The sequence below is a fragment of the Ixodes scapularis genome, unplaced genomic scaffold (assembly GCF_016920785.2).
Source record: "Ixodes scapularis isolate PalLabHiFi unplaced genomic scaffold, ASM1692078v2 PGA_scaffold8__174_contigs__length_109621045, whole genome shotgun sequence".
In the NCBI taxonomy this organism is placed as follows: domain Eukaryota; kingdom Metazoa; phylum Arthropoda; class Arachnida; order Ixodida; family Ixodidae; genus Ixodes; species Ixodes scapularis.
The window spans coordinates 92958228-93029973 of NW_024609883.1; the positions used below are offsets into that span (position 1 = coordinate 92958228).

Consider the following 71746-nt stretch of genomic DNA (forward strand, 5'->3'; position numbering starts at 1 on the left):
TACCGTAGGCTTGGAAATTTGTTTTGAAGGTAGTGATTTCGGACGACGAGGAGTTTTCAATGGGCTCAAAAAAACGTTCCATCAAGGACTGACCGCGGTCCCTTCCCTGACATCCTGTCTGTCTGATGAGGGATGCCAAAAGACTTCGACCTCTAAATAAAGTATATGTCATCCTAAATCACCACGTCCCAGTCCAATAAGGACGCCCCTGTCAACATTTATCCCATGACGTCACGGTGGAATTGACTGGCATTCTTTATCTGTAGGTGTGGCCTTGAACATGAAACTTTAGCACGCTGCTGTATGGAAGGACAATACGTACTTTCGTTGCAGGTTACCTCGATGAAGATCGAGCAGGCAGTGTCATTTGGATTTTTCAAGAATAGTGGACTACCTGAAGCATCCTGGAACACCTGTCTTATCGTCTCTTACGGTTGAAAAAACGATACGGTGGCATCTCTATTGTAAAGGTCTTTCCTGTCGACCCCCTGCCACCGACGCATGGATTGCAGTCCTCAGGTTTTGTCTTGCAAACTCCAAATAGAGACCTCGTGGATTGCGACCTGATATTGCCGGCACAAGTGCGAGCTCCTTGAGAAACAGCGAACTCGAGACGAGTCGCAGGTGTACGAAGTCTGGGTCGGCACAGCGAGGCCACGTCTGACTTCCTTGCTCGGTTTCCGATCACCAGAGCAGCGGGTCACGTTCACGTCGGCTGATGACGTACCCTTAAGTCGTGCAATATTACGGGCGAAGCAGCAGACGCATCTGAATATCTGTTGAACTTCACTGCGTGGGTCATCCTACTATTTTAAGTCAACCACCATCAGGCTCGAACTGCAACGGACTGTGACTCAGCTTTGCCGGCCGGGTGTACTGCGTACGCTAAGGCAAAAGAGATGGTTAGCAGTGGGCATTGGATGCCAGCAAAGAATGACTCAAGGCATCCCTACCTAAGGACCTGCGGCAGAAGATGCTCTGACTTTACTCCTGGCATGCCACCTAGTTCGAGTCCCCGACCACGCAACACTTCTCAGAAGGGCGAAGAGGACGCATAGGAAAATAGTTTGGAGAATCGGAAGGAACCTTGGTCAGTATGGTAACAATTCCCCAGCACCTCCTTGGCCCTAAAGCCCTCAGAAGTAAAAAAAAAAAAGCGTTAAATTTTGTTTTTCCGGGGGGGGGGGGGGGGGGGGGGGGAGTATTTCTCAAGAAATGTAACGAAATACATTTCACCCTGATTGTATTGCAATACAAAGGAGCATTCAAAATGTATTCCGATACAGTAATACAGATACTGGTGAAAAAAATGTATCGCGATACAGAAATACAGATACGAAATGTATTTCTAAAATACTATCGCGATACATTTGTATCGCGATACTGCCCAACCCTGCCTACTGCGCACGCGCAGTAGTTGCTTCGTTTACCACACGATAGATGGCGCTTGGCTCTCAGCATTATCAAATTTGGCAATTTTCGCCACACATCTCTAATTATGCTACAAAATGTGGATCTGAATATTATTTAACAAAACTTTTAGGAAACATTCGCCGGCTATTTATTGTTTACGATCGCGGTGCTGGTGAGGTAGGCTCTTACCCAATATGCGATGTGGATTCGGCTGACGTGCACCGATTCTGCGTATGCATCGTAGTGAAAAGGCAGAGCTTTCGAAGGAAAGAAGTCGCAAAAGAGTCCAGTTTTCTTTTAAAAGTTCTATAGCAAATAATTTTTTTTGGCTCCCTAGTCTTGTGTTTTTGTGTTCCTTTTCACACCTTTTACGACGTGCGGTGGATGAAATTCGATTTTAAAATCATTTCATGGTCCCTTTAAAGCGAGCGAAACGAATTTAAGCCTTGCGGAGACAGTTAACCTTGATGAAACTTCTTGGCAACCAACCGTGAACCCATCTGTTTGCTGGGCACTCTTTGTCGAAGGTTCATAAACGTGCCGAATTAAAAGATGGACGGTTTCTAACATACTGTTCCTTACTTTTTGACGGTGCACGCTATCCTTCGCGATATTAAGACGGCTCGGATTTCGCACCACCCGAGTTTGTTTACACATTCTTGAATACGGAAATGTCCCGTGCCCTTGCGCGGTACACAGGACGGAGAAGTGACGGATGCGATAAGCTTGATTAACTTAGGCGATCAAGGAGAGTAAAATCAGCTTTTTGTAGTGGCTGGGAACCATAAACGGAGCTCACAAGCTCCGCACAAGGTAGATGGTTGGGTCGGTATCCAAGCTGGTCACCATTACTTTCCTTACATAACACTCTGCGACTTTGCTTTGAAAGCAGAGTTTTTTTAGTTGCTTGCAAGACGCGACACCGAAGTGACTATGAAGCGACTCCGAGTCGATGGTAAGAACCGATGCGGCGTCGGCGGTCTATCTATCCCTGAAGGTATAAAAACGAACAAGGTCCTCTGTATCCTTGACATTGACTTTTGTTAATCCTCCAGGTCCTTCTCAGCCATTTCGAAGAAAATATGCATACGAAGCGACGACAGAAAGACACATTCAAATCGGTAAAGGAGGGAACAACGCCACCAGAGAACAGACGCAAACACATGGACCGGGAGAGAAGCCAGGCCTGGCGCGGACGACGGAGAGACGTTCCCGGAGCCACCAAAAGTGTTTCGAGCGAATCCCGCGAGGGCGCGCCACGATCGTGGCCAAACTCTGAGAAAGGTCAATTCCTTATTGTACCTTAGAATTTGCCGTACCTTAGTGCTACGGCTTGGGATCGAGGAAAAGTTCTGTCTCACGGCCTTTGTCACTCGCCGGTGATACTTGTCCCCTTTAGATAACGGATGCACCCTCCATATCGTTTCTTGTTGAGGGTCGCGGGAGCCCGGGTTGACCTCATTATAGCTTCCCCTAGACACAGATGTTATGTTCGAGTTCACAAAGGACCGGGAACATTCTGATTGTTATTTTTGCCGGCTTACAGTTGTGACCCCAAAGCTGTTTTTTTTTTTTATGCTTTCGGTGGAGAGGGGGGGGGGGGGAGGCAGCGGTTAATGAAGGCGCGTCTGCAACGCTTGCATGGAAGGGCAAAAGGCGTGTTTGCCAAGGTCAGGCTTGAATGGGAAAAGGGGACATGTGCATACGGAACAGAAAAAGTGTTAAACGACTGTCAGCATTCACTGCGAGGAGGGAATAAAGTATCGTCATCATTTTTTCAGCTGCCTCTACGGTATTCGACCTGCTCTGTCGAGACAAGAAGTTAATTGATGCCTACGTAGAACCACCCTTGGCGAAGTTGTGACGAGGTTCTGCGGCCGTCGTCGAAATTGCGTCCAACAAGAAACGCAGGTGCGAAGATGAACATCGGACATCCCTCCCTGTGTGGGGGAAAATTTCGCTTTCACAAAAAAAAAAAAAAAAAAAAAAAAAAAAGCGGTAAGCCTTTTTGCCTCATCTATAATGCCGCAATTTCGCAACACAAAGCAGGCAGTGTTCGATGGCATTATGAGACCAACCACAAAACCTTTTCTCGGGACTATCCAGCTTCATCTGAGTTGAGAAAATCCAAACTGGCCCAGCTCAGATCGCAACTTCAGACCCAGCATTCCTTGATTAAGGCCTTCAGCAAGGAATATGATGTAGCAGCCGAAGCGAGCTTTGCAATCGCCTGGAACATTGCTCTTAGCAAGCGAGCTTACTCGAAAGGAGAATTTCTAAAGACCAACATCTCCGACGTCGTGGCAATCTTGGATTCAAACAACAAGAGTCTCCAAAGATTGGTCAACCAAGTCCCAGTTCCACGACATTCGGTCGAAAGGCGCATTTCACAGCTAAGCGTCGACGTCGTCGACAAGCTTCTGGAGGGCCTAAACAGCTGTAAAGAATTCAGCTTAGCCCCTGATGAATCTCGCGACTCCAGCGACCTAAAGGGGGCGCCACCACCAAACAAACATGGCGGCTGAGTCCAGGTCGCGGCGGCTCGGCCGGGCCGCCTGAACAGGTGGCGCGTTCAATTTAACAGATTTTCTTTTGTTTAATGCCCAATTTTATAGGTATTTGAGCTGAGACGGTTAAGTGTAGCCGGTGCAGATAAACTTGCAAACCATAGTTTTGTTTTACCGGTGTTTTTTTGTTCTTTTCGTGTCAAACTTTCGTTTCGGAGATTTCGTTCAAAACCGAAACTATGGGCTTCGGAGAGACGGTAATACACTAATCAGTTTTGATCATCTAAGGAAAGCGGCGATGACTACAGAATTGTTCCACCGCCGGCAATTTTCAGCTAACTCGCATGCCTTGACCTCGCGACTTATCTGTCCACGAAATCGAGCTTTTGTGCGTATCCGTGTTTAAGAAACAGCTCCAGTCGTCTGCTCGGTCAACAACCCAGGCTGCAGGAAAATTACGAAAATTAAGCAAGCGCTTCTTGAGCCAAGAAGCATTTTAACCCGCTGGCGCCACACTAAGCAGCTAATACTCGTATTTCATTTCTGGTTTTAGTAGCAATCGAAAAGTCATTTTGACGAGCGGGTTATGTATTATATTACGTACTACGTCCCACTAAAGCGATATTAGTATATCCTTCGGGTTGAAATATGAGCTTAGTTGACTAGCTATTAGGTGAGCTGCTGAATAAAAGTATATTTGACAGACGGAGACATACTACTTAAACTTAGCCAAATGGTTCTATAGCCGGCAGCACGGAGACTAACTGAATAGAGTCTTCATTGAAGATCCACGCAGAACCTCTCTGCATTGAACTTTGCTTCGAATCCTGAACGGAGAAAATTTGTACTTTTTTGTGGCCGGTCAACCCGATTAATGTAGACGTATATTGCTACTGGCTTCGACGTCCTCGTAATATAAATATTGGAGGCGCGATAGGTCAAAATGCCGTGACAGCATCTAACGTTGCGAGACTTGTCTCTCACCTTTTGAAAACAGATAATTTCCCTCATTAATCGTATGCGGCGAGCAAGTTTTCCTGAATCAAGTATTTGCGAAATCAGCCCAACTCCTTCAGTGTGGTCCAGAGGCTTTTTCGGCGAAAAGCAGCCAAGATGAATAGCCAACGCACCGACCGGCGTGGGTGGCTCAAACTTGAAGCTAACCGAATTCCACAACCAAACTCAAGAAAATCAGCTATCGAACCTTCCCATTCACTTGACTGCAACATTGATGTTCCCTCCAGTATCAGTTACCAAGCAGTCGCCACTTTGAATGTGATTCGAGACAGACAAGAAATCAAAAAGTTTTTCCGTGATTCCTCCCCATCCAAGAAATCGAAAGCACGCGACCGTGTGCTGTGGAGTAAACGGGCTTTCAAACACGTAATAGAAGAAAACAATCTTCTAAGGCTTCTCCACACTAATGATCACTCAGGCAAACTTATTTTGGGACCTTCGTCAAATTACATTGTTCGCCACCGCGCCGACAACACGTTTCCGCGAAAGCCACCAGAGACGCGGAGGGGCGCGGAGCGACCTGGACCGGCTGGTTCCCGGTTTTCCCGCTTGGCGGCGACCGTTTTGCTGGAGTCGCGAATACAAGCCAAGCAAGCCATGGCTTGCAATCTTCGTTCTTTATGTTTCATCCGACGAAAGCGTGAGAGAAGAGCTTCTGGACATGGTTGGCCTCATAGAAACCACTCGTGGTGTTGACATTTAGAATGAATTATTAACAACATTAGAGAGGTTTGTCGCTCCTGTGGAGAAACTTGTCGCTATTGCCACTGATGGTGCGACTGCTATGGTTGGCAGAAATGCGGGTCTGGTAGGTCTTCTGCGGAGCGACCTCAGCATTTCAGATTTTCTTCCAATTCATTGCATTATCCATCGTGAGCAGCTGGCGGCGAAGCCCTTCAGCTACAAGGACGTTATAACCTCCGTCCTTCGGGTCGTCAACTATACATACGATCGAATGCAAAAACCCACCGGCAATTCCGCAACTTCCTCGAAGAACTATAACTTCATGAAGCGCCCAACAAAGTATCGTTTTTTTTTTTGTTTTTGTGCGGTAGGTTGGTTGTCAATGAGCTACGTACTATCAAGGTTCGTGGTTCTCCTGAAGCCAATTCAAGCTTTTCCAAGCCATGTCCAGAACTTCATGACGCGGGTTGGTGTGTCAATCTCGGTTACCTCACTGACGTAGTTCAGCACCTAAAAACTCTAAACATGTCGCTCTAAGTGAGAGAAAAAATGGTATCGTAATTTGGCCAAACCGTCTTCAGCTTCCAAAACAAGCTGACTTTTTTTCAAAACGATCTGAAAACAAAGCGCCTGATGCACTTCCCGTGACTGAAGAGCCTTCTGGATGCTGAACCTGAGTTTGAACTGACCGATGCCAAGCTCAGTGAATATTTCGTAAAGCTTGAAGAGCTTGAGAGAGACTTTCAGTCCCGCGGTTCAAAGATATATATGCACCAACTCAAGCCCTGTTTCGCGCTTCTGATGAATCCTCTTGTGGTTGATCTGTTAAGTGTCGGCTCTCAAACCATAGAAAGCTTGGCAGGAGATGTAGGAGCCTTCGAACTGGAACTGCTTGAACTACAAAAAGACGAAGGGCTGAAGGCGTTCCTGCGGTCTCAGGAAATTGCAGTATTTTGGCTGCAGGTGCCGGAAGCAAGGTCAAGTTCGCGGGCCAGAAACTCCTCTTTATATTTGAATCAACATATTGCTGCGAGGCTCTATTCTCAACAACGAAGTCGGTGAAGTCAATGCAGCGCGCGACCCTTGCGGACGACCACCTGACTGAGCTGCTCCGGAGCGCAATGACGTCGTTCGAGCCTTACTTCAAGGGGCTTGTTTCACGAATGGGGAAGCCCAACACAGACACACAATGGGCAACCACTGCATGAGTGTAATTCACTGTTCCCTCAGCCGAGATGAATGAAATAAAGAAGTCTGCCGTGCCCCCTTTTTTACTACGGCTCTCTACTAAACTGGTTCTTTATTATGGCTCTTTGACTGTGTTTCTTGGGGGGGGGGGGGGGGGGGGGGGGGGGGGGAAACTTTTGTCCAGAGTCTGGACATTATCCCTTTTCCGTCGCTGACAGCTTCAGAAATGCGATGTGTGGCCCGGCATCTTATTGTCGCTTAGTTGCCTATCAGATCGCAGCCTTAGGTCATAAGAACGCAGAAAAACGAACCACAGAACAAGAAGCCTTATCGTGCTAGGTTATCTTCGTTTTAAGCTGCCAGGGACTGCATCTATACATGGCTTGCACCTGACGTCATCGCGCCATGCTTGTGGTTATTCTTACAATGTTCTTGTCGAGAACAGCGAATTCGGTGGTGCTAAACCTACACAGCAGAAGGTAAGCACTCCGCAGCAAGGCGACCACAATGACAGCTCATACGACGTCAGTGCAAGTCCTATATATAGAAGTAACGCAACCTCGTATCTTTTATCGAAGAATAAAATAAGTGTGCCTCCGACGTCACGGTACAGAACTCGTTCATTCGCACGCGATACATGCACTGACACAAATCAGCGCCTCATTCCTGCGTATATAGAACATCATTTTACAAAACTGCGGAATTATAATTATAAATTGTCCGCGCAAAAAAAAAAAAAAAAAAAAAAAAAAAAAAAGAGCAACGTTATTGCAGATGTTTCACGCCAACTGTTTTTGCTCGTACCTTCAAAGCTCGTTTGACGTTTTCAGTGCGCTGCTGCAGTCGAAGAGGACAGGATGTATGGCGCATACCCGGTAAGTGCCTCTCCGTTGCCACTCTTAAAGGGGCGGTGCAAGGATTTTCGGACTTTGGCCAATTAACTGCGGGAATTAATCTGTCTCGCCTATAAAACGAGGCACAAAAAAGCACGTTTTCCTGCGCGCGCTAGCTTTTATTTTTAAGAATGAGACAAATCGAAGGTCCCAAAGTGCCCCTCAACTCTCACATCGTGTTTTAAGTGACGTCTCTGAGGAACCACCTGGTTTCCGGCTGGAGTTTCTTTTCGGAGACCCCAACCGTTCCATCCGCGATGGTCGACTTTTCAAGGATCAGCGTCGCCAAAGAACGCTGACTTGTTGACTCCCACGTGTGCCCCAGTTATGTGCCACCGAGGTTCCTGTTACTGCCACAGGGGCCTACAAATCGGAAAATAATTCCTTCTTTCCTTAGCGATTACGCAGCGGAATAGTAGCTTTTCTGGAGAAGGTGGCTCGTTTTTTCTCACTTGTGCCTAGATAAATATAAAAAATACAAACTGCAAATTCTTTCAATGTTAAAATCGTTGCACTACCCCTTTGAGGTAGATTAACACACTTGCGATTTATTACAACCGTGTGCCTTAAAACCTCTTAAGATATCTTACGACCCGAGTAGGGTGCCTAGATGTCTGTCTGTCTCAGGGTGAAGACATCCATTGTTGTCCGGAATGTGCCAGCGCGTGACGCTCTCGCGCACTCGGTGCGTGACTTGGGCGGTAAGATGGCGTCTATGCATCAGCCAAAGCTACGCGCTCGAGCTGAGTGACACCGGATTGCGCGCACTTCGAAATGCATAAAAAAACGATTGGGCGGAAAAATGGCTGAGATGTCACCACTCAAGCAAAAGCGCGCGTGTGTATGAAGGCACTCTAGACCCGAGCAGAGCCGTATATTGGGAGAGTTGGGCCATTGGGAGGCGCAAGGGCCGCCGCCAGTGCCAATTATTCCCCAAGCGGTTATAGCTTGAACTTTATGTAAGCCATTTGCACCAATCAGCAAACCGTTACGTCACAACATTGAAAACGACATTGAAGGCGTGTAAGTGAAGCGTTCAGTCTGGGTTCAGTCGGTGTAGCCGGTAGCGGTCGGTGACACAACCGGCGACAGAGCAACGGTGGTCGCCGGTTGCGTGCGGCGTGACTGAGGCTACGAACAAACTGATAGAAACGTTCCCATAATCGAGACGGTAGTCTCTCTTCCGTGGAAGTTAGACTTCCTTTTTTGTCAATAACAGGTGAGTGAGCGCCAACCTAATCGAAGAGAGAAGGCATCGGGATTTCCGCTGTCACCTAACGGCTCTGTGCAGCGCCTTGCTTACAAGCTGCATGTACCAGAATTTATATTCTGCACCAGAGTGGACTGTAGTACATCCCGCCCGGTGTCGGAGTGCGTAGTGAAAAGCAACTCGCAACCGGCGGAAGCTAGCGGTATCATGCTATCCTGCGAGGGCGAGCACCTCGCTTTTGTACCCACCTGCGCTGCTAGAGTGTTCGTCGTGGACCGAAGTGGTTGATGCATCGATCAGAGCCCCGATGAGCGGCGCCGGAAAAGAAGCTACACCTCTGAGCCACACAAGCGGCTTGTTTGATTGAAATTTCTCTACCACTTTAATAATTTCTGCCCCGGAAGTATGCTTAGCAGACTCCGCTACCACACCGGCAGTAAAGAAGCTAGATTGAGATGAAGCTCCCCGGGTGTTGCGGTTTTGTCCAGTGGAGGTTGCCTTTTACACCAAATTCGCGTCATATAAAGTCACTCGATCGTTTAGGACAAAGACAACTCTCATTTGGACCAGTGCATAGAGGAAGCTGAGTGTCAGTAAATATTTTCGAACCACTACTTCATCTGGGTGACATCAGTTAATTTGAAATGTCATTTCTTTTGCTCACGAGAGACGGGGGTAGAGCATGTAGGCCGAAGGCCCGAACCAGGTGGCTGTCATAGTGTGTTTGCACTGGATTGGTTACAAGTTTAATTACAGCAAGAGATACTTATAGGTGAAGCGAGCACTGGAATATGTATCTCACTTTGTTGCTGTAATAAAAACAGTCCCATCACATTTAGTTGGGTGTATTTCTTGTCTGCAGTTGCCTATGCGGTCAAATGAGTACCATCCCAGGCTCTACGAGCTACACCACTCAATCTGGCTTTTTGGTACTGTTGCGATTTTCACAAGCGATCTCCAGAGTAGAGAGTTTGGGACTGAAACTTCGTATTCCAGTCCTACTCTTAACCATAACTTCAAAAACAGGAAGATATGTGGCAAAGAAGCAAAAAAAGGCTATGTTTAATTAACCTGAGACGGGTAGAGAAGAAACATCAAGACGTAGAAGGGACAGAAAATAGACAGGACGACGTCTCAAACTCACGTAACTTATTTATTTAGTCCACCTCCTTATATAGTCTCAATCTCAAGGTTATCTCCACCAACACAAAAGGACAAAATCTATACAGATCAAGCGCCACAGCCTTCATCGCACAATGCAAGAACGTTGACAACGTTTACAGGTCAACGCGATAAGGCAACATCCATCCACCCTCAAACTTGAACAAAAGGATCTCTTCCACTACTACTATTCTATACACAGTTCATACTTCTGTTCAAGTTTGAGGGTGGATGGATGTTGCCTTATCGCGTCGAACTGTAAACGTTGTCAACATTCTTGCATTGTGTGATGAAGGCTGTGGCGCTTGATCTGTATAGACTTCGTCCTTTCGTGTTGGTGGAGATGACTTTGAGATTGAGACTATATTAGGAGGTGGACTAAATAAACGAGTTAGCTGAGTTTGAGACGTCGTCCTGTCTATTTTCTGTCCCTTCTACGTTTTGATGTTTCTTCTCTACCCCAGTCTCGGGTTAATTCAACATGGTTAATATTCACCAGCTCGCCTGCACCCTTCAGATTTTTTCTAAACAAAGGCTGTTGTAGCTCATTGTTTGCAATCAAGTAAAAAGACAATTGGCGAAGTACCTTTTTACATGAGCGGAGCATAAATCCTTCCATATCAGAGCTAAAATGTAAAGTTATGTTTGGGCACACAGGCATGTGCACAAAGTTTTGTGTCCACGTACCTTTTTTGTGCCTGTGCCTTACTCACCTGCTGCAAAACTTTTGCTTCGATGTGCTGGCAGTGCGTCAGTGTGATTATTTTTTATTTACCTTCTGTCCAAACGAGGTGAATGGGCCAAAAATTTTTCAGCAACACATGCATCGTGCCAAATGTTTTATTAGCACCTCCATAAAACTTGCACTCCTGGCTTTAAAAAAAAAAAATCTGCATTACAGAGGTATGCCCACTATACCGAGAATCACATCTTAGTATGCCTAAACTTCTCTTTCATTAGTCACGGAGTCTATTATAAACTACTCCCAACGAATTATAATGTGGTGGTACATAAAAAGAAACACACACAGCTACCAGTATGCAAATTTATTTCGAGAGTCACTCACAAAAGGTATAAAATATGCTTTCAGAGAGAGCAGAGCAACTTTGTTGGTTAACGGTCAAATGGCGCACTGGAAAGAGTGCAGGAAATTGCACCAATGATGATACATAGAAGAATAACATTGTTGTTTTGGATGCTCAATTATATCGACAGCGTGTCCTTGGTGGATGCACCTCCTAATTATTGTGCTTACGGAATTACTACGCCACTCTTCTACCATTATAGGCGCAACTTCTTGTGCACTTTTTTTTTTTTTTAAATCTGGTGACAAACGGCAAACCTTTAACAATAAATCCTGAGAGCCTATTGCCCCTTCATAAATTTTGGAGTACATTACCTTTCTCCACTTGGTGATTCAGACATCCCATTAGAGTTACAGAAAGCATTAAGGCATGTACCACACATTAGAGGGGAAACAGTGTACCACAAATGTTAAAGCAAAAGCATGACATTTTATTATAAAGAGTGTGAGGCAGTGTCGGTTATCCGAGTACCAATCTTCAGTAAAGCCTTTAAGCTTCTTACAGAAGAATGATTTGTGCACTCCTTAATTTAAAATTGGCAAGTTTTGATATTTGCTTGCAGACTTGCAGCCTACAGTAAAAAGAAGTGTTAGTATAAACAAGTCCTGTGTCTTTCATTAGTAATAAAAAGTTTATTTAAAATGTATTAAAAATTACTGAAAAATAATTAACAGTGAAATTTTAAGCCTTATATTGTTCCCATTCAAGCAAGGGGATTCCACTCAAAACTCATCCCAAAAAGAACAGAAGAATGATAAATACTCAAGATAACTTACCATGCTCAGGTGTCCTGTTAATTTTGCAGTAAATGGCATGTTATGCATGTATGATATCAAAATGTGGTTAAAAACAGTTTCCCAAGATCAGTGTTATTATGCTCTTGGCATAACAAACAAATCTTACCACAATCGCTTTATGAACAATGGGTTAGAATCATAATCCCCAAGTTTGTCAATGGGTTTTCAAGAGTTTCGCAGGTACTCCACCAGCTGGTGTTTAAGACAAAGAAACTGGCATTCCTACCAGAAGCTATGTGCCGTAAAATATTGAGAAAGCGCTCATCAAATGGTTGGAGATAATTGTAAAAAATATGGGATGGGCACTTTGCAGGTTCCAGCGCTGAAAGTCAGAACAGTGCAGGAGCAGTGTTGTAGTCTGGTGGGACCCCTATTTTCTTAAAGCAGTTGCACCGCTTGCATCCAGCCAGCTTTGTGCTGGTACTCTCATGTGAAGCTTCATTGCTTCTTACCGGAGTGAGCATGGAAAGCTTCACCGCTCTGCACCAGCGCACTGGGAAATGTGGTTGATGCGGAGGAGCACCTTGTTTCATTCAATACATTCAGAAGTTTACTGGCCTGGGTGCTTGATATGTTCTTAATCGCTTTTTAAATTTTCAAAAGTGGGGTGGACACCTATTGCGATATGAGCACATGCTCATCATTTTATGGCACATGGAATGGCAGAGATAAAAAAGTAAGGCAAATATTTTGCCTATCACAATGGCGGGTAGTAGAAATGCATCGAAATGATGTGTTATGCGTCACGGAAAGTTAAAAACATGAATGGTTAGTAGTGACTACTGCTGCATTAGAAGGAAGAAGGAAGTGCAGAAAGGAAGGCAAAGAAGTTAACTTGGGGCATTTTATGCTGCATCAGGTAAGTTATAGTAAAGTTTATAAAACACAACATTTTAGAGACAACATGCCTCCTATAATTTATACAATTTTCGTCATGGCAACATACCCCCCCCCATACACATCCCACACATTTAAAACGCTATTGCATGCCATTATAAATAGGGTGCTATGGCAACTATTTAGGCATCTCTCTTGACTTGTAACATAGCAGACATTGTAACATATCACGGCACAGACAAGACCGTGAATTTCAAACATTACTAAATCTTAGGCGCAGGAAGACCGAAAGGAGAAGACACAAAAAAAAGAGTGACAACACTGAACGGGATGGTGTGTGTGTTGTCCCTCTTTTTTTTTTATCTCCTCTCTGTCCCCTTGCATCTTAGGTTTACTGATGCTATGACATGTTCCAATCAATATATCAAGACTTAATCATTTCTAAATTGAGAAATATAACATGCAAAGCATACTGCAAGATCATAGGCGTGCACAGGGTCCTCCTATAGGGGGGGCCAAATTCACTGCAGCGCCCCCCCCCCCTCACCCCCGTCTCACCGAGACCCTTACGCCGTAGGGGTAAGGCTCTGGGGGTAAGGTGTTCTAGTGTACCCTAGTAGGAGTGCACTAGAACACCATATTTTAACCGCGAAATATGACTTCCAAGTTTACTTCAGTGTCACTATAAAACTACCTTTCAGTTTACTTTCCCGCAGATTACTTGGAAGTCTAATTATTGCGGTTTACGAATGGGGCCCGGAGAATGATAAGGCTTGAAATATGTTTGAACCTAAAAATTAAATCTGAGCTGTGACACCGAACATGACGTAATGCCACAAAACGTCATACTTGCCACTGTTACGTGTCATCATATCCATATCCTCGTAGACCGCAGTAATTGGATTTGCGAGTGCTCTGCGTGAAAGTGGACTTACATGCGCTTTGAAGTGTGGGAGAAATAAGAAGATGAGATAACTTTTCTAACAACAAAAACGATTTATTGCCAAACAAAAGTGGAGACCCCCACGATAAAGAAACCACAGCTTGCACTCGTAGGGCACAAGCGCCATCACAAAACACAGAAAGAAAATGAATCACACGAGGGCTCAGACGATACACAATTTCAGTTCACAAACGGTACTCTAAAAAAAAATTTAAAACAACACAACAACAGGGCTGGTGCAAATGAAAACAGTAACACACAGTAAAATTACTACACTATACAAAAGTACTATTCAAGCTGAGCTGTGCAAAAATACTATCGGTGTGAGAGGCGAACCTTAGTTCGGACGGAATCGGCTGTAAAGCACCCTCTTCCGCCGGCTGTCAACCAATTAAGGATAAAGTAGAATTATGCGACATTGTAGGTTAATGCGAGAGCATATCCTGCGAAATTAAAACACATTCATAACAAAAGTTTGCGCGTTTTAGTCGTAAAATGCTTTAAGATATTATCAAAACTGATGGATGTTGCTAGGTCCTGCTCCACAAAGGGCAGCATCAGCCAACGAAGCCGTTCCTGCGACATCATGGATCTTAACTTGGTCTTTACATGTGCGAGCTTCGAAAATGTCCTTTCGCACGAGCAACTGGTTACAGGAATCGTGGAAAAAAGTTGAAGAGCGCGAGAAAAGTCCTTGAATACTGACTTGTCCAACCCATTTTCTTTAAGTGAATCCAGCCAGTCATAGGCGGTCATGCTGTTTGTTTTTTCGTCGCTGGTTCGGGACTTCAGGAGTTGCATATCAGCACCCAAGCTGTCGGGATCTACCTCAAAAAGCTACAAATAAGAGATATTTGTTCGTTCGCTCACAGAGAGGCCCAAAAGGTTCTGGAGAGCACACACAAGCTCAAAAGTTTCTTGTGTGAACCTTTCCTCAATCCCTCGAACACAGGAGTCAAGCATCGGAAAGAAAACACAGACACGAAATTCCTCCTCTTTTGTCGCATAGAAACATTCATTCGCCCAGTTTTGGTCAAATCGCTTCGATACCTTTCTTCTTCGAACTTCGGGAATCTCGATTTCATTCATCTCGCAGATCGAAGAAGCTTCCGCAAACATCTTTTTAAAGACTGTCCCATCTTGCCTCATCTCTCGCAGCGCTTTTTGCAGATGCCTGACTTCATTGAGTGCAGTGGTAAGGTTAATTTTAGGGTCCTGAAGAGCTCGGCTAACCTTCAAAATAAGCTGTAGAATAGGGTGAGCTATTTCCATGCTGCAGACAAAGTCAAAGCTCATCACCTGGGAAAGGAGTCCATTGCCTTTTGCTTTCGTCTCCGGGTGCTTTGTGGAGTCCACAATCGTTCTTACTGCACTCGACAGTTCGCTGTAGCTCTCACAGCGAACTGGCCTTTACTGCTTCAGCACGACATGCCCATCTGGTTGTAGACAAAGACTTCAAAGTTTTCAGCTGTGTGCCGACAGTTTGGAAAATTCGCTCAAAAACAGCATGGCGCACAACACTGTTTTTAATAAAGTTGTACGCAAGTTGCACAACGCCAAAGAAATCAAACATCATTCTGTTTTCTGCTCAAGACAAGCATGCATCGACAAGCACCAGGTTTAAGCTGTGGGCATAGCAGTGAACGTAGACGAGCTTGTTGTTCTGCTCTTTGCACTTTGCTTGAACGCCAGCAACGTGCCCTGACATAGTACAAGCCCCGTCAAAGCAGACGGAACTCACAGAATTCCAGGAAACATTGATGGTGTTGAGAACTGCTTGCAATGTGGAAAACACAGAGTCGCTGTCTAAATTTTTAAGCCTGTCGAGAGTAAGGAAGACCTCCACAGGCCTGTTCTTAATTTCGCAGAAGTACCTAATAACAACAGAGAGTTGTTCATGATGACTGCAGTCACTTGTTTCGTCGCACATGAGCGAGACTGTTTTACCTTCTATGTGGAGGACAATCGAAGAAAAAATAACTGCATGCAGTGACTCTAGGATGTCATTTTGTATTCTGTTGCTGATGTAGGAGGCGTTCTTTGGGCCTGACTCTAAGTGGCCCCGCAAAACGGGGTCATACTTCTTTAAGATATTAACTATCTCTAAATATAGACCTTGCTCTGCGCTTTCCTTATTTTCACTGTGCCCTCTGAATGGCCTTCCTCCCTTTGAGAGAAGAACAACGATGTCAGTAAGGCGCTTTAGCACCTCACGATTTTGTTTTCGTTTTTCTTCAACTTGAGACGCTCGTCGTTCAAAGCTTTCATCCAGCATTGAAGCAATCAATCTGTTTGCTTTGGAGCAATTCCATGACACAACACTGTTAAGATGGCCCTCAGACCTTTCGCTTTCTTCCAAGTTCGAAACCCAGTTGAAACAAAGGATGGGTCTAAATGTGCTTTGGTACCACTGCCCGGCGGAAACGCCCGACAACAAAAGCAAAAGGCTGCATCTTTTGCTGGACTGTATTCAAGCCAGCTGAACTTTGCAAACCAGTGTTCACAAAAGCTGCGCTTTCGATTATTCGTTTCTGTTTGGGCATAGCTGCCCAGATGACGCTGAAAAGGACCCCGTGCTTGCCTGGCTTGCTTGTCCAGGTCGTTAGTCGGCATTGGCAACGACGGGTCGTCGTCAGACATTTGGTTCTGGTTGGTGGAAAGCGTTGAGCAAAATCTCGGAGGCTCATCTGGTGCATCAGCGATGTGGCTTGGCGTCGTGGCACAGCTTGGCGTTGGCACACAATTTGGCGTTGTGGCACAGCATGGTGAAGTGGCGCAGTCGTCAGCTTGCTGGTGGCTGGACATCTTTTCCGGTTCATTTTGTTCATGCTGCTCTTTGCAGCTTGTTGACTGTGCTGCAAACAAATAAGAGAAGTATAACTTTTTAGTTTTCTTTTTACCTGTTAACATGGCTCTTAGAACACGCTCGAAAAGAAGTCTGAGTAAACAATTACAGAACCAACTGCGCCAATAATAAATATATCTTTTTGGAAATTTTACGACAGCTTTCTCATGGACAGCTCAGCATGGTCTCTCCAAGCTAACATCAGCAACCGCTGCTCGGAGGCGAGCCAAACACGGCCTGCTGATTGTGTTTTCTACGTTTTAACGTAAACAACCTTTTTGAAAAACCTAGGTTGCTAAAAAGCTAGTTTTTTTTTTTTTTTATGTCGGTGATGTTAGTCGCGCTAGAGTTACTAGTCTGGCCGAGGAGCACTACCTTCTTTGTTCATCGCGACAGAAGTTCGCGCCCTTCTCGTATAGTTAATAATTTCTAGAGAGATAATCCTGCACAGAGCGTATACACGACTCAAACATTTTAAGACAGCGTTTTATTAATGGTGAGCACTGGCGCTGGGCACGGAAATGCCCAGAGTTGCTGAGTACGTCAGTGAAGACAGACGGGGCTCTAATAGAAACGTTGCTAAGTTCGTTAGACACATTTTCCTTTGTGAGGACTTAAACATTCGTGAGTGGGTGCGTCTCTCACTCTCACTGTTGCCTTCGTTCATGAGGCACTTCATTCGCCTCAACAAGATCAGTCATTTTGCTCAACGGGGTCCTGTTGAGGTGCCACGCTATCGTCTACGAACAGACTTCATAGAATGATACCGACACGTGCTGCTATATAGAGACTTTTAATGAAAAGGATATGAATAATTTAACCAACTAAACTGAGATCTGGAATGAATGAATTCAACAACGAAGAAAAATACTACAAGGTCAGTTTACTCGTTTTTTTCTTGGAAGGATCACATTATGTGAATGAAACGGCCTCTAGGAAGCCTTCATACAAGCACTGAACGTCCCTGAATTGACTCATCCAATCACCAAACCAGTACCGATGTGCACGGTGGACCCCTTCTTTCGTTTCTAATAAATTGCACTGTTCTCTCTTTCTATACCGCTCCGGCAATTTATGGGGTTCTAAAATAGCGGTGTCGTTTGCAGTGGCGGATCCAAGGGGGGGGCGGTGGGGGTGATCGCTCTCCCAAACGCCTCGCCAGGCACCCCCCCCCCCCCCCCTCCCCCTGGGGTTCTTCGTCAGCTCGAAGAAAAAACGTAAGCAATCGACGCAGGATACAGCTTGTACAACCAGGTGACCAATTGCTTTTCTTCTCAACTGAGAGAGGAAGCAAATGCTCTGGGTAGTGTAGTCTGGGTCTGAGCTTCTCCTGAAGACGCTCCGGACTTCCCCACGACCTTGGCTTAAACATAAGCCCGCTTTCGTCCTCGCCTCCATCCCTCACTGAGGATCAGATCAGCGCCGCAGCGCGGAATACAGAAAGAAGCCGACGAGTGCCAGAAGGGGGAGATGTTTCCTCTAATGGGCTTCATACTGCCTGCGGTACGACTTCTCGTGGCGGGAAGCTAATAAAAGAAAGATAAACGGTACGAGCACTCTAAAGGCTGGAGGCTGCTTACGCTAGGGAGCCTTCATGTGCGCTCATGAAGGCACCCTAGCTTACACGGGGTCCTCAAGCCGACGCCGTAGGCATTTATTTGTATACAATGCCGTTTCAACTTAGGGTGGCGGGACATATTTTAGGAAAGGCGCCCGCTACCCCTTGTCTCCCCTTGGCGCCGTCTTTACTTTTCAAGTTAAACGCGGCTCCTGTGGATTGACGGCAGAGCTTTCGCCCGGCTTTGCAGGAGCGAATATGTGTGTGTCTAATGGAACAGAGGCGGGGCTTGCTGGTTTCCGACTGCGGCTTCGAATTCCCTACCTAAGGGACTTGGGGAAAACGAGCCTTTTCAAAGATCCGACTATACATAAATTAAATAGAGAGTGCCTGTGCCCCTTCGAGTGAACACCGACTCCCAAACATCCATGCTGCAGTCGTGATCGGCCTTTAGCCCAGTTGAGATTCGCCGACCGGACAACCGCTCTGCCCCATCATATCTCTGCACCTGTCCTCTCGATCCTGACGAATGAGCTAACTAACCAGAAACAAGTGTTCTTTTCACACAGAAAATATCCAGACGAATTGCAATTGAATATAATTTGGAAGGATCCATTGCTGGTTTAAGGTCTTATCTAAGTTTAAAAGTTATAGTTGCAGAACTGCAACATGCTTTCATAAATATTCAACAATTATTCTCTTTCGTTCTCTCGAGTTGCATCCAGAACACGTGAAAACACGAGTTTGGGTTGGCAATGCCGCATGTGCTGCGCTCTAGACATTCCAAATACACGGCGAACAACCGACGAACTTGCCTGACAGCTTTCGTTTCGCTCGCTGCGTCAACAGTGTTTTGACGCCGCGAGCAGCGTCGAAGCCGCCGGGCCATTTTTGTCGCTTGTTTGCAACGTACTCGCTCCATTGATTTAAGCCGCTCTTCCCGTTGCCGCAGCAGTTAAGCACTAGCTCCAACCAGAATGTCTGCCAAGGCAATGTCTTTAAGCTTCCCTAAATCGACTGCTCACGTAGTGTCGGTCTGAAACCCAAGTTCCAGAAAGGATAGTGCCACCACAATTTTCGAGATACTTGCCTCTAGCGTGGTCACCCGAAAGGTTTTAATTCAAAAAGTTCATCCCCGACAGGTAAACCGATACAAAAGCTCTCAAGATCTATATTATGTTAACAGAGTTTAGTAAAAACGATAACTCTACAAAAAATATAAACACTCCCTCCCCGCCGTTTTACATCGAGGAACCGCCCCCCCTGAAATGGAGGTCTGGATCCGCCCCTGGTCGTTTGCATTTGCACCGACAGGACCTTCTTTCTAACATTTGTCACACATTCAGTTTTAATATCCAGCCACTAAACTACCAGTATATACCATGGAAAAGTTCAAAATATTTTCACAATTTGGACACTCAAAAAAACTTCAAATTAATTAATTAGATAGCATGAATGATGTGAAATGACAGAAATCTGATATTCGTCCACCCGAGTAAGTTACCAAGCTTTCACCTAATTACGAAAGATAAAGGCAATGTCACTGATGGGTCCGGCTACCAGAGGGCCAGTACTTCTGAGGACTTTCCTGCGAGCTTGGATGCAAGCAAGTCAGTCGTTCAGCTCGATCACTAGGTAGATAGACTTACCTACCTATCTCAACAAGCTGAAAGCCAACCTGAAGGTTCCTGCTCCATGGAATTGCAAGCTGCCTGCCTCAAATGTTTCAGCCATTGGCTCCATTCAACCACCTGCTCCGGAAAAATGTGAAATAGAGGTGTGTATTAAAGGAAGACGACGGCTTTAACAAGGCAAAGCAGACACTGGTGCGTCAGGCTCCTGGTGTATCGCAACCACACTGAGGAACTGATCCTGAATGTGCCACACCTCCAGAGGCAGTTGGACCAGTGTCGTCACACAACATCCACGGAGTCAAAAGGCCCATAGGAGGTTAACCTTCTTCCAAGAATTCCATGACACATGCATGGGTATCAACGCAATTAGGTAAGGCAATGGTTGATGCCGTACAACCTTGAACAATGTGCCAACAGGCTGCATTAATGCCACCAGAAGCAGAGCCACAAGCTTGGCCAGAACCCACGGCTCCATGGACAAGAATTTACATGGACTGCACTGCACCTATCGAAGGTAAAACGGTGTTAATTGTGGTAAACAGTTACCAAGATTGAAAGAAACCACTGGCATCAGCAGCCAGCCAACTCCACTGCAACAGTCGAATATCTGAGGAACACGGTCGCCTGGTTAGGACTTCCTGTTTGCTTGGTGTCCAATAATGGAACACCACTCCCCGGCACGCTGTTTACCGACTTCATTACTCAGAATGGAATTGGCCACCTAAGGACTGCACCTAACTATCCACAGTCAAACAGACTTCCCGAGAGAGCTGTCAGAACGATCAAGGACAGTCTAAAGAAACTCTCGGGTGGTTCTTTGGCCGCATACTTGCCAAGATGGCTCCTTGTGTACCCTCGCACACCGCATACCACAGGAGGACAATCTCCAACAGAGCTCGTGTTCAACTTTTGTCCTAGAGTTTGCTGCATGGACCTCATCACTGAGACCCAGGAGCCAAAGGTAGACCTGGAAAGACCTAGCAAGCTTAAAGAAAGCAGCCCTGTTTTTGAAAGAAACATGGGAGCTGTAGAACAATGGGGACCAAGATCATCTTCCAGGCTGTCGAAAACTGCATGACTTTGGTAAAATCCACCATGGCACAATGAAGCACCACCTGGGCCAGTTGTGCCCCAGACGCTTTAACTCAACTCATTTTTAGTCAGATGATGAAATTACCACTGGGCACTAACTTGATTGGCAGTTAACAAGTGAAAAAACCAGGCTATGGACCAGGAACTGAGCAGGCATTTTAAGCAGTGCAAGGATGCCCCACTCAGGCACGGGGGACACCAACCAAGATGAACATTTAGCTTGTGCGGCAAAGTGTTGGATCATGCCACCACCAGGGGTCAGTGTTTCTGGGGGCTTCCCTGTGCAACGGCCATGGGCTTTCTCTCTTTTCCCACACTTTCCAGTGACCATGTAACAAACATGTATAACACGGCCATGTCAATTATTCCCTAATAAACAAATAGGTATGATCCTTGCACTCCATGGATGAAGCAGCCACCAACAATTTCAACATTGGTCTGTATGGAGTCAAAAAACAAGGAAATAAAGGAACTTCTGACACACAACTATTCTTGATGCATGCACACAACAGACTACTTCCATAAAGCCCTGCATGCAACACGGCGCGCGTTGCACTCTGGGAACTAGTTGGCCAGGGAGGAGAGTGGCATGGTTTCGGTTTCGATCGACACGTCGACCAGAGATTACACACAGAGCGTGGACTATAAACGGCCATTATCTCATGTTTTCTGGTCCCGAGAGCGTCATTTGTGGTCTATAAACTAACCTAAATGGCCAGACCTCGAAGCTTTAGCACAAGCCCGAGACGTATATAGCTTCTCTTAACACATGCTTGTTCTATTTTTGTACTTGAGCCTTTTTGTTAGCGTTTCGAGGTATCTGGACGAGCCAGTGCTGGGAATCTCGACGCTGCGAAGCTCGGGGATCTTGCTTATGTACGAATCAACAGGCTGTAGCAACCAATAAGTATGCATACATCAAGCTCGCACCTTTACATTATATGTTGTTGATCAGGAAGTTTGTTCGTTTCGTGCGTCCATAGAAGAAATACTACTTTTTGCAATTACTGTTTTCTTAATACGCCTGTGTATGCGAACTCGGAGGTGCCACTGAAAAGCTTCTATCTCTTATCTGTACTGACCCGCAGCACTGCACGAAGCGAAGTCCCCACCCACTTGCATTTTACTAATATTCAACATCGCGTATGCACGTAAAGTTATCCTGCAATTGTATAGGCACATTCGCGCATACAGACCGTTTTAAGAAAGCAAAAGTCGAGCACTTGTGTGAAAAATGTTGCACCATTCGCCAGAAGTACGCCGGACGGGTATGAACCCCTATGCGGTGCGCCAAACGAACGAAATTTTTCAAAGTGCATTTGACGGTTGCTAATGGCCATAATATTTGTCATGTGTTAGCTTTCTTCCTGCCTGAGTATGCTGCGATAATTTCGGACACACCGTTCAGGCACAGATCTTGGGCGTCAGTAAAAGCTCGTCCAAAAAGGCTTAGCGAGGAGTAGGGGACGCTTGTTAGGGCCTCCGTTGTAGCTAGCCCATCTCTGCGTTTGCGAAAACTTAATCGTCTATCAGCATAAAATTTGAGTGGGAGATATATGATGACACGAGGAAGACATCATAGTAACTTTGGTGCAGTAGTGAGGTCGAATTTATTGCATTTCCTTAAAAGTTTACGCGTCAACGCTGGGCTCAACTTTGATACTCCTGTGAAGATGCGGCTTGCTTTTCGCCCAATGAAGTAACAAGAAGCGGACATTTGGCAAACAAAATATGTCTAATGCTCCAGGTGACCGAATTTCACTTGTAGTTCAATGGTACTAGACGGGATTATTGAAATTGAACTCAAAGATGATGTGACTAAGCCACGTCCTACTACGTTTGCATACGCACTCAAATATCCGGTGTTTCGGGAACCAAAAAAAGTGCCCCGGCCTTCGTTTTCTATCGCTCGAGAATGAGTATATTGTACATTCGTAAAAAAGTCAGATAATCGAAATTGCAAGCAGTGCGTTCGGTCGCGGCGTGATAGCATGAGATGAATCTGCTCAGTCGAAACCGAAACTGAGTGGCCAACTAGTTCCCAGAATGCACTGCATGGTATTTCGCCGCAATGGGGCGCGTCGGTTTTGGAAGAAGTCCATTGGCCAGCAGTCTCCTTGCAACATCCTGGACACAGCAACAAAACCCAGCCCTTGCACCTGTTACACTGAGTACGAGCGTCTGACAAAAACTAACTCACGGAAAGGAAATGGCGGCAGTTAGGTCTACTGCAAACAAACTAACACACAGATACCTGACAATAATTAAGTCTGCAACTACAATGAAATAAAATGAGACAGACCCAAAAGCTGCAACCGATGACCATGGAGGGGACATGGGTCTCGTGCCTCTGCAAGAAAAAACACAGAAACTGCAAAATTAAAATAGGCAAGTGGATAAACGAAAAGGGTCGGAGGCAAAGCATAGGCTCCCAGAAGCGTAAAGGTGCTGCACGGTGAAGGCTCACATGGAAAGCTCATGAAGTAAAGGGATGGCTTGCAAATGTCTTAAGCAAGTGCAGAAGTGATAAACTTGAGGATACAGAGAGAGTGCATATTTCGAGGTATGCGAATGACACGAGGAAAGTGAACAGAAGAATGACAGGGGAAAAGACAAGCTAACATGGGCAGGAAGTCTCTGCATAGGCTTTCATGCAAGACACCAGGAAGGAAAGTGTAGGCTACAAACATCCACATGAAGCAAAAAGGGATGAGTGAAACATAAGCAGTGCACAGCAAGGACAAGAAAAAAAAAACATGATACAGAAGAGCAAGTTTGCATGACAGCAAAAGCTTCACATAGGCCTACACGCAGAGCAGAAGAAAAAGTGCTCCCCACAAAGAACCGTAGCAAGCGTAAAAAAATTCAGAGGCTTCATGCAGCCATACGCACAGAGCACAATAAAAAGAAAAGCTTCCCACAAACATCTGAAGCAAGCGTAAAAGAAAAAGAATATTCTGGGACTTCACTCAGGCTTACATGCAGAGCATAAGAAAAAGCAAGCTTCCCACAAAGAGCTGAAGAAAGTGTGAAAAAAATTTAGATGCTTCACGCAAACTTACACGCAGAGCACAAGAAAAAGAAAGGATTCCCACAAACATCTGAAGCAAGCATGAAAAAAATCCAGAGGCCTCATGCAGGCTTGCACGTAGAGCATAAGAAAAAGAGCTTCCCACAAACATCTCTTGTAAGCGTAAAAAAATTCAGAGGCCTCAGGCACAGCACAAGAAAATGGGCTTCTCACAGACCCGTAGCAAGCATAAAAAAATTACAGATGCTTACAAGCACAGCACAAGAAACTTACCACAAACATGTGTTGCAAGCATAAAAAAAAATGCAGAGGCTTCACGTAGGCTTACATGGAGATCACAAGAAAAAGGGCCTCGCACAAACAACCGTTGCAAGAGTAAAAAAAATTCAGAAGTGCCTCGGTAAACAAGGAACGCAAAAATTGAAAGCTGCCCTTAACACAAAGAAGAAAGCAAAGTAAAAAAAAATGAGAACGGGACACCAGTTTCATCAACTAAGGCAATCTAAAACACTAATTAGTTCTCCGAGGTCCTGCCATCGACTGCCGAAGTCCCTGCGTTCAGCTGCCCCAGCCGCCAACTCGCGACTTTTTTCCCACAGGAACAGTTGCAGCCGTGCATGGCAGAATCCCCTGATGAGCTTCATTTTGATTTCATGGCAGTTGGGCAGCTGAACACATTGGCTCTCTGCAGCCATCCTCGCCGATAGGCCGTCCAGGATGCCCCGTGCATGCATCAAATCCGCAATGAGGCTGCGAAAGACACTTTCACAAATTGTGAAGAGGGCGCGTGCAGCTTCAGAGGGGCAGGTCAGAGCGTCAGGGACATAACTCTTTAGCCTGAGGAGGCTATTTGCAGGTGCCATGGGGACTCGAATAGCTGCAGCACACGTGTCACATGTAGCATTATTTTTTACAACTCTTCGTACCACATACCCGCGTAATAGTCAAAGCTATCCTCCTCAGGTTGTGACATGGTGAGTTCTACCTCCTCAAGAAAAATGTCGGTGGGCACAGCAGGTTGTACATCCAAGTCTGCGAGGTCAGCCAGGTAAAAGGAGGCATCGTCCAGTTCGTAGGACCCTGCCTTGGACGCCTTCAGGTACTGCGAGTGTGTGATGATTTTCAAGGTCATCTTAAACTCCAAGAAGTTGTGATAGGGTTGCCCTGTCGCACTACCGAAAACAAGTTTTCATGGCAGTCCTGCGTGAATCTGGATGTGAGCACAAATGAAAAAGAATGTCTCTCAATGAGACTTTGCTGCAGGTCCAGAATGGACTTAGTAGAGAGAATTACCCCCGCCTGCACTGGCTTCAACGCCCCATCCCCAATAGTGAGGTGGAGAAAAAGATCCTTAAATTTGACCAGAAAGTCAAGGGTGTTCTTGTAGCAGGCCTCATTTTGCCTGCTGATCGCAAGGACTGGGTGCCTGCTGCTCATAAGATCAAACCATTTGTTGACCTGTTCCAAGAACCAAGCCGTGGTGAGGAAGTTGGTGCTCCAGCCATGATTCTCCACCGGGAAGCGCAGGGCAGTGGCCGTGGAGTGACTGAGGACCTGTAGGGCAGTGCTCACCTACAAACACAGAACTGCTTTAGATCATCAAGTGTATGCAATGTTTGGTAAACTGGACTGAAGGAATCAATGATTTGAAACTTCCCCCTCAGTCAATAAAAGAACAGCATGGGCACTAAACAAAGAAACGGCTGCTAACTTCCATTCCTGTTGTCCATACGAATGGTTTTTGCTGGTTTTTTATGAGTTTTTGCCACTCTCTTAAAGTTGGCAGTTCCACTTCATGAGCAAAGGTGATGAATGCCAGCACTGAAGTAAAGTACACTCCATGGTTACTTTGGTAGCTGGGCGTTGCTAAAAGTGTCACCGACTCCGATTTGTGAACCACTGACTGATTTTGTTGAAAACACTTTAAGGGAAGCTAAAGAGGTTCTCCAAAAAAAATGAGTTAGAGGTAAATTCTTCCGTATTTGTATCCTGCAAATTTGAATATGCACTATTTGCTCAAGAAGTATCACCCAACGCAAAGAAATATTAAAAAAATTCACTCGGCATGATGTCACGTCAAGAACTTTCACCTGGCCACCGAAGCTCAAGCACCATCTCTCGTGCAGTGTTCCGGCACATGTGACCAGCCTTGCCCAATGCAGTGCTTTTTTTATTCTCGTGAAATGGTGCGTCATCTGCTACAGACGCCTAGTTCCCGCTACAATCTTTCACGCCTGACCAACATCCGCTAAATCTTTTATGAAACTTTATAGGTGTACTAAACATACGTCAAAACAAACAGGCGAGCGAAAATCGTGAGCATGAGGTGAATCGCACACAATTTGTCGACCACTCAAATAAGCTTGCAATAGCTGCAGAGATTCCGAGGATCCTTGTTGCGACGCTGCTGTCTCTCAGAAATTTCCTCCTAGCTTCTTACACCTCGGGAGGGCGGGGCTTCAGCGCTATGGTCAAAATGCTTTGATGGCTACTCCGGGCCTCAAATTGACAAATAATTTTAATATTCGTGATAATGGAGGCAATATGAAGATGATGCAAGTGTTTTTTAAAGGTACAAAACCGCTTTAGTTTCCCCTTAACCAGGCATGTGCGAATAACAAATTTTATGTTTCAAGCGAATAAGAAGCTAATAGTGACTTGGGTCGAATAATTTCGAATCGCATATTGAATACTTGCGGTGCCTTTCTGATACTGCCATTCCGTTCAGCTTCCGCCATCTTGACAGTGTTGATGTCAAGATGGCGGAAGGTAGCTTAGCTTAATGGAAGCTAACCTAAGTTAGCTTCCAGTCGTGTGTAACTAGCTTAGCTAGCTACAAACAAGCTAAGCTACATGCTAACTTAGCTTAGCACTCTTACCTTAGTACACATTTTTCAAAACATTATAGTATTTGAGTGATGGATGAGTGTGAACGAGTATGAATAAAAAGTCATTTTAGATATGATATAAAGACTATCATACCTAAAACACCTAATATCAAGGGGCACACAGTAATCCACTGAAATGAGGTTAGACAAGAGTAATTTTGAGTATGTTTTGTTCACGTTCTCAAGGATGTGCGTAAATTCTGCAGTTGTTAATCGAAGCAACAAATGAAGCTTGTCATTTAGTTCTCCTTGTCAACAGCATTTTTCCTGTAGAGATAGCTTTCTAGTGCACAAACTCAGCATGTGAGCAATGATTATACTTTGTAAAGGAAAATCTAGCTGGTTTCATTTAGGTTATTCTCAAGTATCTGCCTACCCACTGCCAAGGCTCAGTTAATTCTGAGCCCTACATAGAGATTGTAAGTAGATGAGAGATTTGTCAGTCCTCTTGCTATACCCAAATATTCGTTTTAAATCTTAGACTAAAGAAATGATGAGCAATGATGCACACTGCTTGACGGAACCTCAATTGTAGAGTGACACAGATTCATGGTAAAAGCCAGTTTTTTTGCTTTTTTTTGGCCTTGAGGTAAGCATTTATATTGACCAGGAACATGAACAATCATTACGCTACATTACAATGTTTTCCTGCATTCGTCGCACACGCGCGTGACCTCTTCTTCTCTGGAGGTGTGCCTTCCACTCAATGCACAATCGCAGTGCCTGCGAAATACGCACGATCACGGTGTTTTCTGTCGCTTCTGCACAGCACACCGGTGCTCGTTAAGAAGCGCACTGAACTGCGCTAACTCGCGACTTTGCCAGCACTTAGAAACTGTGCACATCACCGAACGAACGGCACGCGGCCAACTCATCGCGACTCCCAAAGCAACTGATAAGAGCGCTAGAGCGATCTCGACATCACAGGACACAGGACACACACGATTGGTAGGTGAGATGATGACGTTTTATTCTAGTAGGGCCGCGCCAATCACGGGGTGCAGATTAGACCTACCTTCCACTACATTAATGGGACGCTTAGTACCTGGGAATGGTGACTAGAATGACGTCACGTGAGGACTCTGTATAGCCATAGGCTGGGGATGGCAACATGTGCAGCATGTGCTGAGCTGTAAACAGTGTTTAATTTTGGCCATTCGTGTGCAGAGATTAGTCATGAGCTGCCCAAATGTTTGCCGAGGCACTTATTGTCACGAACCCAAGTCAAGTGTTCATGCAGTGCTCGTATGGAATCCATAAGCCTCATTCGACCATCATCACCACAGGGTGCTCTCCTAGACACCGTCAGCATAATTACCTTCATGGTCGCATCAGCAAGGTTACAAAAATTGGGAGTGAAGGAAACACTCCCCCTCTAAACTTGAATTCACATCTCGACGCGTGCAAGATACTGAGGTCAAACTAGTGCTGTATGCCTGCGATGAGAGAATCATTCCAACACAATATCAATAATCTACCCCTTCATACCACACTGCAACTAAGTGAAAAAGGAACCATGACACCAACTTATTTAAAAATAAATTGTGTAAAATACAAAAACACTACAGTTACTAACAAGGATATTATATCTGCAAATAATCAACAGGGAGCTTTGAAGCATTTGAGTGGCCTGACAACAAACTTGCCTTCAAGCCGCCGCCCCAGAGTTCTAGACGACGGCAATGGGAAGCTCCCCTCCAGTAGCAAGTCGTAGCCCAAGCTGCCACATGCAAATCGCATCTGCAGCGACTTCTTCACCGTCTCATTAGACCACTTGGACCCCCTGTTGCCGGATCTCCATAGAGCTGCCAGTTGGTCCGCAGTGAAGAACTTGTGCAAGTGAGACCGGAATGTCGCTTCCCTTGTCTTTTGTAAGGCAGCCTGCCTCACCAAGCGATGATTCTCGTTCTCCAGCTGCTGGATCTTCCGGCTCATCTGAAGAAAGACATCTTCAGTGAGTTTAGGTAAAACGGATGATGGAGAAAGAGGCTGTAGGGTTCACTCAGAGGTCTTGGCCGCTGGTTGCCACAAACACGGTACAAGAATTGGGTGTTGCCCACCTCATGAGATCAATCCAAGCAGTGCAAGAACCATGACACATACCCAGCTGGTGGAGGCCGCCGACACCAAGGTGCCGAGGGCAGCTGCGCTGGCCTGGCCGCGCTGGTTGTCACTGGTCACCTGCAGCGAAGGGTGCGGTGGTATTGCTACACGGGGGTACGCAGGACCCTGGAAGATGCTTACGAAGCACGCCCCGCTGGTGGTGGGGAGCGGCTGCGTTAGCAGGCCGCCCTGCAGGGCCGCTCCAGAGGTCCTGGCTGCTGGTTGCTGCAAACACGGTATGAGAATCGGGTGATTCCCACCTCACAAGATCACTCCAAGCCGTGCAAGAACCACATACCCAGCTGGTGGAGTGTGCCGACACCAAGGTGCCGCGGGCAGCTGAGCTGGCCTGGCCGCGCTGGTTGTCACTGGTCACCTGCGGCGAAGAGTGTGGTGGTATTGCTACACGGGGGTACGCAGGACCCTGGAAGATGCTCACGAAGCACGCCCCGCTGGTGGTGGGGAGCGGCTGCGTCAGCAGGCCGACCTGCAGGGTCGCTCCGGAGGTCCTGGCCGCTGGTTGCTGCAAACACGGTAGGAGAATCCTCGTTTTGCAGAAATATGGGTTCGAGAATAAATGGATTTGTCGCCCTTTCTCTCTTCATGCTGGCCGAGCGGAGAGGGACGAAGGCTTCTTTGTATTTACCTCGGGGTGAAAGATAATCCTCAAGGGGGACAAAAGTGGTTTTGGGGGAGCTCTATCTAAGTCACTGCGACACAATACGCCAACGGGACGCAGTGGACGTGCCTGCGGCCAGGGAACTCTCGTCTTTTAGCCATGCACTCTCGAACCACTAATTCTGCAAATGGTCCATTGGGTGTTGCCCACCTCACGAGATCACTCCAAGCCATGCAAGAACCATGACAGATACTTAGCTGGTGAGGCTGTCATAACATTACAAGGCAGCTGAGAGTGATGAATGCCTCATGCATTAACTTAATAGAAGCAACAGAATATGAGTTATTGGGTTTTGACTTACATTTCCATGAGGCGGGGTTTTGTGCTGTGTCAGGCTGCAACACTGAATGATGGTGTCTCATGCACTCTTGCATAAGGACCACTCCGATTTAAAAAAAAAAAAAAAAAAGGTCTCTGACATGGAACAGAGATGTCAACAGCCTACCAAGTCCACATTATTATAGGTCACCTGTGCCTCTTTCAAATCATATCAGTAAAAACATCTTAACACAAGATAAATTATTGCTTTTAATTCACTCTCATAATCTAGGTAAATACCAAAAGAACAAAAATCTCACTTATCCTCGTTACACGGACTCACTTGACTTTCAGAATGCAGAAACAAGCTCGGAACAGCTGTGGCTTTTAGCCTCCTCCAGCCGTCAGAGCACCTCGTCTGGAACTGGGAGGGCTCGAAGTGGTCCTGAAGCGAATAACGTTTTGGTAGACGTCAAAACTGTGTATTCAGCCGCTCGCGTCACAGTACAGTTATTCCGCTGACGAGAGGCTCACGCTTTCAAAATACGCGATCTTACAAATCCATCATCGCACGACTGCCACAGGCCTGAACCACTCGTCTTTCTACGGTAAAGCGAAAGCGCACAGGACGCTTCCACGGCAGTAGAGAATAGATCACAAAATACACGGTTTTGTCACAGTGCACTCGCGTCCACCGTGCTCGCGTCACAATATTAACAATGAACAATACCTCACCTCGCAAAGGTACGTTCTGTCGGGAGGTTTCCACCCCGCGCCACGCTTGATTCCTGAAAGCCACAGTTTCCGTCTCCTCGGGGATTTCGGCAGCTTGGACAAGCGAATTCCCCTGGAAGCTCTGTTCCGGCACTTCAGAGCACAACAACGACCCATTTTTCAAACAAGACCGGAACGGCGGAACTCCCGCGGCTACACAAACTTTTGTTTACGTTATTTCAACGCACGTGTCCGCGTGCGCATTCGTTTATTCTACCATTAAAGAAGGCTATGACGAAAAGCTCACATGCACCAAGTTTTCAGTCACCGAGCGTTAACTTTTTTAACTCTAGCGACGCTAAAATGAAATTACCGAACCCTGCTTTACTTTTGAGGCTCACGACCACCGCTAGGGAAGGTTTTGCGGCTTGTGATTGGCCACGAGCGGCCTGTCAATCAACTATTCGACCAATAGATTTTCGCCCCATTGATACCAATGAATGGCCAAACTCTCCCAATATACGGCTCTGGACCCGAGAACATACTGGCGCCATCTATCGGGTAGGTGTGAAGCACTTGACGTTCCCGTCTGTTTACTTTTTTTTTGCCCCGATCATTTTCTTTTTCTCGGTAGATAGCACGCACGTTTGATCTCGCGAATACTGCAAAACCTTCGCTTTAGTGAAATGCAGTTCCAAGGTCACGTCCGCGATGGCGCTTGTGTTCTCTCTAGACCTAAGAGACCCCAAGAGCTCGGCCGTAAGGAACCGCAAGTATGTGGACGTTCCCTTACATCAGGTAATCCATCGGGCCTTGCTAAGGCCACTAAATAAACTGCGCCTCGGAGGCTGTGTTCCAGAATTTACTCAGTCTGACTCTAGGGTAAGAGTTCTATACCTTGGCGTTGGACAACCTACCCGCGTCCAGCGTTCCTCTATCCACGTTGTCACGTGACATGATGCGCCGTGCCCGGCAGTAGCGCTGCTCGTACACAATGTAAAAGATACAGAGTTCGCCGCACACATATATGACGTCAGAATTATCTGTGGGAACGATTTAGGCATGTAAGAATCGTGTTTGCTTTACTCACACACGTATAAGCTTTGTACCCGTCTGTGGATATCCTTTTATATGACCTAGAGCCACTAAATCAACTGCTCCTAGAGTATCGGCACTCTGTTCCCCGACATTGTTGTGGGCGCCTCCATTTCGGTTCTTCTGCAGAGCAGACGCAACTGCCGATCGTCATGATTCAAGAATGCGACTTCTTCAGCATTAGATCTGCTGTTAAGAAGCTCATGTAGTACTGCTTTTCTCTGTCGCGAACTGTTTAAGCATTTGTGGAGGGCGGAAAAACGTTTCCTGTGATTTCGGATAAACCTTCAGATAACTGGCAACCTTGATTTTAGGCCAAAATATGGCCAAGTGTTGTTACTCTGATGCGTAGCTTATTTAGTGGCACTAATATGACCAATGGGGGGACCATCTTATGCCCGTGTCCCACTAGACCGACAGACCGAAACAGAAAACAGCGACAAGCCTCAAACCCATCCAGCTTGCTCGCGATGGTACCTTTGGCAGGCGTTTAGTCATTCGGTGCTCGTGAAGTAAGCACAAGTCATTGCAAGCCTGTCAAAGATACCCTCGCGTGCACGATGCTCGTGTTGGAGCATAGCCTCCTTTATTCTACAATACGTCGAGGCTTGTCGCTGTCTTTTGTTTCTGTCTGTCGCCCTAGTGGGACACGGACATTACAAAGGAAGCAACACGCATCAGACAGCGTCCGCAGACTCTTTTATTTTTTTCGCGGTGTGAGTAAATCCGGAGCGCTCTACTTTCCCGCAAAACACTCGGTAAAGCACAAATTGCTGCAATTTACGGAGGGAACTCGGCGAACAACGAGGCTAATACTAGGGTTAAAAATAGACAAGTAAAAAAAGCGAACTGCTCTGTGGCACCGAGCATGATGAAACGCCCCACCTATGCCACAACGCAGAGTGCAATGCTTTTAATTTTGCTTTTTTTCCTTTCCCTAGTTGTAAACAGATAATTAGCCTCGTTGTTTGCTTAGTTCCCTCCGTATAGATTGCAGCAATTGGATTTCCCAAACGTTTTGCGAGAAAGTAGATGTTCTGAATGTTTTCATATAGCGTATAGATATACTATAATTATCGACAGCATAAGAAACATACCGCTTCTTCCTTGTTGACTTGTTCCTTCCAGTTCTTATCGAATAATGTCGTTATTTTTTGGGCTGCGGTGTAATGTTAAGATGCTGGGAACTGGCCACGCCTCATGTTTCTTAAGCTTTCCGTGACGCCGAAAACGCCATGTCTTCGGTCGAACTTCGGCCACGACTTAAAGTTGTGCTGCTTGAAACAATATATAAGGCGTCTCACATTCAGAGGCCTTGATCTAAAATGGGCCGTAGAAATCGGCGCCTGCATGTAGCAACCGAAACTTTTCGTCAAAGGTGTATTTCACAGGAGGGTTTTATCTTGTAAAAGTTCAAGGCGTAGTACTAAATAGGGTCAACAAACTTGCCAGGGCCAACGGCGGACAACGACGCAAAACGACCAAGTCGAGTAAGGTGAGAGGCGTTTTCGGCGCACGTATTGATAGATGTCGCTAGGTCGGTAGCAGCGTCGGAAGGTGTAGCCGACCAGCGAAAGAAGGCAGACAAAACGCAGAGGAAATCTGTCGGCACCAAAAGCGCCATCATTGTCCGCATTTACTTTTAAACCAAAGGTACATTACAAAAAGATGATGTATTTTAATAGATTACGGTCGTCGCGGGCAGTCTCGATATTTTTAAAAGCAAGTTGGAACAAGGAGGTAGCGCCATCTGTCAATACTTGCACCAAACGCGCCCCGCCACTCGACTCGGTCGTCTGCGTCGCCGTTCGCCGTTGACCCTGGCAGATATTTCGGTCCTATATTGATGAAAAAGGGAGTTACGCCTTGTAACTTTACGAGGTAAAACCCACCTATGAAATACACCTTTCACCAAAACTTTTGATTGGTACATGCAAGCGCCGATTTTTACTACTCATTTTAAATCGAGCCTCGGCATTTCAGACACCCTATGTATGACCATGTTAAAGGGACCATAAGATGAATTTTGTGCTGGGATAAATTGGGATATTACTAATCGCATACAGTACACCAAGGTAAAAGCCAAAAGTCTGCTTTTTAGGTACGAAAATGTGAGAATACATCGGACTATTTCCCTACCTTACTTTGAGAGCTCTCCGCCTTTTCACTGCGATGCATCCGCATTGCCCAAGAACGTGTCAACCGAACCCAGCTCACGCATTGGAGTGCGTCACTTGCATGTATGCGGTCGTTAACAATCATTCTGTCAACGAATATTTGGATTCGAGTTCGTGGCCGATGAGTGCACTGACGTTACTTATCATCACTTGGGCCCCAGACAACACTTGGACATCCCCAGGATGTCCTCAGGACAACTGTTTGAGGACATTATGATGTCCTGAGGATCGTAATCGTAATCTTTATTGGCTCAGGAGAGCCGTGGCACCGCGGAAAGGCGACAGCCCGTACCAGGGAGGCCCGCGGTGCCACGTCTATAGTGATGATGATGATGAGATGATATATACAAGGCGGGACGACGCGGTCTTCTCAACATCGCAAGCACCGTTGCTTGAAGGTTCGGGGTTCGCCAAGACACTTCTACCAGCTGTAAGAAGCGCCTGGGCAAAGGATGTTGTCCGTGCGGCTGGGAAAGCCTTGGCGGTTTGATGGTGTTCAGGACGACGTGCTCTTCTGATCCGCCGCACGAGTCTTGGAGGTTTGGCGGCGGTTCAGGCCAGTAAACAAGCGAGCCAAAGTGACCTTCGGTAGGCTGTTCAATGGACGTTCTAGATGGTAAAGCCCTGGCGGTTGATGGTGCGCTCGCTCGCTTCGTTGAAGGCAGCGGCTCCAGGCGGTGGCCCAGCCAAAGTAGACGGCTGCCACCCCCGATGCATTGACGTCCAGGGCTAGAACGTAGCGCCCCGGTCACCGGATGTAGCTTCCTGGCATCGTCGTCCTCAAATGATCCTGTAAACATCCCAAAACCGTCCTATTGTCCGGCCTCAGGACATCCTCAGAACGTCCTCAGGAGGGAAACCAAGGATTTTTCTAGTACATGTTTAGGACAATGCACAGCAGGTGCAGCTGTTCACTGAGCTGTTAGGATGCTTTCATTTTTATTGTTTCTAGGTTTTCTCCAACTGGATTTTGAACCTGAAGATGCCTGCAAGAGCTGCCTGCAGAAAAAATAAAAAAAAACGCATTGTTGTGCACTATTTTAAAGTGAAATTTACACACTAATTCTAGATTATTAGTCAGTGAGAGGCTAAGAACATAGGGCAAGGGAAAGGAGGAAGAAAGCTGGCGGAATGCTGAAGAGGAGAGAAGAAAACCTCTCCCCTCCAGCATCCTGCCGGCTTTCTCTTCTGCGCATTTCCTTGCCCTATGTTCTTAGCCTGTAACTATGAGCATGATCGTGCCATTCATTATTGAAAACAAAGGATAACTGTTCAAGAAATATCGCACAGTTGGAAAGCTCGAAGCATTCGTTTACGCGCCGGCATCTTTCCCGCCGAAATTGCCGTTCATTGCTTTTCGCCATTTCGAAGAAGTACTACATTTAAAAACACACTAACCTTTGTCATTGCCTTGCATTGCTGCCATCATCAATTTGGATGGAACAGCGCGGATATACAGACTCGCAAATTAAACAACTCAGTGATATATTTCTTCTTCCTCAAATCGTCATCATCTTCTCCTTCGCCGTTAATGAGAACATTTTAAATTTTTAAACACAAGAAACCAAATAGTCAATAAATATTAATAAGTAAATAATAAATAAATAAGTGACAGCTAAAAATAAATAAAACTAAGAAAATAATAAAAAAATAAGTTAAAAATATTTTATAGAAACTAAAATTTAATTGAACTTAAACTTAAAAAAATAGTCCTTTTAATTTTTTAAAGTTTTATTCCTTTTTAGTTGTCATTTATTTATTATTTATTTATTACTGTTTATTGGCTGCAAGAAATTGCAAATTGCAAATGGAACTGAATTTCGAAATACTGCGCAAATACAAAACTAATAATAATTGTAGTGCGTCCTGGTTTTATTAAAGAATTGTTTGATCAAAACTATAGCTAAAAGATGTCCTAAACTTTCGCAACTATATGTAATATTTTGTATGTGAAATTTAGTTGAGCAGTGAACGTGAACTGTGTATACTACCGCCATTTCATTCATTTATTTTTTAAAAAACGCATTCAAATTGAGGACGTATATATTACCTTTAACTTTGTATCCTTCGTCGTCAATAAGTCCCCGGAAGGACGTTTCTAGGATAATCCAGCGACTGACGTTCTCAGGATGTCTTTAGGAAGTCTTAAAAACCGTTAGGGCGTTTGTACCTTTCGAGGACGTCCTGAGGATGTTGGGTGTTGTCTGGGGCATGACAAGTTCTTTGGTGCGCTTATAGGAACCATGAAATGAAATTTGGGGGAAAATTGGGGGAAATGATTTTAGACTGGGATTTAACTAATCGCATATCGTTTAAAATACGAAAATAAATTAAGTGTAGAAAGTAAAAATCCTGTTTTTGGTACGAACATTTTTAAATATAGCGAACTATTTCGTATTTCTTTTTCTTCGAAAGCTCCCTGCTCTTACACTCTGATACATCCGCGGTACTGATCAAAGCACGTCAAACCGACCCCAGTTCATGCACCGGAGGCGTGCACTGCGTCACTCGGACGTGTACGCTCGTCATAATCCGCCGACGAATATTTGGATTCGCGTTCATGTCCGATGAGTGCCGTGAAGGCACGTGTCAACAATTGGGAATGACAAGTTTCGTGGTCTGCTTGAAACGCGCGGTGAATGCTCGGAGTATTCGCATCCGGCGTCCAAGCACGTCACAACCGCGTGTGATTTCTCATTTCGCTTCTGAGTTGAGAAGGAAAGCTAAGGAGGAAGAAGTTTATTAATCATTTCATGATTCCTTTAAAAAGCACGGTGCCAGCTCGGAGTCATCGCACCCGGTGTTTAAGCATGTCCCCACCACCTTTAATCTCTCATTTCGCTTTTGAGCTGAGGATTAGAGCTAAAGAGGAAGGAGGTGAGAAATCATTTCATGGTCCCTTTCAACTGAGTTAAAAAACAGTTGCGTAAACATTGCATGTTTAACCTGTTCCTGCGTCCATTGACGACACAATTGTTTGAACGTGTTTTCGAGAACGTTCTGAAACATGTTACTCCGCGAAAGTGCATGAAATGACAACGAGAAGGATGAGAACATCTCAAATTTAAACTGCGAAAAATGTGGGCAATCGGTAACCTGTTACATGCTTGATTGGTAGAAGATGTGTTGCCAAAAGTTTGGCTGCAGTAATTTCGTGCAAATAATAATTCCGAGCGATTAATTTATAGTGCTACAAAGGTTTTGGGGTGTTTGCATTTCTGGCGAACACGTCAAGCACTGACAGAGTTCGAAACTCTCGATAATACATAGATACGGAAAAATGTTCTTTTATTTTTAATGCTTGTAGCGCCAGCGCGCTCAGTCAATTACCTTTTCTAGCACTGCTCCTACCATCCTGTTCTGTAACCTCGTCGACCAAGTTGACAGCGTTTCGCTCTGCTTCACATCGTTCAAAACAACACCTGTTCTGGCGCTCCACGATGTGCTTCGTTGGTGTACGTGCCGCGCAGATTGCGATACAAAATGTTCAAGCTGCCACCCAAGGGGTGCCCTGTTATTGTTGCCCATGCTCCAGCAGAGTATCATTTTCTAGGTTTGGGCATCGATTGAGAGTTTTAACCCGATTGATCGGCACCCTTTAATCGAATCATTAATTGATTAATCGGTCGCGTTAAAGCCAAGTATAATAGCGCCAAAGAGGCGAGATGAAATTTTAGAGCCCAGCTCTTAGGTACCCGTTTCCGGGGTGAGCGGCGTCGGCGTCGGCGTAGCCGTGCGCGTTGCATTATGGGACGTCACAGTTTCCCCGCTAATTTTAGCGGGGAAACTGAATTGGTGCTGACGTCACGCGACATTAATTTCCCCGATAAATTTAGAGGTGCCAATTTTCGCTAAATTTGCCGCTAAATATAGCGAAAATTATTCGCTAAATGAGAATCGAGGAGGAGAGAAGAAGAGTAGGGGGAGGAGAGGCATTCCTATACCCACCGTAGCCTTCCCTTCTCCTCCTCATGAGCTGCGCTTTAATTTCGCATTGTTTTCCTCTTTTTTTTCGTGACAAATATTGTCACGAATTAAGGCGACGAGAGGGCGAACAGGGAACTGAAAATCAAGGTTTAATGGGCGAACCTGTGCCAACCGAAGATAAATAACGAAAGAGCGTCGAGGCAGCAGAAAAGCAAGCGGCGATTCGGCTGCGAAACAGAGAGCGCGAGCGAGACTGACTCGACAAGGTCGCGGGCAGCTGCTTATCTACCGTGCTGATCTACCGCGCACATGAAGGCACTAGGGTGCCTTCACGTGCGCCTTGCTTAGGGTAAAGACATCTGGCCATTTTGTTTCCACTTTTACATTTATTTTTTGTTCGGAAGCGCGTGAAAGAGCGTGTCCCTGCACGCGTCTTTGGTGCTGACTGCGCTATGGCGACATTTTGTTTTCGTCGATTTCTTTGTATTTTCCCCGTGAGCGCGTGCTGTCGGCATCGGGAACTACAAAGGGTGGCATCACTCTACACCCTATCCCACACAGCTGTGGCTGCCAGTGAATGCGACGTTGCGACGTGGCCCTATACTCTCGTCAAGCTTCGGGCTGTTTGCCGCCTGGGGCAGGTTGGAGATCTACTAACGAAACGTCATGCGCAGGCCTTGTCTTCTAGGCGGTATTGGATAAACACGTAAGGGGATCGGTTGCGAACCCCTACAAAAATATGTGTGCACATTCCTAGGACGTTCTATAGAGCAGCGTCCTTAGGAAGAACATAAGTCATCTATAGGCAGTCCACGACTACTGCTGCCTTCCAAAGTTATCCTATGGCCGCCCTAAGGAATATTGGCCAACAGACGTTCTATGGACGTCCTATTCTAACGACCGATGTAAGGTCATCCTACACCCTATCTATACTAAGACACCCCATGGACTCTATAGGGTGTCTATACAGGATCCACATAGTGTTTATGGGGTGCCTGCAGAGAACCCACGCAAGGTCTACAGGGAGTACCTACGGGTTCCGCACGGAAGCCATACAGGGTGTACACAGGGTCCTTACGGGGTCTCCAGAAATGCCACCCTATTCTGCACGGATTCCCTACGGAGTCCACAGAGACGCCACTCAGTCTGCAGGGGGTATAGCTACGAGGTCCGCAGAGACCAAGGTCTCTGCGAACCCTGTTTCTAGAGACCAGGGCCTCTAGAAAAAGTGGCACCGATCCGTCCTCGAGAACCGAACTAATCGCAACGCCGCCGTCTCTCCCGCAGCGACCTCTCGGGGAACTACACAATTGCTTGTATTGGTTCGGGAGTATTGCATTCGATAGTGTCCGCTGCGACTCTTCTATTTTGGTTTTAATCGGCCATCTTTGCGCCTAAACATATACGGTAGAAAGGGTTTCAGAATGACAATCCCCGACTCCCAAGCGGACGCGCCGCCAATTACTACCGAAGTAAGGATGTGCCCAAGGCGAGACATGCTACCTGAAACCACCGGTGAGACATGGTTGTATAAAAAACAATATTAAATGTGCCGCAAAACCTTGTAAGCTAATTTTTTTTTAGAAAACATTACGTGCCGGTCGTTTGTACTAATCTCCAAAAAAAGTTCATACAAAAATATCTTTCCCGTTTGTTTTTAAGCGGAAACGTGCTTTGTGAAAGCTCATGGTGACCACAGTAAAAAAAAAAAAAAAGATTGAGCCGCCATCTTGGCACATCGAGCCTGAGAGTTTCGGCATTCTGGGAACATTCAGTGACTCTAGTGACAAAGCAAATTCCATGTTTCAACTCGTCGCTAAAGGGTGGCATAGTCATCGTATTTAGAAAACGATAACATATAAGAAGAATAAGATAACAGGTGTAAGAAATACTTCGGTACATACTGAACACTTTCACCTCCATATTGAATATGTCCTGAAGTTGGGTATGCCTCTAGACATCAATGTAACAAACTGATGCCCTGCGCTTAATTAACAACTCTTTAACTCGGACACCTATACAGATAACGAAAACCTCTATCTGGCATCGCTCCATTAATCTACCAATCTATAGCTCACACCATAGAAAGGGGATAGGGGTGGGGGTGGCTGAGGTGGCTGGGATGGCTGAGATGTCCATGACTTGGGGTGCGGAGAAGGGGAGGGGGGTCAAATGCATGTGTATTTTGCAGTGTTGGGCAAAATACTCGATAAAAGTATTTAAGTTAAGTTACTAAATACCTGCTTCGTAAAGTATTTAAAATACTACTCAAGTTACTTTCACTGCAAAGTATCTTGAGTAGAGTACAAATATTTAGAAATATAATTCAATTACTTTTGAAGATACTTCCGCATTGCGTAGTTTGTATCGACGTCAGTGACAGCGGCAGTTATACAGCTGCGCAAGTCTTGGTTACCAGAATGGTTTATTATCACGCAACAACACAAAACGGAAAAAGAAAAAAAAGTATTGTGGGGTTATTTTATATGGTCCAACTATAAGGAGCAGGATATCGTCACGACTGACAAATGATAAGGCAGCGATTAACTGAAGAAACTAATCGTTTAATAGGGCGAACTTGTGCCCAAAACAAAATAGAAAAAGGCTAGCGTCACAGGCGTTGATGTCAGCGAAACAGCAGGATCGAGCGCTGTGGCGAGACTGACTCTGGTCCACCACACGGAGCACCTTTGTACACGCGTGGGTTTCTGGAACATTCGGCGTAGAAAGTTCGCCGTGTAGAATATTCGTAACTCGATCAGACGACAAGGTTCTCGAAGGTACGAGAATGTCAAGTTCAAAAAATAAATAAAGGAGGCGTTCGCTCCCTGGCATCGAACCCGGAGCCTCCGCGCAAGAGCCAAACGCGGTAACCATTCGGCCACGCGCTCGCTGGGAAACGCGCGTGGCTATTGAGTTTCAGCGAATATAGGAGGCACTCCGATCGATCCAACATGGCGGACAAGAGGGGGATAGATTTGCGACGCCCGTAGACCGGTAGCGTATAAATTAAACAAAGCGTGTCGTTCTCTGTTTGTAGCCGTGTGCGAGACGATCATCACTTCAACCAAGACCTACCGTGATGCTACAAATGAAGTGTTCAAGCCAGTCGAAGGCAAGAAATCTTGCCATAGTCAAGATATGTGTGCAAGTGTGTGACGTGAGCTCTCACGTTATTTGGTGCAGCTGTCGTCAAGTTGAAACGAATGTACGCGGGCCCAAAAAAAGGTACTTATCAACAATGTTCGCGCGTTGAAACTATGACGCGTAATTTATCTGAAACTAAACTTATCGGTCTGCTGCTACAAACATTTTTGTTGACGTTGCTTAGGTGATGTAACCATTCAGGCCTCGCATTAAACGGTGTTGCGAACACTTAGGTTGTTCTAGTTAATTGGGCTAAAAAGCGGTTAAACGTAAAGTATGACAGCTATAGCATACAACGGGCGATTGAGGTCTTTATCCTGCGTTCTATATATCGAAACATCGGTATCCTTGATGTTATATTGCGATCAGCTGGTCGCCGATCGTCCTGTTTTTACGCATAATATAAACAAGCCCCGAAAGCGCCAATCTCATTTCAATGTGCTTTTGCACTCTTACAAGCCTCCTTTCGGCTCTTGTGGAAAGCTTTATTGTAATAGCAATAGTCTGATCGGTCATTCGAGTTGTATGTGCCACAGTGATATCTGCTGTGTGTGATCTGCTGACAAAAAAGTCTGCATTAACTGTCAGAAGGAGAACACCGGTAAAGCTTTTTTAACTTTTTCTTTTTACAAAACAGGGCAAGGATTCTAAAACAAGAGCAACCTAAGCTGATATTTGAGTGTGCTCAAGAATGAATGGCAAAAGGTGCTTATGCTAAGTGATGGATGTACACAGTTGATTTTCGTTTTGCCTGTGCATTGCAAATTGGAAGATATGTATCAGCAGAAGACATGCGTCTTTTTTACAATGTCTTTTATTAGGGCTAAAATAGGTTTTCATACACAACCGAAGAGTTCGCAACACCATTTAATGCGAGGCCTGAATGGTTACATCATGTAAGCAACGTCAACGAAAAGGTTAGTAGCCGCAGACCGATAAGTTTAGGTTTAGATAAAGTATGCGTCATAGTTTCAGCGTCAAACGCGCTCACATTGTTGATATGTACCTTTTTTGATGACAACTGCACCATCGTGAGAGAGCCCACGTCATCAAACCCTTGCACACATATCTTGACTATGGAATGGCAAGATTTCTTGCTTGAAGCGAAGATCATCTCGCTACGACTAGCTACGACCACTCACCACAGCGATGCAGGCGTCAAAGGGTCGCAACGCAGTCAGTCGCCGTCACCCGACGCTGCTCGTTTGGCATTCACGGCTTTCCGCCCAGGTGCTTCGTTTGTACTTGGCACCGAGTGTTATTTTCTGTGCTTGTGTGTGTGCTCAGTGGCTGGATATGGGTCTCAAGAGCAGTTCTTCAGGCGCAACAGCGTTCGCCGAAGAACTTCTGAAGAAAAGGTCACCCAGGAAAAAAAGCACGAAGACACAACGCACCAGCTTGGCAAACTTTGCACTGGGCGTGGAAATCAGGCCCTGCGGATTACAGACCAAATGCAAACTATCTAAAAAAAAAACATTTTTAGGCTCAAATTGGTTTGTGCGGACTATACGCCTGGACACTGGTGCCTGTTATGCATTGCATATTCACTGCTCTTCGTTGTGGCTTGAGACTGCCTTCCTGTAATGATGCAGAGGGGTCAACTGAACCTTGAAATAAACATATTTAAGCACATCTAGATGCGATGTCCTTTGAAGCCAGATGGTCAGGGAAAAGGTGTGCCATTACCTAATTTGCCAACAGAACACCAATGGTCACGATCAAAATTTACCGAGTCAATAGGCAGTTTTGCACCACAATATTTATTTTCGTGTAATCACCAATTTGGTCCATTAAAAACCTTGAGGCTGTAGCCTATAGCACACCCATTCTGGATCTGCAAAGCTTATGCTGTAGACATCCATCATCACATGAGCATGTTTCTTATCAGCCTTAGACGTAAAACGCTAGTTATGCAACGAAATTACCATATCATGACATTTTTAGCAAACTGAATGGTCCCACCCGTTACACTTTTAGCTTTGGAAGTAAACCAATTCACAATACCACCAGTGGCATACATCGTGCCAAGCATTAGTGCCGCATATGGCAGCAAAATGTCATGACTAGGGAAGCAAACCTAATCGACCGTGTTGATTAAAGCACCTAGATACGGGAGAAATTATCAAAGGTCACTCGAAAGGGAAGTTTTCTCGCTGAACGAACATGGCTTTTTATTGGGCGTTCCGCAACGTAAGGCCGAAGACATTCACTCCGTGATCGGTACAGAAGCATTTGCTTAGCAGTCGGTTTTGCGTGCTAAAAACAACACAAACAAAGGTGGATTAGAAACGCGATAGATTCGCCTTTGCACGGAGTACTTACACTCAAAATCGTGTCAACATAAAGCTACTATGGCCCACGTTGCTAGCAGCAATCTTAAAATTTATCCGTATAGTCGTCACACCCGTGCACCAACCGAAAGCGTTGCTGCAAGCCCCTCCGCCATCAACTTTGAGTCGCTGTTGAGTCTGAAGAACTGCTCTATGAGGTCCATATCCAGCCACTGAGCACATCCACAAGCACAGTAAATAACACTCGGTTCCAAGTACAAACGAAGAACCCGGGGCGGAAAGCCCTGAATGCCAAACGACCTGCGTTGGGCGACGGCGACTGACTGCGTAGTACACAGGTTGCGCTCCTTCGACGCCTGCATCGCTGCGGCGGGTGGTCGGGTGGTCGTAGCTGGTCGTTGCAGATAGTGTCACCTCTGTTGCTCGTACCGGAACACTAGGGCCGCGTAATATTCTTGCTGCCGAAGTTTATAAGCCTATGTTCGCGGCCAACGCATTTACACAAAGCCAACACCCAGCGAACCTATCCCCCTCGTTCTCTTTCGGCGACCGGCCGCCAGGGCGGTGACACCGTCGCTGAAACTCCTCAATATCACCGACATATGTTACAAAACATTTCTGGGACAAGAAAGAGGTCGCTTTAGCTATTAGGGAGTAAATCAGACCGTGGCGCCCCAAGCGGTTAAATTTACAGCTACATGGACGGGGACAACAAGTACAATGACACAGCTCTCGGCTGATTTAACTGAACGTGGCGTCAGCGTTCGGCTTGAGTTCGTGTTCTCCGGTGAGGAGGAGGAGTGGCCCTTTTGTTACCACTCCGGCCTGCATGACCAATGCAGCATGCATGGTGCCCAGCTCAGCACAAAAGCCCAAGTGGGTCAAGCTCGCATCCTCTGACGACTGCTGTCGGGATAGATCCTTCACTTAACGTCACTTCACTAATTGTTGGTATTTTTACATTACACTGTGCATAATAAGTTTGCGGAATATTTTTAGTTAAAAATATTCCGCAAGCCAAAAGAAGAAACTTTAAAAATGTATGCACATTTTTGTGCACATTTTTGTCAAGGCAAATATGATTACAATTCTTGGCAGTGAATCAGTATTGAAAGAAATAGCATTGCTTGTTTGGAAATTTGACTACTTCCAGATTTTAATTACGTTGGAAACCGGCAGCTCATAGGCACTTTTAATTATGTCGAATATCACCGGCGATTTCATTTGTATGTCCACGCGGGAAAATGTTTAATAATTTGCAAACATGCAAATTATTAAACATTTTCACGCCTTTCTAGTATAATTGAATGCCAAAATGCTGCGGAAGCAGGGAAATGTCATAATTAAAATAGGTACCCCTTGCTCACACAACAAACAAAACAAAATTATTAGTAATTTGGCCTACCCTATGGGAGGCATCGTCAGTATTTGAACAGCGTGTGTAGGGGTCCAACTCAATACATGGCTTTTCATTTAGATTTGTTTGTTGTCTAAGTTTGGTTTACTTATTCAAGTTATAACTAACTTTTATTTTGTCGTAAACAGGACACTCTATTCGCATCCGTCAAATTAACTGCGAAAACGCGCAACTTCGCCAGGGGTCAAATCGAGGCAATGTGTTCTTAGATGTGTCGTTTGATTGAACCCTCTAGGCTGAACTACTTAACAAAGTTGGTTTGACTGGTCGATCGAATAGCAACGCAGTTACTTTGTCTACTGCACGGCACTTTAATTTAAAGCTTATTATCGCAATTATTGCTGATGACTTTATAACGGTAGTTCCGTGATATACATTCTGCTGTATAGTTGGGGTGTGTAGAACGGCATCACTCTAAACTGAACGATTTTGAGGCGCCCTGACTGACTCTCTCGTCGTTTCTTGCAGGCTCCCTGCTCGGACAGAACAGTCCTCGCGTCGCAGGTGGTCAAATGGAGTGTTCTCGGACTCGTGTTGCTGCTTGGCCGGACGCAGCTGGTTCGCCTCAAATCTCGACCCAGGGGTGGACCTTGCTGGACGCTGTTGGACCTCGCGTGCACGGTGAACGCCTCTTAGCTCTTTGCTACGCGATGTACGAGACAGTTTGGAAAAGTGGAAAGAAGAACTGAACGTCGGTTATAGCGGCACTCATGTACAACTGCAACAATTCGTCTGTAGCAAAAAAAAAAAAAAAAAAAGACTCGCGTTCTGCTAACCTTGTGCCACATTGCGCACGTAGAATCAGCCTTCAGCCGAATAAATGGCATCAGTGTCAGTGACATATAATGAGCGACCGTTTTACGAGTAGAATGATAGCCTCCTATATACTGACAAAGCCTAGCAGATCGCCAGAAGAAGCGGCCACGAAATGGAAAAGGTCAAGCAGCTGACAACGGATGAGAGGAGAGCCACGTGACTGGCACCCTGCTGCGGCGAGACGCCAAAACACACTTCTCCCGAGCGAACAAGTGTGTTTCGGGTCCTCGGCGCTGCAAAAGCTGCGCTCTAATGTCCAGGTTCCCCGAAAAATGGCTCTTTGATGTTCTGTGCTACCAGATCCTCGCGCTCCAAATCTACTACCGGGCACTCTATGGCTCCAACGTCGAACTGCCAGGCTTTGTGAGTATAGAGGAGGCTATAATAGAATTCACAGCGGCCACCAATGGAGATGAATGAAATTATTAAAAACAAGTACCTCTTCCCTCTTTATTGCGGCTGTTCGGTTGAAACGGCCGCCATTTTTTATTGGCTCTTTACCATGTGGCCACCGTTTGTCTACTCGGGCAACAGCACTGGCGACCCTCGGGGAGATGGAAGGCCCCGGTTGTTGGTTGTTCATGCCGGTGAATGTTTATTCGTTCGTTCCTTAAAACTATCAACAAAATGAGAACGACAGGGAGGAGCTTCAGTGGTTTTGCTTCCAGCGCGAGACTCCCACCTTCGACAATGCTTCGACGTCTCGTGCACTTCGAGCGAGCAGCCAAAGCACGGCGGAAGGCACGGAGGGCGTGCAGGAGGCCGGGCGTTCGAGACACACGCCCTGCTGCTTTTGTCATTCTGTTACTCACTACCAGACTTTTAAGGTACCCTTCACAAGTAGTCAGAATACTTGTAATCGATTAATTATGAGTGAACTGGTAATTAATTCAATTCATTAATTAGGAAGTAAGTAATCGCAAGAGTAATCTGATTGCTCTTGGAACTATACTGAAATTACTTGTAACCGCTACAACTTTCCCCTCCTCTTCGTAATGACGCCGTCTATTTCTACAAGTTCCCTACCGAGGGATACTTGAACCGAGTTTCCGACGGGAGGAAAGTTTACAAAAATTGGCGAGAAGATGCGTAGTTCGTAGTTCGGTGATTTTAACCCAATACCGTACAGTACAAAAAACCAGTTCTCAAACCGGCAGAAAAATATGTCGTTTGGAATATTTGAAGTCATCGGAACAGTAACGGTTTCTTTTTTTTTTCTTCAAATAACCGCCTAAAACATTTCTTCTTGTGTAATCGAATAATCTAATTTAATGAAGTTTTAACCAATGGCAATGGTAATCGCCATTGGTTAAATAGTGATTGCCATTGGTTTCGAGTATCGTGTACAAAACTGCTGACTATACACCAACACGCGGCAATGATGTCAGGCCTCTGCGGTGGCCCCGCATCTGTCCCTCTCCCGTTTCTCCACGCGCCGGTAACCTCTTTCCTCTTTCCAACAATGCGGTTTGTTGTTGTTTCGCGGAGAGGCCACCGCGCGAAAAAGGCGCTTGCTGAAGGGTTAACTCAGAAGTGACCCTGTGCTACCATTCAGGTAGCTAACCGTTCAGCGCTGCTCCACGCTTTCTTTTTTTTTTCCGGCGGCCGCGTGCTCAATGGCATCGTCGTGGAATCGACAGGGTTTCTAGAATAGAGGAGGCTATGGGTGGACGTGAGGGATCTGCGATTCAGGGGCCAGTTTCCCAACTGGATTGTCCTATAACACCGTGCCCTCTAGTCACCGATAAGGTGAGAACACCACCGTGTTTGTTTCGAGCTCCCGGCCTCCGGCAGCCCTTATTGTCTTCCGTCCTGCTTTTGACTGCGCGTGCACACTTGATTCGCCGAAGCGTTGTCCAAAGTGTGAAGCTCGCGCTGGAGGCGGGACAACTGAAGCTCGTCCCTGCCGTTCTTATCTCATCGGCGACGTTTAGTAACGTTTCTTTTAGCGATTCGTCGGCTCTGCTTTGGTTCACCTTCCAGAAGCATACTATTTATAGACGTTTTACACACGCGCCAGATTACAGCCGCCATTGCTGACCTTCTCTTGTTTTACCGAGATACCGAGCCACTGAAATTGGTGTGGACGAGCCTCCACAAAAGCCAATGCTGGGGAGAAAGACAGAATAAAATCTAAGATAGCAATAACCTGGCCTGCTATGGTAATAATAAAGTCAAATTTGGGGGTTTTACGTGCCAAACCAACGACGGGCATCTGGCACGCCCCAGCGGAGGACTGAGGATTAATTTGGACCACCTGGGGATCTTTTGACGTGCAACCGAAAGCTCGGTTACACGGCGCCTTCTCCGCAATAAGCCTCCGTCAGATTGCGGGCACCTCGGCCGGGATTCGAACCCGCCACATGGGGATCCGTAGGCCAGCGCTCTCGCCTCGGAGCCACCGAGGCGGCTCTATGGTAATAATGAAGGGAAGTAAACGTAATAAGGAGAGACAAAAAAAAAAGTGAAAGCCGTTTACAAATCCCTGTAACGCCGAATTGGAGCGCAGCTCTTGAGGAGGAGGAGTGAAGGGTACTGAGGGGAGGGTAGACCCCTCCCCCTTCTCCTCCTCCTCCCCTCATTCTTTAATATGCTCCGGGGGGGGGGGTGTCACGTGACTTCGGGGAGGGGGTCACGTGACCTCGGGGAGGCGTGACCTGGGGGTGACCTCAAGGCCACGTGACCCCAAAGGTGACCCCCACGTGACCTTGGGGTCACGTGACCTGGAGGGGTCACGTGACCTCGGGGGGTCACGTGACCTCAGAGGGGTCACGTGACCTCAGAGGGGTCACGTGACCTGGGGGTCACGTGGGGTCACGTGACCTTGAGATGACCTTAGAAGGGGTCACGTGACCTTGGGGAGGCGACCACGTGACCTCGGGGGTCACGTGACCTCAGAGGGGTCAAGTGACTTGGGGGTCACGTGACCTTCAAAGGGTCACGTGGGGTCATCTTGGGGTCACGTGACCTTGAGATGACCTTGGAAGGGGTCACGTGACCTCGAGGGGTCACGCGACCTTCAGGGGGTCACGTGGGGTCACGTGACCTTGAGATGACCTTGGGAGGGGTCACGTGACCTTGGGGGTCACGTGACCTTGGGATGACCTTGGTTACGCCGACGCCGACGGCGACGGCGACGGCGACGCCGACGGCGACGGCGACGCCGCTCAAGCCGGGAACGGGCCCCTAAGAGCTGCGCTCTAAAACTGAAGGTCAGTTATGGCGGTGCCCATGCACAGCTGCTGCAAAGAGTCTATAGTCACTTTTAAGAGACCCAGTGCGTGGCAATTACTGTCTTCCTTGCCTCAGGATTGACTCTTCGACATTCTCGTCGGTTAATAGCGCAGTCTGATTGGCTGCGGAGCGCTAATGAGATGTCCGGGATGCAAGAAGCACTGCATTTCTTAGACTGCCAATGGCCTTTGCACTCTGAGGGTGGTCAACAAAAATGAAAGCCGTTTACAACTCCCTGTAACGCCGAATTAGAGCGCAGCTCTTGAGGAGGAGGAGGGAAGGGTACTGGGGGGTGGGTCAAGTGACCTGGAGGGGCGGGGGTCACGTGACCTTGGGGGAGTCACGTGACCTTGTGGGAGTCACGTGACCTTGGGGCGTGACGTGAAGTCGGGGGGGGTCACGTGACCTGGTGCCACGTGACGATGCCGATGACGTCATCAGTGATGATGACGATGCGGATGCCGGTGACGTCATCAGTGACGTCACTGATGACGTCATCAGTGGCTATGACGTCAACGGGGGTCACGTGACCTCGGGGGTATCCCCAGGTCACGTGACCCCGGGGGGGTCACGTGACCTGGGTAATTATCGTGACCCTCGTGAGGGTAACCCTAGTAACCCTCGTGAGGGTAACTCTCGTGACCCTCGTGAGGGTAACTCTCGTGACCCTCGTGAGGGTAACTCTCATAACCCTCGTGACCCTCGTGAGGGTAACCCTCGTGAAGGTAACCCTTTTGAGGGTTACTAACCCTCGTAACCCTCGTGAGGGTTACGAGGGTAAGTAACCCTCGTGAGGGTAACCCTCGTGAAGGTAACCCTTTTGAGGGTTACTTACCCTCGTAACCCTCACGAGGGTTACGAGGGTTAGTTACCCTCAAAAGGGTTATCTTCACGAGGGTTACCCTCAGGGTTACGAGGGTAAGTAACCCTCAAAAGGGTTACCTTCACGAGGGTTACCCTCATGAGGGTTACTTACCCCCGTAACCCTCACGAGGGTTAGTAACCCTTGTGAGGGTAACCCTCGTGAAGGTAACCCTTTTGAGGGTAATGAACCCTCGTAACCCTCATGAGGGTTACGAGGGTAAGTAACCCTCGTGGCCCTCGTGATCCTCGTGAGGGTAACCCTCATGAGATTAACCCTCGTAATCCTCACGAGGGTTACGAGGGTTGTGGTTACGCCGACGCCGACGGCGACGCCGACGGCGACGCCGACGCCGACGCCGACGCCGACGCCGACGCCGCTCAAGCCGGGAACGGGCCCCTAAGAGCTGCGCTCTAAAATATCAATATAATAGGGATTAAAGGGGTCATGAAGCGATTTTCCTACTTCTTCCTCCTTAGCTTTAATCCTCAACTCAAATGCGAATTGTGAAATCACGTGGTCGTGACATTCCTTCGGCACCGGTGCGATGACTCCTAGCTTCCACCGTGCTTTTTATGCACACCATAGAACTTGTCGCACTCATTGGCCACGAACGCGAATCCAAATATTCGTGGACGGATTGATTGTTGACGAGCGCATACGTCCGAGTGACGCAGTTGTCGTGTCCAATGCGTGAGCTGCGCTCTGCTGACGTCAGTTTGGCGCCGGTGACGCGCTTTTGGAACCGCGGATGTATCATAGTGAAAAGGCGGAGAGCTTTCGAAGGCAAGAACGTACAAAATAGTCCGCTATATCTTGAAATGTTCGTACCGAAAAGCTGGCTTTTGACTTTCTAGCCTCTTTCTTTCGGCCAACTAAACGATATGCGATTAGTAAAGTCCCAATTTAAAATCATTCATCCCAACCCGAAATTCGTTTCATGGCCCCTTTTAAGGCTACAACTTGTCGGTTAAAATCGGAATGAAAACGATTGTGTTCAGTTCAAGTATAATAAGTGTTATTCAGCCCGATAAAACGTTACTTCGCAGTCTGGACCCTCGTTTGCTTCTCGGTTTAGAGTATTAAAGGGAAGATAGGGCACTTCTACATTTGAGAAAAAACGCTTGAATTGCGTTCATTTGGCCTTTAGAATAACAGATATCAAAATTATATTTCAATGCGACGCGCCGGAGAGCCACAAGAGCAATTTCAAAATAGGGCTGAAGCCCCGCCCCCCTAGCCTTGGGCAGCCAAAAGAGCCGTCGATGACGTCATGGACAGCGACAGTCTTTCGCGTTTTTCTCGCGTTTAACAATACTTACGCAGCAAATGGTTTGGGTATTCGGGTTCACGGGGTAAAAATACACTAGAATTCACTTCTAACTCATTTTTTCCAAGAAGCTCCGTAGCTTCCCTTTAATGCACGATGGCCATTTTACGATTTCCCTAGTTGACGCAGTAACAAACTTTTCTTACAGAGTCTCGTTTTGGGGTCGGCTGTTCTGGCTACTTTGAACGGGTACTACCAGCTGAGCGAAAACGAACCTACCGATTTCGTAAAAAAATCCACTCTCAAGGACATCTCGGCTGAGTTCGCCATGGCAGTTTCTCTCGTAAGTTGTTTGTACTCACTCTGAGAATTCTGTGTTCGAAATCAGTCATTGTTTTTTTTTTTTTTTTTATTATTGCCATTGAAGGTGAGCTTGATCCGACCGACGCTCATCCAAGGTTTTAAAAATTAGGTTATTTGTTAAACCTTGCTTTTGCGAATACTAGAACGTAGCGTGTGCTGAGTTGATGTAAACAAAAAACTAAACAATAAAGTGTTCCGGAGTTACTCGAGGAATGCATTCACAAAAAAGTGTAATAATTACGCGACTATTAAATACGATACGCTTTTATTGCTTTCAAGCGAAAGGGCTAGCGCGAAAAAAATGACAGAAAAGGTTTCCTCTATTGCCCAAAGTTTGTAATGTATGTCTTCGAAATATAAGAGACATCAAGAAATAAGATCCCACATAGGGTAACTGAGAGAAGAGCAGGGTGTGGTGAGCCCCGTCCAACTCATTATCGCTCCTCAGCCAATCAGACTGCGGCCTTGGCCGATAAGGACGCCGAGGAACCATTCACGATGCAAAGTGGAAATTCGGACCAAGTTGGTTCCTAGTCAAATATATGAAAGCGCCAAAAACGACAGAGTGGAAACAACACAAGGCGCACACGCAGCTGAAGTTTATTTAAGAAAAACCCATGCTCTAGACTTTTCCAGCCGCAGTATTGAACGAAGCGATTTACAGCGTGCGTTCTTGGTTTTGAGAGTGTACGTCAGTGTTGCCCGTCTGGGCTGGGCTGTGGGTTTTCTAATCAGTGGGCTGTGACAGCCTACATAGACGCAATTCTGGACGCTGGTAGCGGCTAAATTGCAGCGTTTTCTTTTTCAAATTGTGATCTATGACGTATATTTTTGGAGCATTTTTTTATTTTATTTTTTTTTATTTTTTGTACTCGGTAAGTTGTGTAAATGGGACGGGTAAAAACACGTATTCGAGGTAGGTTTGTACACGATACGTCGAGTCCCTGATTTTCGCGGGCAGTTTTAGTGCGGAAATTTTATGTTGAAACACCCCGTAGTCGTAGAGCGGCAGGTTTGTAGTGAAGCAGAAGCTGCAAGCGCGTGCATGTTGCTTTGCATAAAGCATGCGCTCCACAGGTGTGCGCACCTAACACATCATTTACACGAGAATGTTGCAAGCACCACGAGATCCCGCGTACGTGAAGCTATGCGGTCGCAAAACTGTCATGCCGACAAGCAGTAAGTACCTCGAGTAACGTTACATTTGTAATTGACGCTTGGATTTCTTCAAATGAGCTGAAACTTCAAAAATCTGCCACCAAACTCTACAAAGTGAGAATAAAAACAGCAGACTCGAACGCTCAAGGAGCGTTGGGTGGGTACGGCTCGTGTTCCGAACGTTCTTGCACTAGAGCAGGCAAACGTCTGCGCTGCTACACCGCTGAATATTCCCACCCGACCGACGCCTGTCAACCGGTAACCAGTGCATTTACAAATACGTACCTTAATGCCAGACTTGTCCAGATACCCAGTCTGCTTACAGAGGGGCACGCAGCAGTACGTTTTCATCGTGGGCCACGGAACAGACGGAGTAAGACTAGAGTCTATGATTTATGGAGTGTATGCAACAAAGCTCCACTATACCTGCCGGCTGCGGGATGGCGGTTGGCGCTGGTATACCGTCGCGTACGACAGATGTTTTTTGTTTTTTTTCGAGCGGCCTATTTCCTGGTTTTCACAGTGGAAGATAACACAAGAAGTGGAAGCATCCTGAACAGTTGAATGAAGTAAAATTTTTAAGGAAAGCAAGCAAACTCTGAGTGCACAATGCAAGGGGGGGTCGCGCTGATCGGGTTTCCACAGCTCAGGCGGGTTGCAGAAATTTCTGGCTGATAGGGGTCGCTCAAGTTGCAAATTGGCGGCGGCCTGACATCTTTCTTTGCAAAGGTCTATAGACCTTTGCAAAATTCGCCTTCTGCGGGCTGCCATCTTTGTCTGCTGCAGTGGGCTGTGGAAGGCATTCTGAGCATGCGCTGTTGCTCTGCTGTAAAGTATATCAGACGCTTCGCATGCGTCCACAGCTCAGTGACTCGGCATTTTTCGCCCAGGTGATAAGCGATGCAAAGGTCGATTGGCCGTTGTAGAACGTTTATTCGTCGCAACTTGAATTGATGAAATCCCTCAGTAACATCAAACTTTTTCCCTGAGAGGGCAAGGGAGGGTTCGCTGAGGCGTACAAAAGGCAGGTTTTCCAAGAAGCTCCCTGGCTGAAGTTGCAGAAGGATTGTTAAAGACATTCAAAGGGGCAAACCAACAGGCAAGAGAAAAGCCTAAAATGAGACCTGCGATTAATTCCTTACTTGCATGCCATCTCCCACCATTTCAAAAAAGTTGCACATCGTTTCATAGTTCCGGTGGTATCTTAAGCCCCCGATAATATGGTGCGTCTGTGCCGCAGAATCAAGAGTCCCCAGCCAATTAAAGAGCAGTGCAGGATAAAACGTCGGACCAGATATGCTCAGTGTGCCATGGGAGTGGTGTACGAGATACCGCTGACTTGTGGTCCCGTGTATACATTGGTCAGACGAGTAGTTGTGTGAATGACAGTGCACGCGAACATGCGGCAGCCATGAAAGCAAACCTTCTGGTAATCTCGCCATCCACTGTAGTCGTTGCCGATGCTCACCAGTTCTGCATGATGTTAAGATTCCAGAGAAATATAAAAAAATATGTGCCGAGAAAAAGTGCGCTCCGTGTTGTCGTTACCCTCTTCATTTTGTCCCTGTCCTTCCGCGCTTCTATCCGGTCATGAACCAACTAGCCCAACTGGACATTTTGTTGGGCCGAGAGGTACGCGAGGCCTTGGAGATTAGGGCAAAAGGAAACGAGTGCGTTAGCGAACCCTCCCTTACCCTCTCGAGGAAGAGCCTGATTTTATCGAGGGGTTTCATCGATTGGTGTGACGAATAAGCGTTCTACAACGCCCTATATTATGTGTTTTTCTTAAATAAGCTCTAGCTGCGAGTACGACTTGTGCTGTTTCCACTCCTCTTTGTACCTGTCGTTTTTGGTGCTTTTGTGTATTTGACAATCACGAAGCGTGAGCAAAAGCAGCCACTCCCTGCTTTTCTTCTGCTTTCAGTAACTCCTCAATGGGTTTGCTTCCAGTACAGCGGGGGGGGGGGGGGGGGGGGGGGGGGGGGGAGGGAGGGAGGGAGGGAGGGAGGGAGGGGGAAGGGGGACTATACACTTTGATTCTAAAACGTTTTGTCAATTCGGGCAAGCGTCAAGCCAACCATTTATTCCAAGTCGTATTTGATTCACGCAGGTCGTCTTAACAATCCTGTCTTGGAGCCGGATTCTTGGAATTTTTGGAGTTTCGGGCTTTTCCTGTGCAGTTCTCGGGCTGCTGGCCACGACTACGATTACGGACGCAGTACATCTAGTGCGGAATCTTTTCCAACGACAGGCACGTATTTCAGCTCGATTCACATGGTGCTGTCTTGCTTTCAAATTCGCAGCTGCGACGTCGGGCACCGTAGCTTCCCCCGGAACTTCTTTTTTTTTTTTCCGCACAAGCGAAGTCGCAATTGCGGAATCGGGGGTAAAATCGCACCAAGTGAATCAGACTTTAGACTTTCGTGGAATACAGCGCACGCTCTGAAATGAACTGCCGGAAGACAAGACCGCACCAGGGCCCGCTCCAGAGTAGAGACACAAAGAGCCATCTTGATGCTTAGAGGGATAGTGAACCGAAATTAGGATTTTGCAAAGTAATGCCGTAGAGGTGTTGAACGGGACGCTACGAACACCAAAACCTCACTCATACATCGATATGTCAAACGGATAGTCGTATTTCTGGAAAAGAAGGACTCGATCAAGCGAGGGCTCTAACGTCACGATCCTCCTGGAACAGTTGAGAATAAGGGGAAGCGAAGTCGCTTCTCCCATCCTCGCTTCGGTTCACGAGCTCGGCGGGACGTAGCGAGGAGGAGAGGGAATGAGAATCGTGGCGTCACATGTCTCGTCGGCCTCGTCGGCCGTGTTCAGTCGCGCATTTCTTTTCCAAAAATCCGGCCATGGGTTAGAGAAATCGCTGTATGAGTGGTGCCTGCGACCAATCGGTATCTATGTGCGCTGCGCTTCATCGAGTTTCCTACGCCCGACACCGGAGGATTACAGAGCCTTCAAAACCATCGTCGCCGGGTGTCTGTTGACGCTGCGACGACATATGCCGAAGTTGTAGGCCACCTAAGAGGCACGTATATATTATTGAAACCAGCAGAACATATGAAAGGTAGTACGTTAGCTTCTTCAATGTGGTCAGTTATGACATAGAGTACAAGACCTGAGCCTTTTTCTCCTAAACGTCGCCAGTAGTGAATCCACGCAGTGCCGTCTACCTCGCGTCAGCGTCGTCGCCAGCGCGTCGTGCTAGCGTCTCACAACGAGCACGACGCTATGTCAGGTAGCGACGCCAAGACGAACGCGCCTGCCGCTTTGCGGCGACTTCCGTCGAGCTTCAGCCTGTTTGCCGCTTGGGGCGGGATCCACTAACGATGACGTCACGCACAGGCATGGGCGTCCGCAGAGGGGTGCAAGGGGGGGGGGCAGTTGCCCCCCTCTGGATTTTTGAGGGGGCTGCAAGAAGGGGAGGGGGGAGCTGTACCCACACCAGTTAATGGGTCGAGCTTCAGCCTGTATGCCGCTTGGGGCGGGATCCACTAACGATGACGTCACGCACAGGCATGGGCGTCCGCAGAGGGGTGCAAGGGGGGGGGGGCAGTTGCCCCCCTCTGGATTTTTGAGGGGGCTGCAAGAAGGGGAGGGGGGAGCTGTACCCACACCAGTTAATGGGTCGAGCTTCAGCCTGTATGCCGCTTGGGGCGGGATCCACTAACGATGACGTCACGCACAGGCATGGGCGTCCGCAGAGGGGTGCAAGGGGGGGGGGCAGTTGCCCCCCTCTGGATTTTTGAGGGGGCTGCAAGAAGGGGAGGGGGGAGCTGTACCCACACCAGTTAATGGGTCGAGCTTCAGCCTGTATGCCGCTTGGGGCGGGATCCACTAACGATGACGTCACGCACAGGCATGGGCGTCCGCAGAGGGGTGCAAGGGGGGGGGGCAGTTGCCCCCCTCTGGATTTTTGAGGGGGCTGCAAGAAGGGGAGGGGGGAGCTGTACCCACACCAGTTAATGGGTCGAGCTTCAGCCTGTATGCCGCTTGGGGCGGGATCCACTAACGATGACGTCACGCACAGGCATGGGCGTCCGCAGAGGGGTGCAAGGGGGGGGGGGCAGTTGCCCCCCTCTGGATTTTTGAGGGGGCTGCAAGAAGGGGAGGGGGGAGCTGTACCCACACCAGTTAATGGGTCGAGCTTCAGCCTGTATGCCGCTTGGGGCGGGATCCACTAACGATGACGTCACGCACAGGCATGGGCGTCCGCAGAGGGGTGCAAGGGGGGGGGGCAGTTGCCCCCCTCTGGATTTTTGAGGGGGCTGCAAGAAGGGGAGGGGGGAGCTGTACCCACACCAGTTAATGGGTCGAGCTTCAGCCTGTTTGCCGCTTGGGGCGGGATCCACTAACGATGACGTCACGCACAGGCATGGGCGTCCGCAGAGGGGTGCAAGGGGGGGGCAGTTGCCCCCCTCTGGATTTTTGAGGGGGCTGCAAGAAGGGGAGGGGGGGAGCTGTACCCACACCAGTTAATGGGTCGAGCTTCAGCCTGTATGCCGCTTGGGGCGGGATCCACTAACGATGACGTCACGCACAGGCATGGGCGTCCGCAGAGGGGTGCAAGGGGGGGGGCAGTTGCCCCCCTCTGGATTTTTGAGGGGGCTGCAAGAAGGGGAGGGGGGAGCTGTACCCACACCAGTTAATGGGTCGAGCTTCAGCCTGTTTGCCGCTTGGGGCGGGATCCACTAACGATGACGTCACGCACAGGCATGGGCGTCCGCAGAGGGGTGCAAGGGGGGGGGGCAGTTGCCCCCCTCTGGATTTTTGAGGGGGCTGCAAGAAGGGGAGGGGGGGAGCTGTACCCACACCAGTTAATGGGTCGAGCTTCAGCCTGTATGCCGCTTGGGGCGGGATCCACTAACGATGACGTCACGCACAGGCATGGGCGTCCGCAGAGGGGTGCAAGGGGGGGGGGCAGTTGCCCCCCTCTGGATTTTTGAGGGGGCTGCAAGAAGGGGAGGGGGGAGCTGTACCCACACCAGTTAATGGGTCGAGCTTCAGCCTGTTTGCCGCTTGGGGCGGGATCCACTAACGATGACGTCACGCACAGGCATGGGCGTCCGCAGAGGGGTGCAAGGGGGGGGCAGTTGCCCCCCTCTGGATTTTTGAGGGGGCTGCAAGAAGGGGAGGGGGGAGCTGTACCCACACCAGTTAATGGGTCGAGCTTCAGCCTGGTTGCCGCTTGGGGCGGGATCCACTAACGATGACGTCACGCACAGGCATGGGCGTCCGCAGAGGGGTGCAAGGGGGGGGGCAGTTGCCCCCCTCTGGATTTTTGAGGGGGCTGCAAGAAGGGGAGGGGGGAGTGTACCCACACCAGTTAATGGGTCGAGCTTCAGCCTGTTTGCCGCTTGGGGCGGGATCCACTAACGATGACGTCACGCACAGGCATGGGCGTCCGCAGAGGGGTGCAAGGGGGGGGGGGCAGTTGCCCCCCTCTGGATTTTTGAGGGGGCTGCAAGAAGGGGAGGGGGGAGCTGTACCCACACCAGTTAATGGGTCGAGCTTCAGCCTGGTTGCCGCTTGGGGCGGGATCCACTAACGATGACGTCACGCACAGGCATGGGCGTCCGCAGAAGGGTGCAAGGGGGGGGGCAGTTGCCCCCCTCTGGATTTTTGAGGGGGCTGCAAGAAGGGGAGGGGGGAGCTGTACCCACACCAGTTAATGGGTCGAGCTTCAGCCTGTTTGCCGCTTGGGGCGGGATCCACTAACGATGACGTCACGCACAGGCATGGGCGTCCGCAGAGGGGTGCAAGGGGGGGGGCAGTTGCCCCCCTCTGGATTTTTGAGGGGGCTGCAAGAAGGGGAGGGGGGAGCTGTACCCACACCAGTTAATGGGTCGAGCTTCAGCCTGTTTGCCGCTTGGGGCGGGATCCACTAACGATGACGTCACGCACAGGCATGGGCGTCCGCAGAGGGGTGCAAGGGGGGGGGCAGTTGCCCCCCTCTGGATTTTTGAGGGGGCTGCAAGAAGGGGAGGGGGGAGCTGTACCCACACCAGTTAATGGGTCGAGCTTCAGCCTGGTTGCCGCTTGGGGCGGGATCCACTAACGATGACGTCACGCACAGGCATGGGCGTCCGCAGAGGGGTGCAAGGGGGGGGGGCAGTTGCCCCCCTCTGGATTTTTGAGGGGGGTGCAAGAAGGGGAGGGGGGGAGCTGTACCCACACCAGTTAATGGGTATACCGGCGTTTTTTTAGCTACCCAGGCCAACTACATTTTCTGAATCCTATGAATTTACTGTTCCCAACATGCTATTTAGTATCTGAAAATGCTAACATGGTTATTAAAAAAAAAATTTAAACGGCAAAAAAAAAATAAAAAGAATTGCCAAGGAAGTTTTCATTACGCCGCTCGCGAGACCGACGAAACTTGCTTTCTACACGTTGTGCCTTTTTCCTGCGTCACTGCGCTTCCGTAAAAATGTCCACGTGTTCTCAACGGCAAGTCTCACGGCATACACTTGGTTTAAAAAAACTTGTTCGGCGAATTATGACAAACTAGTAGAGAATGTCTTCAGCATGCTGCCGCCAGCCTCCGAAACGCTCCAAAAATGCAATTTTTTGACATGCAAGATTGCCGTCCGGGGGCTTCACTCGCGGGAGCGGGATGCGCGATCCAGCAATGGTCATTGAAATTAGTGGTTTGTACAAGGAGGTTCGAAGTACTAGGAGGGGGCACGTTGCAATATTAGTGAAGCCTAGTCATAAAAAGTTTAAACGATGTTGTGGCCAACGTGACCGTAAATCTCTCTGGCAATTGGTGCGCGTGACATGTCACGTGTGAGATGGACGGTTGATTGTAGAAGGATTCCTTCCAGGCTTGCGCGCGCTCCGTCCGGTATGTCTTACCAGATCGAAGGCTAGACGAAGGCTAGCTACGGTCACGTGATGTGGTCACGTTGGCCTGATAAGTGAGGAGAGTAAGAAGGAAAATGAGGAAGAGGCGAGGCGTCAAGGGAGCATGGCTTGTGGAGGCTACGCGGCTGGCGTCATGCATTCTCCTACCCTTCTATCCTCCCTGGGTTTGTAGCCCCAAATCTAGGGTGCGGCCGTGGAAGCAGGTAGAGAGTGATGTGGAAACCTGCTGAAAATATCCAACATCGTCAACAGTCTGGGATGGGAGGGGGGGGGGGGATAAGTATGTACCCCCCTGGAAAAAGTTCTGCGGACGCCCATGCGCACAGGCGTTCTCTTCCGGGTGGTATCGAGCTAACCCGGTCATTCTCACGTATACTTTCAGGATGCCATTGTATGGTCCACGCCGCTCGAGGACTCGCAGGTCGTCGTAATCACGGCCGTGGCTGTCCTGATGTGCGGATGTTTCCTGGGTGCCGGGCTCCAAGACACCGTCCTCAGGAGGTCGTCCAAGTCGCGCAAGGTGACGTACCCCCCCCCCCCCCCCCCATACACACACACAGTTAGCCGCGGTCACGCTATGCTATGATAGGTACACATCACACAAAAGGCAGTCGGCCGACACCGTCTGGGGCTTGTTTCTTACGTGTATCCTGCCACACTGGTCAGTCATAGAAAAAAACTATCTTCTGCAGACGTGTTTCAAGCATACTTATGTAAAAGCAAACACGCTTGGAACAGGCTTCAGGCGTGTCCGCTCAAAAGGCGGAACGCAAGTTCGTCTGCCTCTTTTGCATGGGTTGTGGTGACGTCAGAACTCCGAGCTCTGAGTGGCTCTGATCGAAGGATAGTGGGTAGACCTCAAAGCATGCTGCCTTATACCCACTATGCTTCAATCAAAACCAATTGGAACTCGGCGTTCTGACGTCACCACAACCCATGCAAAAGAAGCAGACGAACTTTCGCTCTGCATTCTGTAATGATGAGTGCAGGGAACACCGTGTCTGTTGTATGATGCACTAGCAATGGGACTGTGGCTTAAAGGGCTAGTGCAACGATTGTAATGTAGAAGGAATTTGCACATTGGGTGCTTTAAATTGTTTATCTAAACACAATGACAAAAAAAGAAAAAAAACATCTTTTCACTTTTCCCCTGAAAACTGCTATTCCGTCGCGTAATCGCGAAGGAAAAAAAAAATATTTTTTTGCCGATCTGTAGCCGCGTGTGGCGTTTACGGCAGTTATGGTGACACGTTTTATGGGGCTCACGCGGAAGTCAACAAAACCTGTCTCCCCCGCGGCAACAGTCGCCGTCAGCCCAGGGGCGGATCCAGACCTCCATTTTGGGGGGGGCGGTTCCTCGGCGTAAAACGGGGGGGGGGGGGGGGGGGGGAGTGTCTATATTTTTTGTGGAGCCATCGTTTTTACTAAACTCTGATAACATAATATAGATCTTGAGAGCTTTTGTATCGGTTTACCTTTAGGGGATGAACTCTTTGAACTTTCTGTGGCTATGCACACCAAGGCACACGCTCCCGTACTTTTGACTGCATAGCCTCAGAAAGCTGGGCATCTGGCCAACGCAATGTCTCTGCTCGTGCGGAAAATCACGTGCAATTGCAAGCCTACCAAAGCTATATTCACGTGCACGCCACACGTGCCTGCTCGTATGAGGCACCAGTCAGGACGCTACACTGTAGGGTCCTGACAGTAAATTTGACCGTAAAATTTACGGTCAAATACCAGGCAGCTGATGCTGCCAAACTTGTACAGTAAAAATAACGGTGCACTGTAAATCTGGTTTACGATAAATTTAAACGGGGACCCTAGAAATCTACGGTCGGCCTTCAGATTTGCGGTAAAAAAAAATTTACAGCGCGCCGTTATTTTTACGGTGCAATTTAAACGGCGAGAAAGGTGGTAGTATTCAGGTTCATAACATTATTGTATAGTGATGTTACGAACTCAATGATGTTATGAACCTCGACTGAACCAAGCACGTTTTGAAGGCTTTCAGCAAGTTGGCCGAACATGTATTGTTTGTACAAGAAATGCCGACGTTGAAATTCATAAATGGTTTTTTGAACTGTTGATACCGGCATAAGAAGCGTTCCGTTAAACTTCAGGTACAAAAAAAAAAAAACAAAAAAAAACAAGATCGTATTTTACGGCCTTCCTTTTTCTCCTGCAGACAGAGACATTAACACGTCGTAGTTATCATTAGGGGATTTCATCACGTTAACAGCACCGTCTTCATTAGAATCCGCACTAGTCGACCGAGTCGAAGAGTCCTCAACCTGAAGCGGGCCTGCAGGCGATGCGCCGTCGCCTAAGAAACCCGTCACTCGTAAATGCGCCCAGTTCAAATGTGCCGTGATCGAACCATGATTTCACACCTTCTGACAGTTGGAGCACGAACACGAAAACAAAATACTGTCGGTGATGTGGCCTTTTAGATGTTTTAGCAAAGCCTCCCTTGAGTGGCACTCCTCTAGGCATGGTGGCAAAGTGCACTGAAAGCTTTCCAAACTCCTCGAAACAAACCAAACTTCCCTTAGGCGTACCAATGCCTATGTCTTCTCAAAATATGACACCTGAGAGCATCATACGTAACAAACTGGCGACAGCATCCTTCGTCCACACACGGAAGAATTCGAGAGCTGAAAATGTGCTCATCGAATTGCACAACCATCAAGCGTGCTTGAACAGAAACTACAAATTCTGCAAGTAAACATTTTTTAGAGTGTTGTATTTATGCCACCATTACACTATCCTTGCCAATCAAGCAGCAGATTGATAGTGAAATACCTGCCTCGAGTATCCAGTTGCCTTCCGCTCCAAATTTTCAGGTGCACAAAAATCCGGGAATGCCACAAACGAACGAGGACAAAATGGCGCGGAGACGGGTGGGAAGGCGGGAAAATGAAGTGAACGTCAGCTTTTTCCACTTCTTACCGCGTTGTCCCAACCAACGTTCCTTTCTTTTGTTTATGCTTCTAGCTCGTCGCATTGTTGCTCTACTGTTTGCTCTTAGTTCTCTTTTTTTCTTTTTTTCAGTTAAGGCAGTTACGTTCTGCGTTGGCGCGACTGGACTGGCGCGGACAAAGAAAGGAGGTGAAGGGGCGAGAGGAGACTCTCTGGGTTCCCGCAGCTTCCGAAAGGTCAAGCGTGGTGACCAATTAGCGAAGCGCGTCTTTTCTTTCTGTTTTCTTGGTCCATGAAGTTTTGCCAGTGTTGCCAGGTCTACTGATTTATCAGTAGATCTACTGATTTCGTTCCGGGTCTACTGATTCACTGAAAAACAAGGAAATCTACTGACTTTTTTTTTAGTAAACATATTAAAAAATTATTATATGGCCCCTTCAGTTCCCAGTGTCGCCCATCAAAGGAAACTCATAATGTCCCAGAATTAAAAACGAAGCACTGGCTAGATGGCCCAGAAGCCCGCCCTATTCGAGTGACGTAGTCGTATATTCATCTATCTATTCACCCAGAGCAGGTTTGGCAGGTTCGGCGGTGACATCCGGGCCAGAGCCATATATGGAGAGAGTTTGGCTAGTCTATGATCTCGCCGTAACGTCCCTCTCCCGAGTGAGCCAATCAGCCCGCGGCGCAGAGCGAGAGGTGTTTGCGCATGCGCCTGAACTCTCGGCTGCTCCTATACAATCTACTAGAATAGCTTCGAGTTGAGCGGAGAGAGCCGCAATTTTCATTCATTCGTTCGGCGGAATGCATGGGATCGACATCCAAATTTTAGTTATTTTCTTTTATTTGGCAGGCTGTGGCAAGAAAATGATATAATCGTATTCCTCGGTGGCTTAAAAAGCTAACGAATGAAGTTTCTCCACGTTTCAACGCAAACTTTGGGTCAGGCGAAAAAGAAATAAGCCCGTAGCAGATAACGCGTAGCCTCAACAGTGCTCCGGACCAACAGCGTTGCTTCAAAAACCTTCCACAGCCCAGTAAGGAAAGATGGCAGCATGTAGAGGACTTCCATTGGACATGTTCGCGCGCACTTGCCGGAGCGTCTTGTTTCGGTTTCTTTTTCAATAATAGCGACAGGTGAACGTCGCACTGTCGCCTTCATCTGTGATCCCAAAAGTGCCTTAGTCTTGATTTCGAAGAATAATCCTCGAAACAGTCAATAATGACTAAAACAAAAACATTTATGGTGCCATTTTAATTTGTCCTTCATATAAAGTTACTTGAGAACTGGTCTTGTTTTTTTCTTTCATTTTTATTTGTGTTTATTACCATGTTAGTTGTTACTCTATACTATTTCTTTGAAGTGTGTATTAATGGAGATAGCAAAACATGGCAAAACACATATTTCGTGGAATCTACTGATTTTTGTGCAAATCAACCGACTTTTTGGGGATCAATCTGCTGACTTTTTTTTTCTCCATCTGGCAACACTGAGTTTTGCGTTTCCCTCTCGGTTTTTTTGCTCGTTTACGGTGCATTTCAGATAATTCCTCTTCACGGCGTACTTGTAGTTTTTATTAGCGTATAGCGCCGTAAATTTGACGGTTACTTTTTACACTGTATGCTTTCGAAGCTAAGCGCTTGTGGGCCCGAGCATGCTGGGCGCCGATAAAAGCTGCGCATAATGCCTGGTTACTACTACTGATATGTCAAAAAACACCTCGACCGCACGAACACTCGTGTGGGGGAAGCTCCAAAACTAATAATTGCGTTTGTCCAACGTGAAGTAGGGTAAGATGGGCCAAATGAGACGCGGGGAAAAATGCGACAGTTGGAGTGAAGGCACCCAACGAAAGTTTTTGTTTAGTGCCTGCTATCACCTAGACACAAGTTTCAAGCTTCACTGAGACGTGCCTTAGCCTGTTTGTTCACTTTGCGTGAGCCATAAATGACTGCCTTTGGCAAGTCCTTTCCGGAGAAAAAGAAATGCCGATTTGAGATTGCCGAGTTTACCGCCCGTCAAAGAGGTGCATAATTCCGCGCGAGATTTCGCTTCGAGAAGTACGCACCGGTTGGCACAGACTTTCTACCAAGGTATAATTTAATTTCATTCCTAAGTTTTATTAGCTTCATGCAGACCAAATTTGAGAGTTCAGCGTGCTTTTTTTTTTTTACGGAAATAATTATTCACGTAACGGGATACGCGCGAGACAAAACGCGACAATGTGGCATTGTATGACGCGTGTGTCAATAATGTACCAGTTTCCTGGTTGTTCCTGAGTCATATTTTCCTCTCGGTGTCTAGGAGGATCAAAACGTACAAAAGAAAGACAACAGGGGCTTCATGGCGCATAAGTAACACTACGAATGCTCTTGAAAGTGAAGCAACAGCGTCATTCCCTTCGCGTTACCGCCACACTTTTTGGCGTACCAAGGGATGTGCTTCAAAAGCGAGCAAAAAGACAAAAAATAAGAAAAACAATGGCTCCACAAAAAAAAAAAAATGGCGAGGCGTTTGGGGGGGGGCGATCGCCCCCACCGCCCCCCCCTTGGATCCGCCACTGCGTCAGCCCCGAACCGTCTTTTGTGTCGATCGCTCGCCGCGACATTCAATGCTGATAATTCTTGAAAAGTCGATAATCGCGGAGCAGGCGGCTGGGCTTTCCGAAGAAAGAACCCAACGAGAAACCGAGTGGTTCCCTGAAGTGCGTCACTCGAAAGACAACGTGGGAATCGAAAGTCACTTTTTTTTTTTTTTTGTTTAAATTTTAATATAAAACTAGCGCGCGAGAGAAAATACGGTATTCTGTTCTTCGTTTCGTACGTGACAAAACTTTCTTCCCGCAGTTAATTGAACGAAGTCCGAAAATCGTTGCAGCGCCCCTTTAAGGTAGGATATACAATGCGTAGAGTAGAGTGCGGAACACAGTGGTGCTTGCAGTGTACCATAGACGTAGGGTACACAGCGGGACGCCATTGCGCGAAACTAACATCGGCGTTTTTTTGGCTTTTGAGTTCCAAGGCGGTATTGGCGGGCTCCAAAAGAGTTAACGCTCTTGTCAGTACTTTCAATGAGTTCTATAAGAACGGCAGGAGGGGGTTTCAGTTGTCCCGCCTTCAGCGCGAGCTTTCTACCTTTGATAACGCCTCGGTTTTTCGTGATCCTCGATCGTGCAAAAGCAAGCAGAGTATTAAACTTACAAAAAAAAAAAGTTATTTTATTTTGTTTTGTTTTTAATTCTGTCATGTCAGATGACGAAGTAGGTACCTGAACAAAAAATGCGTAGATTGATACGATGCGTCCAAGTTGCTAGCCATGGGATAAAAAGAAGAAAAAGAATGCTTCCGGTTTACTGCTCAACTGAACTTAGATTAAAGATCGTGTTTGAGGGGACACTAACACCACGCCAAAATTTTTTGTTATTTTTTTGCCAGGCGATTTAATCTGGTGTCAGGAGGATACCCAATCAATATTTTGCTACAGAGTCAAGTATATTTTTAATAAAGCCAACAAACTTAACTACTCGAAACCGAAACCAACACACGAGCACGGAAGCTCATGGCCGGAAGTCGCGTCGCAACACCCGACCGCGTTTTCCCCCCCGCTTTTCTGACGTGCGAAACAGACGACGACGACGACAAAAGGGACTTTTATCAAACCTAAACTGTGTTGCGCGTACCGCACTACCGGAACATTTGAAGCATACTTTTAAGCGCGCGCCCGGGTGACGCCGTAACCGCGGGGCGCGCGCTTAAAAGCATGCTTCAAAGGCTCTAGTAGTCCGGTACGCGGAATACGGTGACGGCTCGCTAAAAGTCCCTCACTTTGCGTATACCGTTTGTCATGCGACTATTTCGCATTTTTATCCCTTCCGGTCAATGTTCTCCGTTTGAAGATCAATTGGCCGGTGCAACGAACGACAGTTCCGAAGTAGCGTCCCCACGTCCATCGCAACGTTGAACCGTCGTGCGCGGCATCACGTCATCCAGCCCTCGGTACGCCGCCATATTGGGAGTGACGTGTGCATGTACTTCCTCTGATCTGTGCGACATCCTTTTTCCGACCAGCGTATTTGCAGCTTTTTGGAGGTCACAAAAATAAAGTTTATATTCTTTTCTATTTTTAATATTGAATGTGGGGCTTGATGACACACGGCTTTTAATATATGTGGCACACACAGTTTAAGTGCGACGTGACCATGGATAAAAAAGTGAGCGCGACAGAAAAAGGTCGATCCTCTACTAGCTGTTTTCGGGCGAAAGCAAAACGTATTTCGAGCCGCAAACTGTGTTTTGGGTAGTTGGACTCATATAGGTCACGTTCAGATAAATACCTCGGCGAGTGCAAATACCCTGTCACTGTCCCTTTAATGATGTACCCAGCTGCTCCACTACATTTCTGTATGTATATAAACTCTGACTGGGGGAAAACTGAATTTTTTTCGCACAGAGAATGGAGGCATTTCTAGACGCCTGCATAGATTACAATCATCATGCACATTTCTTTTTTGCGTACTGTAGTGTGCTTCTTGTTGCAGGCCAAGTTTCTGGACCGCGATGAAGACAACATGTCGACCTTCGCTAGACTCTGCTGTGTGCTTCTCATACCGTAAGTACTTCGAAATTCCAATATCCACAGTGGAACCTGCTGTTATAGCCACATTTCCCGCTCCAAGGGACAGAACAGTTTAGGCAGGTTCGGAGCCTGCCTTATGTGTGTCCGTTCACAACGGACGCTTTTGAAAATAGCGTGCCATCGAACTGCTGCACCAATCCTCAGAGTCTGTCATTGTTTGGGCACGTAATCGCAGGTTTCGTGCCCAAGAAATGACGACCACCAATGTTGCTCGATGAACTTTTGAAAAGGGCCTATTGCCATAAAGAATAATTTTTTAAACGGAAGCCATACCATAATTCTTTGCGCCACTTTTTAATTGCTGTCCGTTAGCGTGACCTTATAAGCTGACTTCAAGTCCCAGTTGTGGGAATTCGTCACCAGATTTGAATGATCAGGAAAGCGTAGACAGGTTGTGATGAGTGATTAGTGCTGAAGTGAAGGACGAGTCCGAGAACTCATGTAGGACTATAGACAAGAGGCTGTCTTTGGAGACCCCATTTCAACTTCTCCGAGAAACTAAAGGAATAAAAAAAGAAAGTCAACAGCAAGGCACGAATTTAGCGAAGTTGTTTATAGCGTGAACTTTGACGACAAACAGCGAGACACACAAAACGAGGACCAAATGTGAGAGCCAAGACATATACACAGTGCTGTGTGTCTCTCCCTACTTTAATAAATGCTTAGTTTTTTGGAGATTTTGGCTACTTTATTTGTGGGTGCCTCATTGCTAATGTTGTCTTCGTGTCGTCTTGTTTTCATTTTTCAGTTTGTCGTCAAAGAAGTGATATACGGGCAATCAATGACAAAACGGATGGGAATACTAAAAAATTAAGGATATGAAAAAATAAGAAAAGAAAGAAAACGAAAGTAGCGTTTGCTGACAATGTTCGTTTGCCGACCAATGCATTGAGTGTGGTTTCTATATTTCGCCCCATTTTATGAAGAATTCAATTTTATGGAACTTTAAGGCCGCCCGCAGCCGCAGTTATTGGACTTGATCTCGAGTTCGAACGTCCGCCCTGGCGAACGTGTGCCCTACCAAACTCTATGGCTGCGCTCGTGTGCAATCGTTCGATGGGAAGACCTGCCCAAAGTTACCCTTTTTGACCACCAGTCGCGCTAATGAGCAGCCAATAGAGGCGCCCCCTTTTTAGTACTAACCTGGGGCTCTCTGTTCCTATTATTTTAAATCTTGAGCGTCACATTCTCGGCGCTTTATATATTCCTCGCATGCGCCGACCTTGGCGATGCTTTCCTGCATGCGGTATTGTGTAAAGAGTTTCCCATACTTCTCATCGACCAAGTCGCTCTCTGTGGACACATTTTCAGGCTTTTCAAGGTCACCATAAAGGGAGGCAAACCGTCGGACGAATACCTGCCTCGACATCGTGGTACCCTGCGCTGCCGAGACATCGTAGACAGACTGCACTCATTATTGAGGTAAAAAAACACTTAAAACATTGTCATATTCATACGCATGCAAGCAAGAAGTTTTCCAGTCGTACTAAGCCGGAGTCACGTTGGTCCTACATGGTACAAAAAAAAAAACAAATAAAAAAGCACGGTGCTTCTTGCTGACATGATGACAAACACGTCTGCGGACGCGCATGGAGCACGTTCTAAGCATGTTTGCTTTATGCATGTGTCGAGCCTGGCTGCAGACAGTTTTTGTACCACCAATGTTACAGGACCATCGTACAAAAATACAGGCCTCAAATAGTGTCTTGTATACTGTGTTTTCTAGGAGGTATTAGCGGTGTGACCACGGTCCTGGGGAGTTTTGGGATGACGAGCACTCGCGCGCTTTGCGTATACCCACTGGGCAGTCAAGTTTGCTTCGACACGTGATATATGCCATCTTATAGATGATTTCCGCAACCGTGAAACGTCCTGCGGTCCGCGATCATTGGATAATATCACGAGCTCGAGTCTCCGAGTGCCCACTCTGACGCGGAGCCCGTGCCCAATATCGTTCGGTATAGCTCGACGGCCTTCCCAAAGTTACCTTTTTCGCCCTCAGCCGCGCTTACGATCAGCCCACCGAGTTGCCTCCTCTTCGCTGCCTTAAGTATATATATATATATATATATATATATATATATATATATATATATATATATATATATATATATATATATATATATATATATATATATATATATATATATATATATATATATATATATATATATAAAATAGCGTCATCAGCACTGCGCAAGCGCCGAACCCAAACAGTTTTTTTTTTTCGTTTTGAGAGCGCATTCGCGTGTTTATTCGGAAATTGCGTGGGCACACCCAAACTTGACCCGAAACGCTTGCCGTTGCTCTCGCGAGGCGCTAAAAGTTGTGAGAGGGCCGAAGCCAAGACAAGCCGCGTTCTAATCCAATGCCAAGTGTGACCACGGCTCGGAGCGAAATCGAAGGTGAGAAGGAGATATCCTATGTCACTCTCTACTCACTGTCTCCCTCCAAGCAGAGCTGGTCGCTCTGACGTCATGGTATCCTCCTTTCCTTCAGCTTCCCTCCGTAAAGCCGCCTCCACACTCTAAGAAATGAATGCGCGTCTACTTAACGGCAAAACATTCGAAGAGCCAATTTTTGCGATCTACAAAATGAGCTCAGCGATTGATGAGACGGAAGAAGAAGAAAATAAATGGTGCTATGGAGAATTTGGCAGCCTTGAAATGGCGCCTTGAAATGGCGTCTCAACGGAACATCCGTTGAGACCTCAAAACTAAGTCTGCGCTGTGGCATTACGCAATGCAAAGCGTCATGCTTGCATTGCGTAAAGCCACAGAGCAGACCTCATTTTTAGGTCTAAACGGATGTTCCGACTCATCATTCGCTGAGCTGATTTTGTAGATCACAGAGATTGTCTCTTTGAGTGTTTTGCCGCTAAGTAGACGCGCAGGCATTTCTGTGAGTGCCAGAAGGGCGGCCGTCGTGACCGTGACGTCCACGGCGGCGTCCTCGCAACTGGGATGTTAGATGCAAGACGACATTGCACTCCTATGGGAGGTCCGCGCTACACGCTATTTTGAACATCCAGCAAGGTGGACAGCGATCCTCAGCAACCTGTTACAAAATCTTCTCGGCACGAGACCTCTGTTACCGAGACCAAAGTTAATCACACAGAAGAAACGACAACTATGAACCTTCTTAACGCTGAGCCCGGTAGCAGAAAAATCTCCATTGCATCTGGAATCCCAATTTATCCAAACTATGTAAAGCCCCGGGCTCAAGCCTCTCGAATTCAGAAAAAAAACGTGAAAAAGAACCACTCTATATTTATTGACGCTCTAAGACCATTCCAATATTTACAACTCCTCAGCCCACTCACTTGGCCACTTTCTGAGGCGACAAGCATGCGCGTGCTGGGCTGAGGAGATCGCACGCTGGGCTGAGGGGTTGTAAGTATGGAAATGATGTACAGACAAAACAAAAACAGCGGGGAGGTTCTGCAATAGTCCCGCCTGTAGCGCGAGCGTTCTACCATTGAAAACATTTCAGCGTCACGAGCGTGCACGCGCAGTCAAATCACCTCGACAGGCAACGAGCGTGGGACAGAGGCCGGACATCCGAGAAGCATTCCCCGCCTTTCTTATTCTGGCAGTGACCATAGATTTCCTGCCTTTTAACGAACCCGTTTGAGACCAAAACCAACCTGAATCTCGTGCAGCAAGAACGTCCGGCGCCGACTCGACTTTACGGTGGCCCTGCTGCGTGTCCTGTGGATGGACGCCTTCCGGGTCATCCTCTGCACCCTGGCCTACTTCGCCTGCCTGTTCGTCAAGGTGCCGCTGCTGGAGTGAGTCCCGTTTGAAATGTGCCAGTATTGCTTTAATTCAACTGCGAAATTCTGGTTGACACACCGGAACGCGTGCGCTTGCGCCGGAGAGTGATAAAAGACCGGCTTACTCTTCGCGCTTTCCACGCCTGCCCGCCACCTCCTTTACTATATCCTCTCCACTATTCCGCATGCCCCAACGTGACTCCCGTCGGAGACTAGGAGTAGGGGACGCTAAGAGGACTATTCTTCCCTGCTGAAAGCAAAGGCTGTACTTGGGCCTTTAAATGGATTATGAAATTAGTTTTGGGCTGGAATAAATGATTTTTTATTGGAATTTTACTAGTCGCTTATTGTTTGGTGGAATAAAAGAGAAGTGGTACACAAGGGTAGAGATAGAGAGCCAAAGGTCTGCCTATCGGAACGAAATTTCGAAAATGTGGCGGACTAATATGTAGCGGACAAGATGGCTGGGTGGACCGCCGCAGTAGATCAACATTTTCGACGATTCCATCGAACGTAATTGTCCGACGTAATCATCAACTTTCCAGTAAATCTTGGAAAGTTCAAGCCGGTCTTATAAAATTCTGGCAGAACCGAAAAAAAAAAAAACAGGACTTAGAGCTGTCCTTAAATATATAAAAAAAGCTTTCATGAAATAAATATTTATCAATTTATGTTGACAGATAGCGCAGCCCACACTGATCTGTCCGCTAGACTGCTACTCGGAAACCACAACCCTGGTCTGCTTTTACCGTGTCGTCTTCCACTAAGTGCTTGTGTCACGTACATATTCCATGAAGGTTCGAATATCCCACGACCGTGGCCTCTTACCTTCAACATAGGCCGCGATAGACGCGGATTTTTTGTCCGACACTGAAATAGACACCGAGAGACACCGAATTTCCAAGGGGAAAATCCCCCCCCCCCCTCAAAACTCGCCCCCCCCTCCGTAACTTGAAAAAAATTAAACTCCGAAAATACGTAACTCTGTATATAGCATCGTGCGCATTGGTTTCGCTTGGAACCCTTTTTTAAGGTATAGGCAAGTCTGGCACACAACCCTCGACTTTCAGTTTTACCATATAGGGGCTGATGATTGCACTTCAATGTGTCCAACGAGATGAAATGTTTCGCCGGTGAAAATATCCAATATCGGACGCATTGTCTCAATTCATATACTATTCTCTCGGTTTTGAGCTGGACGGACATTTTGACTCGATGGACCTTTTGTATCGTGGGATGT

The 71746-nt window shown here is 47.2% G+C and overlaps 2 protein-coding genes and 1 long non-coding RNA gene across 3 annotated transcripts; 2 read left to right on the forward strand and 1 right to left on the reverse strand.

Annotated features, from left to right (window-relative positions):
* Positions 1-16018: 16018 nt before the first annotated feature.
* On the reverse strand, positions 16019-28958 carry LOC120842661. Its single transcript, XM_042287062.1, has 5 exons — positions 28887-28958; positions 28430-28718; positions 25354-25467; positions 23167-23214; positions 16019-16590 (listed from the first exon to the last, which is right to left on the reverse strand). The coding sequence occupies exons 2-5, from the start codon at positions 28716-28718 to the stop codon at positions 16019-16021; spliced, it is 1023 nt and encodes a 340-aa protein (XP_042142996.1). The 5' UTR covers positions 28887-28958.
* A 16145-nt stretch (positions 28959-45103) lies between these two features.
* Positions 45104-54435, forward strand: LOC121047161. Its single transcript, XR_005798470.1, has 3 exons — positions 45104-45212; positions 50982-51116; positions 54405-54435. It is a non-coding gene; the product is annotated as an uncharacterized LOC121047161 (long non-coding RNA).
* Positions 54436-58937: 4502 nt separating this feature from the next.
* On the forward strand, positions 58938-70525 carry LOC121833630. Its single transcript, XM_042287063.1, has 5 exons — positions 58938-58970; positions 59556-59693; positions 66634-66704; positions 68043-68153; positions 70393-70525. The coding sequence occupies exons 1-5, from the start codon at positions 58938-58940 to the stop codon at positions 70523-70525; spliced, it is 486 nt and encodes a 161-aa protein (XP_042142997.1).
* The last annotated feature ends 1221 nt before the right edge of the window (positions 70526-71746 follow it).

Bases quoted from the DNA above. Each gene is read 5' to 3' on its own strand.
- LOC120842661 (XM_042287062.1), bottom strand. From the start codon at position 28,718: ATGAGCCGGAAGATCCAGCAGCTGGAGAACGAGAATCATCGCTTGGTG. The intron at 23,215-25,353 runs GTCAACAAATGG...TTTTTCTTGCAG, and splicing joins CGGCTTGGTTCTTGGAACAG to AGGCACGAGACCCATGTCCC. The intron at 16,591-23,166 runs GTCTGTCTCATT...ATTTGTTTGCAG, and splicing joins TCATCGGTTGCAGCTTTTGG to CACAGTCAACAAGCTGCAAA.
- LOC121833630 (XM_042287063.1), top strand. From the start codon at position 58,938: ATGGTCATTGAAATTAGTGGTTTGTACAAGGAG. The intron at 58,971-59,555 runs GTTCGAAGTACT...GTATACTTTCAG, and splicing joins TTAGTGGTTTGTACAAGGAG to GATGCCATTGTATGGTCCAC. The intron at 68,154-70,392 runs GTAAAAAAACAC...AATCTCGTGCAG, and splicing joins AGACTGCACTCATTATTGAG to CAAGAACGTCCGGCGCCGAC.